The 72089-nt window shown below is 42.6% G+C and overlaps 1 pseudogene; it reads right to left on the bottom strand.

Annotated features, from left to right (window-relative positions):
- Positions 1–38869: 38869 nt before the first annotated feature.
- Positions 38870–38987, bottom strand: LOC126290815 (5S ribosomal RNA; annotated as a pseudogene).
- Positions 38988–72089: the final 33102 nt, after the last annotated feature.

The following is a 72089-nucleotide window of genomic DNA, read 5'->3' as shown; positions in this document are numbered from 1 at the left end:
TTTATAGTACTATTATCACAATCGGGAGCCACATACAAGTGTACTCCAGAAGACTCCTTTCATATCTACTATATTTTTAACAACATAGGTGTAATCTGAAAGGCATATGGAAGAGCACTAAAATTCATTTTCTATACCTTTCATTTATAAAAAGCAAAAAACCTTCAAAGGCTTTTGCAATATTAATGTCGCTGCGGAATTTAAAACTCTCTCTCAACTAAAAGCCCTATGTGGTAATTAAACTGACCTTGCCTTATATCTTAGGACGATGCATAGAATTCTAAATCGAGCAGTTAATCGGGTGGTCGTGTAACGACGGCCTCCCGTCGATTAGACCGCTTGCCTGGTGCAACTCTTTCGATTTGACACCACGTCGGCGACTTGCGCGTCGATGGGGATGAAATGATGGTGATTAGGACAACACAACACCCAGTTCCTGAGCGGAGAAAATCTCCGATCCAGCCGGGAATCGAACCCGGGCCCTTAGGATTGACAGTCTGTTGCGCTGACCACTCAGCTACCGGGGGCGGACATTCGGGTGGTGTTGACGTACCGTACTGCTCTTTACTAGCAGTTACCTACACTTTATGTTAATCGCAGCATGAAGTACCTTGTTAGGTACCCATTCTGTTCAAGCCCCATTTTATTCAGTTATTTCCTGTTTTAGAATTTTATATCGCGTCTGCAGATATCATGTTGCGTTCAGTGATTCAAGCAATACGGCAAAACGCGCAGAGTCGGAGTAAGATTTCAGATCCCACGGCCGACTAATGGAGCCGTTGGACTTTACGGCGTTGCCATTAGACAGTGGTGTGAGGCGCTGTGGCTACTTCTTCCAATACATATACTAGGAGAAGGCTAAAGGTCCCGGCAACAGTACACCACATATCGATAATCTTGATAAATAAATGAATAATTATTATGCTGACGACATCGCACGAAGGCTACGAAATACGACGAGTGTAAGGACGAAGTACAGGCTGCGCACCGCAGTGGTCAGTCGACAATGCTCCCAGAAAATAGTATTCAGATAGTTTTCAGTGAATTATTATTAATGACGTCAGTATTATCAGTTTATAGTGTTTAGCAAAAGACTACATCATAAAGCCACCCATGTTGAACGTTATTAAAATACCATAACCTTCCGCTTCTTCAATTAGAATCATGTTGTTGTTGTTGTCTTCAGTCCTGAGACTGGTTTGATGCAGCTCTCCATGCTACTCTGTCCTGTGCAAGCTTCTTCATCTCCCAGTACCTACTGCAACCTACATCCTTCTGAATCTGCTTAGTGTATTCATCTCTTGGTCTCCCTCTACGATTTTTACCCTCCACACTTCCCTCCAATGCTAAATTTGTGATCCCTTGATGCCTCAAAACATGTCCTACTTCCCTTCTTCTAGTCAAGTTGTGCCAGAAACTTCTCTTCTCCCCAATCCTATTCAATACCTCCTCATAAGTTACGTGATCTACCCATCTAATCTTCAGCATTCTTCTGTAGCACCACATTTCGAAAGCTTCTATTCTCTTCTTGTCCAAACTAGTTATCGTCCATGTTTCACTTCCATACATGGCTACACTCCAAACAAATACTTTCAGAAACGACTTCCTGATACATAAATCTATATTCGATGTTAACAAATTTCTCTTCTTCAGAAACGCTTTCCTTGCCATTGCCAGTCTACATTTTATATCCTCTCTACTTCGACCATCATCAGTTATTTTACTTCCTAAATAGCAAAACTACTTTACTACTTGAAGTGTCTCATTTCTTAATCTAATTCCCTCAGCATCACCCGATTTAATTTGACTACATTCCATTATCCTCGTTTTGCTTTTGTTGATGTTCATCTTATATCCTCTTTTCAAGACACTGTCCATTCCGTTCAACTGCTCTTCCAAGTCCTTTGCTGTCTCTGACAGAATTACAATGTCATGAGCGAACCTCAAAGTTTTTACTTCTTCTCCATGAATTTTAATACCTAATCCAAATTTTTCTTTTGTTTCCTTTACTGCTTGCTCAATATACAGATTGAATAACATCGGGGAGAAGCTACAACCCTGTCTCCCTCCTTTCCCAACCACTGCTTCCCTTTCATGCCCCTCGACTCTTATTACTGCCATCTGGTTTCTGTACAAATTGTAAATAGCCTTTCGCTCCCTGTATTTTACCCCTGCCAACTTTAGAATTGGAAATAGAGTATTCCAGTCAACATTGTCAAAAGCTTTCTCTAAGTCTACAAATGCTCGAAACGTAGGTTTGCCTTTTCTTAATCTTTCTTCTAAGATAAGTCGTAAGGTCGGTATTGCCTCGCGTGTTCCAACATTTCTACGGAATCCAAACTCATCCTCCCCGAGGTCCGCATCTACCAGTTTTTCCATTCGTCTGTAAAGAATTCACGTTAGTATTTTGCATCTCTGACTTATTAAATTGATAGTTCGGTAATTTTCAGATCTGTCAGCACCTGCTTTCTTTGGGATTGGAATTATTATATTCTTCTTGAAGTATTTCGCCTGTTTCATACATCTTGCTCACCAGATGGTACAGTTTTGTCAGGACTGGCTCTCCCAAGGCCGTCAGGAGATCTAATGGAATGTTGTCTATTCCCGGGGCCTTGTTTCGACTCAGGTCTTTCAGTGCTCTGTCAAACTCTTCACGCAGTATCGTATCTCCCATTTCGTCTTCATCTACATCCTCTTCCATTTCCATAATATTGTCCTCAAGTACATCGCCCTTGTATAAACCTTCTAAATACACCTTCCACCTTTCTGCCTTCCCTTCTTTGCTTAGAACTGGGTTGCCATCTAAGCTCTTGATATTCATACACATGGTTCTCTTCTCTCCAAAGGTCTCTTTAATTTTCCTGTAGGCAGTATCTATCTTACCCCTAGTGAGATAAGCTTCTACATCCTCACATTTGTCCTCTAGCCATCCCTGCTTAGCCATTTTGCACTTCCTGTCGATCTCATTTTTGAGACGTTTGTATTCCTTTTTGCCTGCTTCATTTACTGCATTTTTATATTTTCTCCTTTCATCAATTAAATTCAATATTTATTCTGTTACCCAAGGATTTCTAGCAGCCCTCGTCTTTTTACCTACTTTATCCTCTGCTGCCTTCACTACTTCATCCCCCAGAGCTATCCATTCTTCTTCTACTGTGTTTCTTTCCCCCCTTGCTGTCAATTGTTGCCTTATGATCTCCTTGAAACTCTGTACAACCTCTGGTTCTTTCAGCTTATCCAGATCCCATGTCCTTAAATTCCCACATTTTTGCAGTTTCTTCAGTTTTAACATACAGGTCATAACCAATAGATTGTGGTCAGAGTCCACATCTGCCTCTGGAAATGTCCTACAATTTAAAACCTGATTCCTAAATCTCTGTCTTACCATTATATAATATATCTGATACCTTTTAGTATCTCCAGGATTCTTCCATGTATACAACCTTCTTTTATGATTCTTAGAATCATAGGAATTAGAAATGCACTTTAGAGAGAATACGACGGCGCTGATACTGCTTCTGCAGGGGACATAAACTTCGAGAGCTTCTCGGCGAAACAGATAGAAAGAATTCTACATGACGACTCACCAACATTGTCCAAGGACGGGCTGTCTTAATCTCCAAGATAGCCCAAGGACGAAATGTCTTAACATACGGCATACTCGGCTGAAAAAGCACGGTGTGCCAGACAACGCCTCTTACATACCATTTTCTACGAACTCAGTTGAGAAACTGGGAAATTTCTGGAGGTTTATTATTTACTAAAAGTTGGGCGTTCTTGCAAGCTGTATTGATGTTTGAAATAGTATCGCACTACTGAGAATGGGAGGATTGTCACAAAAACCAACTAAGACACCAACACGGTATTGAGGATTAATTAAACGACTATCAACCCAATAGACATACATTACATTGATTAAAAGTCTTAAGTACTTTTACTGCAGTTTCCTTTAACACGGAGAGTGATCTATAATGCAGTATGCTGAGTTCCAACAAATTTTAAAAGCCAGATCATTCATGAGAAAATCACTAACAACTGTCTGATGGCTTTGGCAATATTGGTTATTTTGACTGTTACAGGAACAAACGACGGGGCCAGAAAATGTCGACTGAGTACATGAACACCTTACAGCAGAGTAACTGTATATGAAAACTGCAGATAGGCACATGTCGATAAACAAATTACATGTGTAATGTGCTGATAGTTCCTGTAAAGGCAGGCTTTAGCACGTCTCTTTACCGAAGCCCATACTCGTTCAAACATTTTCCAAATGGGTTGACGATCATCCACAACCCAATCTGACGATCATCCATAATCAAATCCTGAAGCTCATCGACACAATCAACAGGAGTTAAATACACCAAAGCATTTAAGTACCCCTGCATACAAATAATCAACGGGCTAGTAGGGGGACTTTTGAGATCACGATATAGACGAACCACGACCAATAAACTTGTCGAAGATCTGTGCTAAGCCTTCGCAAACAGCAAATGGAAATGTCCCGGTGCACCATCATTCGTGTACCACATTCGCATCCTTTCAGCTTAAGGAAGATCATAACAAACGTAACAATGGCAATGTTGTAACACTGGCATAACTACACTCGTGCGTATGTCGTATCGGTGAAACCATTGGTTTCCGTACCTATGTTTATACACTGTAGTTTCACCTAAAGAACGTTTCTCGACTTTTACTCAGCTCTTACATTTGAACCTATAATAGTCAAACACTGGAAATACATGCGTTTCTAATTTCTTCTCCGGTGACACTGCCTCACGGATTTGGTGTACAGATCTTTAAACGAAGACAACACTGATATTCAAGTAACCAACGGAATGGAGTCATAAACGTAGTAACAAAACAGAAGTAAATACGCATTATGCCACAACAAATTAATAAAGTTGTTATCCTCTTCAAAGGTATGTGTGTAAATTTTCGTAGGATTTTTTTCTTGTTTTGGATGCCTCAAATCGCGCACGTAAGGTTTGAACTGCTTAGACATGTGCGGAGCCTCGACAGAGACACTGCGCTGCACAGAGATAAGTTAGAGAAAATACGTGCTAGATTTATCTGCTGATCGCACGTAGAGGAGAAGAGACAGACAGGTGAGCTTAGGTGTTAGATTTGAACGGTAGCAAGAACTGTGATTTTTGGGAATTATGTTACGGATAATGAGAGATTTTTGTGGAGAGAAAAACAATTGATTTTTACGTTTTCCCGATTATAATCTTTGTGAAGAGTGAATTACACGTAATGGTTATGGTTTCCTTGTTTCGGGCAATACTGTATCATTCTTGGTTCATCAGACATTAAGAATAGGACTCTTTTTGCTTTTAATTTTTTTTTGTTAGGTTTTATCGATCATTGTGAGAGAAATGGATTTAAGTATTGGAGTTTGGAATTTTGTTTACTGAAAGTTTATACTTCTCAATCTTAATTTTTTTTTGTTATTGGGTTACAGTTTCGTGATTTCAGAGAAAGCTAAACTATTGTCGAAGTTCCACAGAAAAACTAATTTGCACTTATGATTCAGCAACAACTTTGTCGTCAATATAAGTAGTGACTCTCTCCTTTAAATGTGTTGGGGGAATGGAATTTGAACCTCTTGTGAAAGCTGCAGGTGAAATATAAAGACCGAAACGTAGTTTGCAAAAGTGATAACAAATTCCAAGAAATACGTTGTATATTTGCTAAAATTGGGGTGTAATTCGATCTGGCAGAATTCTGGTTTTAAACAGAGTGTGGAAAATACGTTGACTCCATGAAATTTTTAGGGTAACTCGTCTAATATTTGAGATCTGTCTGGTTTCTGTTACTATGACGTCATTGATTAGTCTCGAATATAAAACAAGTCTCTGAGAACCATCCTTGGAACAACGCGTAATCGGCTGTTATAAGGACTAGCTGCGGTTTCAGTTACGCTTTTTAGGAAAATAGGTTCAGTTTCCCGTTTAAATTTGACTCTATGAATGAATGGAATGTTGTAATGTTTAAAAACAAAAGTATTGTGGTGTTTCACTTGAAATTAGTAAACAAATCTGCACATAATTCCGGGGTCGTTGTAAAAAATAATAGACTGAGTCAGCAGCACTACCTCTAATTGCCTCGACTCCCTGTCTATTGCAGTTTCACACGTTTCTGTTTTTGCTTTTACTGTTTGCGACATGTCTAAATTTAATTCTTCGTTTTCATTGTAAAAGAAAATTCTGCATCAGCGAAAACTTATGTGTATCAATTTATGATTTTGGCTGACGTGAAAAACTGTCGTCTGTTAATCTCCTGTTCGTTCACTGAAAACGCTCTTCTCAAAAAGCAATGTTACCTGCGTATCATTTTTTGTAGCGTAATACATGAATTTTCAAAATCAAATATTGTTGTTTGTCCGTTAAAAATGTCTACGCCAAACATAATCTCTGTATTTTTTTACGGACCGATTTAGGAGTTTGCAAAGAAAGTGTCATCTTGTGCAATAAATTGTAAATATTTTTGTTACTTTACATCTACACCTTTTTTTGAAACGGCCCTTCTAACTCTAGCTCTGTGTATTGGTAAAGTAGGGCAAGTTTCATCTCAATTACATTTACTGAATACTGCACTACTGATTTCTGAAACTGGAGGGACTGAGTCTAAAACTGAGTTTAAAGTATGCTTGCCTATTTGTTTGCTGATGACTGGATGATGAAATTGTTTTGGAGGTTCCTCTTTTTCTTGAGAAACAGTGTCTCTGATGTCTTCCAAAGAAATGAGTGGGATTGGTAGTACACTGTGTTGTCTGTGTGTTAATCTTCTGTAGACTTCTCCTCCACTCGTTCTCCGCCACTATCGCGTCACCGTGAAACAGGCTGAGAATCTTCAGCTATTTGTACAGATCGCCTAGGTAATGTATTATTTGAGTTACATTGCCGTGGATAAAACGACTCTCCGATTTATATAACAGTTATCAGTAGTTTTCGTCTCTCCTATTCCCATCTCTGTCAGTTTCTCGGAAGTCGTCGTTCTGCTGTATGTTGTCATGACATTAGTGACTGTATGATTGTTATTTGCAAATGCAAATTGTTGTTCTTTGGCTGTGGAGTATTGTCCATGCTGCCCGTTGTATTATGAAAGCGCTAGTATGTCATGACGAAAATTCTAATTTTGTTGCTGATCATGGTGCGGTGATCTACTGAAACTTTAATGTTCCTGATACTGTTTTTGGAATTGTTGGTTATACCCGTAATTCTTGTCTCCTTTCTCACTGAATGATGTGAATTGACCCCTCTTCCGACTGTCATCGTAATTCTGATAAAAGTTTCTATTTTTGTACATGCAATCGGATTCTTGAATTTCACAAAATTTTTAAACGTCATAGAATACATTGATGTTTTCTTTCTGGTGTTCGTCAGCAAAGAAACACGCAAGGATGTCGAATGGCTAGAAATACAACTCTGGATTAAAGCAAATCGATTGTACTTTACCGTTCAATGTCGGTTCTGTAGTATCGTATACTCGAAGAACTAGGTTCATCTAGCAAATTGTGAATTTTCAAAATTTGGCAAACTGATGAGTTGGTCCTTAACTGCATGCTGTGTAGTCTGTGCTCAGTATGCTGCGAGAAATGCATTATGTAAATTTCTATAAAGAAAATCATTGTCTTGCGATGTGTCTCTCCCGCATACCTAGTTCACCTTCCAAAAAAAACTGCAAATAAATTGTAGCTTGTTTATCACTGGCCAAGATAGTGGTAACGAAAAGCTCAACTGCTGGAGCCAATCTACGAGATGTAAATAGTTGGTGCCATTGCAAAAAACTTAAAAACTTTCTAACCAATAAAATATGTTTGTAGTCAAGTCCGTCGTGTCTTCTTAAGTTATTACCGTTCTGTCGGTAGAAGTTCGTGTGTGAATGTTCGCGTTCATTTTCAAAGTCTCCGTCACATCTAAGTTCGTCAGAACGATGTCCTCGCAGGAAATCTTTTTCTTGGTTGTGAGAGCGCTCACTGCAACCACGTTTATCTTGTTCTTGCGTCAAGTGCTTTTCAGTGTCAGCTGGATATATGCTTAACCTATTGATTTCTAGTTCGTGAGCCGGCCGTTGTAACCGAGCGGTTGTAGGCGCTTCAGTCCGGAACCGCGTGACTGCTACGGTCGCAGGTTCGAATCCAGTTTCGGACACTGATGTGTGTGGTGTCCTTAGGTGGGTTTAAGTAGGTCTAGGCTCTAGGGGACTGGTGACCTCACATGTTAAGTCCAGTAGTGCTCAGAGCCATTTGAACCATCGTGTTTGTGCTGTTTGTTTGCCGTCATACGTACTTCTTTAAAAAGCACGAAAGATTGTAATGCTTTGATCTCTTTAACCTGTATTGGATGCTAGTCCGCTGAGTCATCGACTATATTTTTTTCGATTTTCTCACCTTAGAAAGTTCATAAATCTATACTTTCAGTGCTTCAAATTGTTCTTTTGCTCTGATGTCAATTTTATTTGTTTCTGTTTCTAAATTCTGTCTCGGTTTTGAATGCTTCTGTGATCTGTGCTGTAATTTTGCGACCGAAGCGCTAGGATCTACTTTGGCAGTTTTTTCAATAATTCAAGTTTTCTTTCGGTATGAATCCGCAATTTCTGGAAATTCTGCGTATACCTCAGCCACTCTCTGAGAAAACTTGCGTTGTAATTGTGTCTGTGTTTTTGCAACTCCTTCTATTCTTGTAAAAATCTTCCTTTATTCTGTTTTCATGTATGTCGTGAAATTCTTTGCAATTGTATCATTGCTTCCTTTTCTTTTTGTTTTGTTCCAAGTATTTTGTTCCAATTATTTTGTTATTTTCTCGTAATTTTTCTTCAGGGTAACCTGATAACTGATTTCTATTATTTTGTTCCTTTCTTGCAATATGTGCTGAAGCATAGGTGCGGTTTCATTTTTCTGTGAAGAATTCGAACTTCCGTGTGATGAACTGTTACATTATCCGAAAAAAATTTGCACCATTAAAAATCTCGAGTCTAGCAAAAATGTGCCTTCTTAATTATGTGAATTGGTCCATATTCCTGGTAACGTTGGTGGTGGTGGTGGGGTGGAGTATCTCAATCTGTTGTGTCTCAATCAGTCTCTGTGGCATCTATGTCACTCATTAGGTATTAAGATATCGTTGTCACGTGAATTTTGCATATTGGCTGCATGAGAATGATTGTTACGCGAGAAGAAAATAATGTCCTGTCTGAAATTTATTGTTTTCACAAAATGCGACTGCGAACGTTTATGAGAAACTCATACCAACATAATAGAGTGTTGAACTCATTACTGGAAACATGTGATAATCATGGAATTATGGTCAATTTAAGCAAATCTTAGTTTTGAAAACCGTGTATTAAATTTTTATTTCACATTCTGGTACTGAACTCGATCCAGACAAACCATTCATGACATTGCAGTTCCTACTAGTGAAGCCCATGTTAGAAACTTTTTAGGCCTCGTCAATTTTTTCCGTTTTTTCATTCACTACAAAGCTCAGGATATTCGAAGATTAAGTTAGTTAAGTGGTAAAAATTCAAACTGGTTTTGAGACGAACAAGAACGAAACGAATTTGATAAACTGAAATAAGCATTACCAAATATATGTTTACTTTCTCACCTCGACCTATTGCGCAGTTTTTATATCGTGATTGCTCCAAGACATAGAGGATTGCATTTACCAGCTGTTTTCTTTCCGCTTCTGAACAAAATTATTCAGACACAGAACTTAAGTCATTAGCTGTTGTTTGGGCTTTTACAAAATTTCGATATGTTTTATTTGGCAAACATACAAAAGCATACGCAGACGACAGTGCTTTATAATTTCGTACGACCGTCAAACTTCCTCATCATCACCTGGGGGTTTTATTTTGTGGGTTTCGCAGCCGCAATGCCTTTTTTGGATAAAATATGGACCATGTAGGTTGTATTATTATTTTATTATCTACATCTCCATGGATACTCTGCAAATCACATTTAAGTGCCTGGCAGAGGCATTGGCCAATTACTACCTTTAGTAATTTCCGGGCAAGTATCCTAAGCTTCCAGTTCATTTTATATGTACCAGAACTATGTCATAAAATCAACTGAAACTGGTAGCTTAAGATACGCAAATGAAAATGACCAAAGGTCGAAATTAGTGACTCGCATGGATAGAAAAAAATAATACGACCTGTCTGGACACCGATTCCATTCATACATCACTAGAGCATGTGGGCCTTATATTTACAGATATTTCGTTTCATTGTTATACACATTCCTGGAACTGAGAATATTGTTGCTGATACCTTTTCACGATCTCTTGGTGGATTAGAAATTGGTTCGTCCACGGAACTCTGTCAGGCCAATTTCAGCCATCTATACGTACAACAGGTTGCTTTCGAAAATTTTATCTCTTCTGCTTCAATGGTCATTGCGAAAGGATAAGATAGAAATCCCATATAGAATAATACCAAGCAGTTGTGGTGAGACTCAAACAAATCGACTGATGGACATTATTGTTTGGTTAGGAACAACATTCTCTTCAAATGTTTGCAACATTACAACGATACGTTTCTTGTTTGCATTCCACTTGATTTCGTCAAGAAGGAAGTTTGATATATTCATCTTACGTGTGCGCGCTATGGGGCGAGAAATATTTCTCCAAACTTCAACAGAGCTCTTACTTCCTCAACATGGAGAATGGCATTCGACGGCTGGTCCCGGCGGAGGTTCGAGTCCTCTCTCGGGAATGGGTGTGTGTGTTTGTCCTCAGGATAATTTAGTTTAAGTAGGGTGTAAGCTTAGGGACCGTTGACCTTAGCAGTTAAGTCCCATAAGATTTCACACACATTTGAACAAAGGCATTCGACGTGTTCTGAGCAAATGTAAACTCTGTCAAAAGGTAAAATATCCACCTCTTCACATTCTGCTTAACTGTTTCCCTTCATTGCAGTCAAACTGAGGACCCGTTCCAACGATCAGACAAGGTTTTCCGTAAAACTTTGGACGTAGAGATCACATCAAAATCTTTCTCTTCTACGCCACTTCATAAGGCGACTGCTAGAACTGGTTCTGTAGCATTTATCAGTGATTTTTGAGAGGATCTGGATATGAAGACAAAGTTGTCTGCGACAGTGGATCTCAGTTTCGTTCGGCTCTTTGGATACGTTCTCTGAAAAACAGAAATATTAGAACACCTTTCATTTCTCAATACCACGCTTCTTCCAACCGCTCTGTAAGAAACACGAAAGATATAGGAAAATTTTTCAGGTACTGTCACAAAAGGCACACAGCATGTGATGGGCATATTGATATCTTATAGGACATTATAAACTGAAAAATAAACAACTCTTGACAGTAATTTCAATGTCGACAGTTAGATTTCCCTGCGTATTCTCGCAGTTGAATTTAGTCACCAGCAGTTGGCGTTCTGCAAGATGTCGGTTTTAAAGTCTGATATGCGCACCATTCATAAAAGGGTGACCAAAGTGTAAGATGTAACAGACAATTTAACATTAATAACGCAGTCAGATTTAGAGATCTGCTTTCACTAAAATAAATTTAAGCAGATAATTTTCACGATGACTATGCCTCACAGTTCTGATGAAATAAACTTTTATTCATCGTCAGTAAATAAGTTTATGATACGTGAATGCGACTAGTTGATCGAAACTTACAATGAATTGAACTTTATTGCATTAGCAGCTCTACGTGGTTCATAAAATTACGACTAAGTCATTTACGAAAGATGTCAATCACACTGTAATGCTACTAAAACAGACAATAAATTTAAAATGATCTTTCAATTTCTTTTAAATCTGAAACCGAATAAAACTGAAGTATATTTAGGGACAAAATTGGACTTTAAACATTGCATACAAATTTTTTTGCTGTAAAATATAGGTCATCAGGTAACTTGATTTGAAAATCCAGTAATTTATTTTAGTATTTATTGTGTTGCTGCTCAACATTTTTATAAGACTTTCTGAATTATTATTGAACTTTGCAAAAGGCGGGACTTTGATAGGATGGCTCAGATTTATAAGACACTATAGAGCTTAATAACAATTTAATACTTTTATTAGCAATTGGTGGTCATGTCTCCACACATTGATATTGTATTCAAAAATAGTTTGCCTTCGTATGCGGGGGAAATGGAATAGCCGGTGAATTGGCGACGGTAGCCATTGACACAGCAATTCGCAGCACCTACACGTAACTCGTAATGTGGCAAAGGTGCTCGAGAGGATAATTAATCTATCCTTCATCATGCCAAGCAGCATATTTACTGCGAAACATTACGCACAGAGTTTTCTTTGTCGTCTATTGCGTCCATTCTTTCCTCGCAGTGCCTGTGGCAGCTTCTCTGGGCCTCCGTAATAACCACGCTCTCTCCACACATTCTATGTCGCCGCACTATATTCTTAACTGCAACCTCCGTAGACATGTTCTAACACACAACTTCAACATTTGAGCTACACTCTGAAAACTTTTGTTAAAATTGATTTTATCCGTGCTCCCCCTGTGGTAATTCTTGTCAAACCTTACTGTGTTTCATATTCACGAAGATCCTTAACAGTTCTCTTTTTTTGTGAATTTCAGGCAATTTGATACAGCTCCACATGCTAATTTATCCTTTGTAAGTGTTTACAGCAAAACTACAGCAAGTTACATCCATTTTAACGTTCTTATTGTAGTCAAGCTTTGGCGTGTCTCCGAATCTGTACCCCCACCTCTCCCACAAACTGTTCCTCCATCCTCACGCCACAGGACGTGTCCGTTCCGTCTATCCCTTCTTTTAGTCATGTTGCACCATAGCATACTTTTATTCCCATTCAGTTCAGTATGTCTTCATTAGTTCTTCATTCTAAAAATCGAAATCCTCGAAAATCTTTTGCAACACCACAGCGTGTTTTAAAGTTTAGAATGCATGTTTCATTTCCATGTAATTTCAAGTATCTCGCTAATTTTCAGTTTGCATTTTACGTCTTCTTTATCTTCAGCCATCATCAGTTATTTTGTCCCGAAAATAGCAAAACGCCTCTATAACCTTAGGTTTCCTACTTAATTGTGTAGTCCCCTCTGCATCACTTAACTTTTTTCGTTACACTTCTACTTTTGTTTGGGTTCACCTTATAACCTCCTTTCAAGACACTAAGGATTCCACTGAGATGAGCATCCAAGTCCTTCTCCGTCTCGACAGGGTCAGATAGTGATTGCTATATCTCAATTTTTAACTGTTTCCCTTGAACTTCAAAACCATTTCACAATTTCTGTACGGTTTTATGTACTGCTTTCTCTATTGAAGGATTGAATAACGGGTATGATACACAGTAACTTTGACTCACTAACCGCTGGCTCACTCATTTTTGCGTCCTTCGACTTTCCTAAGCACCGACTGATTCCTTTAAGAATTAGAGACAGCCTTTCGCACCCTGTATTTCAGCTCTTGTAATTTCATACTCCTAGAGAGTGTATTGCTTTATTGTTACTGAGCTTTTGTAAATACCATTTTCACTTAATAATATCAAGGCTATGGTTTTGGTGTATCTGTTATGCCTTTAAAAGTATTCTGGAAATTTCATGACGTGATATGTAATTAAGTAGATGCACAGTAGCATAAATAGACAGTAGATAGTATGTTACAAACACAGTAAATAAAATAGACTCCGAGGTGGGTGGCCGTCTTTTATGCATCTTCAATACTTTTGCAGAAGATACACGTATGATAAAGAAATCAAGTAATTTTCTACTACAACAGAATACATTGTAAGCTAATACGAATTATACGAAACAGTATCCAATTAAGAAAAGCGAATTTAAAAATCGATCTAACGACCGAGCGAATACATGAAACGAAATTACACCAGCCACAGGATCGTACAACACGCACGAAGTAATCTGCACCTAGATTTATAAAACGAGTTAAATTAATTTCACTGTGCAAGCTCTGCGTTGTTACAAATTTTCTGTTGAATGTTCCGCAAAACTTTCATGCTATTAATTAATAAGAGAAAGTGAAAGTGACGTCCGTTTTCAAATTAATTTTCGCGACAATGTTAGAACCATGTCTTGTTTCAACGGTAGTACAGAAGCTGTGTTTTAGTTCCCTGAAGCTCACGAACACTGTTTTCAGCAAGGTTCAGTCATCTCGCATTAGCTTAAAAGGAAATACGTAAGCCATTTTGACGACCGCTCTTACGAATTTATAATATACGCTCAGCACTTGACATAGTGCGTACTTCTGTAAAACTGTTTTATCAGCACATTCACATGAAGGGGATGAAAAATCGGCCAACCAATTGCAGGTTAGAGTTTATTAGCCCTTCACCTACGTTTCGATATTTGTAAAACTATCTTCTTCAGAAGTAGTGGGTCTTCTTACAAAACATGAAAGTTCATTAGATTAGATGAAGCCGAGTGGCTCTTGTCATGAACAAAACTGACAAAATAAGGAATATCGCAAACCATGGTTTTAGATAGGAGCCAGATTACACATCGTAATGGCTCCTCACTAGTAAATGCCCACAGGCAGAGACTCCTGTCAACATAAAATTATAATAGGCATCAAGGATAAAGCATCTGCATACTTGTATCTCATGCCAGAGACTAAGCGGAACTGCAGTTTGTGCTTGCACCACAACGGCTCTTAATCATCAGATCTGTCACAGAGCGCCACCTTCCCTGTTCTACAGAGCGGGTGCACCTGTGATTTCCACGCTCTGTGATGAGGCGTAGATGTCTAACACCTTGTGGCCTACACGTGCTTTCACCCCTCCAACCACTTTCCGTATATACGACAGCAGCGCACGAACAGCCAATGAGCTTCGCCGCTTCAGGAGGTGTTCCTTCGCAAGTGCCGGGCCATAACAATCTACCCTTTGTCAGAGTCACTTATGCGAGTGGATCCCCGACTACGGCGAGTCGTCCGTAGAACAATTTCCCATTCGTCTTTGCCCTCTTAACTTTCACCCACCAGCAACTTTAACAGATGGCATTAATTTTTTGGTGAGCAGGGGGGCGTAGCATTTTGTAACTTCGCTGTAGGTCTTGTCAATTCGTGGCAACGAACAATAATATACTGCATGTTTTTTACATTTTTCTCTTCTCTTATTTATGTAAATTGAGAATTTCTTCACATCGTATAACATATATGGAATCACGTGGTCTGTTACAGAGCCTGTAACAGTTTATCGCACTCCAGTCGTTAATGCGGTAAACTAAGTAGGATACGTCTTAAGTAAGTAGGATACGTCTTAAAAATATTAATAATAATACTTGAAATTATCACAATAAAAATTATATGATTGTTGTTCTTCATTAAAGGCTATGCTTGTTTGAAATAGAAGCTATCTGTGTGCTCACTTAAATTTTCAACGTACGAATTCGTAAACTTTGAAGGTAAGAATACGACTGCAAGAATATGTTGCAAAATCTGGCTGTGAGACAGTAACCTACCTGGTACTATGTATATGTAAACATTCGTCACGGCAAGAATACTGTTTGAATTCGACACTGTGAATCATTAAACTTTTAAACTAATAAATTAGCCCTGGATGAACTCAATGTTCCCCTTTTTTTATTTAGTTTTTGCTTACCTGTTGCACAATGGAAACCCGTGACACTGCTCTTGACTTGAAAGCGCGTCTTATTTTCTGAGCTACAACTAACTACTGAGAAACACCTGGTGTAATGTGCTCTCTTTTAAAAAAGGCAAAGCATACTTGGTTCCTAACAATTATGAATAAGAAAAAATGTAGCCTGTATTTTGGCATGGACTTTGGATGCTGATAGTGACCTGGTGTAAGTAGTATAAATAATAACATGAAATGTAGTTAGTTTTCTGATTAGAAAAGTTCTATATCGAAAAATTGTATTTTTCTTTGCTTCAGAAAAATTAATACTTCAAAAATACGGTTTTGAATGGTCAGATGTAAGTAATCATTTAACATCAAATGAGATCTTTTAAAAAACGCAGTTCGTAAAAATCACATCAAATATTCAACAGTTATTCCTCCTCCCAAATTCAAATTGAAAATTGTGCAAGGCTGTGAGTCTTTCCCTATTCTCAATACTCTGGATGTCTGAACCAACAATACGTAACAACAAGCTCTTACAATAAAGTACAAAATCTAAAATCAATTGAATCTCTAACCAATTTCCTTAAATTAAATCCTGTTGTATTGCTCATCAAAGTGTTCGTAATAAAATATTCTTCTGGAAATGCACCAGTCTCTTTTCTCTCTCAAATAAATAATCAGTAAATCAACATGTTCCTTTTCCCCATAATGTAACTACACATCACGGCCGACAACTGTCTCCTCATGCCACGATTAACAGTGCGCATCGTCTCCGCGCATCTTTCAAAAGCAGAGATCGTCCACGCCTCCAGACGACGTAGCATCTCTGACGACACTACTCGCATGTAATTTCAAGCAGTACAAGGGTACTTAACGCGTTCATGACATCCGAACACTAGAGAAATGTCCAAGAAATTATCTACAATCCCCTATCAATACGTCGTTTACAATGTTCTATGCCTTCAGAAGGTCTCGTCGTAGGCGTCTACTGATAATTGTCCCGCGAGAATCGGCATGGAGCGTAACTTCTCGAAGATGCTTTTGCGGCGTGAGACATGGAGGCAAAGCGTACTTGGATTACAGAGGTGCTATGTTGCCTGGAGGCAGGAACGGGACTATTTCACCACAAACACGTTTGCAGGAGGAAACTATTTGTCTAGAGGACCTCCGAGACGGTGTGCCGCACTTCTAGCGATCTGTATGGGACGTTTATTGCTTCCACCTTCACAATAACCACTTTGATCGTGACACGTGAGACAGAATATCACTCGCAGTTTGACATCTGTGATCACTATTGGCTCTTTGTCTAATGAGGACAGTTGCTCAATACAGTGGCGTTCTGTATGTTCTAGGCAGTACCACACCATCTGCCCTAAGAATTCCGAACAATGTCTAGCTATGTTGTGCCACAATATAGTCTATCCCTATTATATAATGCGTATGAATCGCGAAGTCGGCACAATTCACGTAAATGCAACTATTGCGGCCGCGCAAATTACAAGTGAACTGTGGATTGGCCTCTCGGGAGCTGTATTGCTAACACGTATCTGTGCATGCCTTGTAGCTAGTTATGTAACAACGAACGTCAGTAAATGAATTATGAGTTCTTTTTTAACTTAAATAAGTCCCTAATGGACTCTTACATTCGTCCATATGTTGATACGAGTGTTGGGGCCAGTAACGGCCACATTTGTGAGAAATATTTTCAAGTTAAGCGCTAGGACCTATGACACAAGAAGACGGTGAGATTGTTCCTTGTATTACGATATAACAGTAACATCGTGACGCAAGATCATAGTAGGAAGGGTTATATTTTTTAGACCGTTGTACGTAACTTCATAAAGGAGCTTTCTTACAAAAATGTTTGACCAAAATAAAATGCGACCAGCGCACTAAGCGAATACACTTTTACTTTCTTACAGAAATGCGAAAATCTGAAAATAATTTATTTTCTTGCATACTCGCCAGAGGTCTAGACACATTGTGCAGAATTAAAAAACTGAAGCTAACACATACCTTTGGTTGGGTACCAATTCAGTATTCAAATTCAGGCACAAGGACAAAAATTATGTCAAAGGAAATATGACGTGCTCGTTCTGTATCTTTATTATAAGTTCTACAACCTCGCTTCCACCATCATTCTCAAAGTTTGAGGCTTTATTACGGAAAACATAAAAAAAAATTACGGTCAAAAGTATTGGCCAGCTCTGGCCACTACTTTCTTCCCTCTTCCGGGCAGCATACCAGTCCCGCTGCGGAAGAACTGAGCGCCCTTCGAAGAGATCCGTGAATCGATACAATTTTTTCATTTTTCTCATGACCGGAGGTGCTTGTCAGCCACAGAACGATCGAGAAAGGTGACAGTCAGTAGAACAATGTCTGGAGAATACGGCGGGTGGAGTAGGATTTTGCATTTCAACGTTTCCAAGTATATTTCGACATGTTTTAACACATAGGGTTGAGCATTGCCATGCAGAAAAATTAAGCTTTTCAAGTCTATCGCCGTATTATGTGCTTTGTCGTAGAAGTGCTCGGCTCTAACGCTTCAAAGTGCTTTCGCTAAGGATTTGATCTAACGTTCTCCAATTCCGACGGTTTCAGAAGTTTCTCTCTTCCGCCTGTTCTTTGGTGGCAATATCATCGTTCTTGAAGCGTTTAAACAATTCTCTACACGTTCTGTCACTAATCAGTGTTGCTATGTTGCACACCTCCCAATAATTTTACATTTCCTCTTGCCTTATATTTCTGTTGGCTTAGAAACCTAATTCACTATGTGATCAAAAGCATCCGGACAGCTGGCTGAAAATGACTTACAAGTTCGAGGCGCCCACGATCGGTACCGCTGGAGTTCAGTATAGTGTTAGCCTTGATGACGGATTCCACTCTCGGAGGCATACGTTTAATCGCGCAAGAAGGTTTCTTGGGGAATGGCAGCCCTTTCTTCACGGAGTCCTGCAATGAGGAGAGGTATCGGCGTCGGTCGGTGGGGTCTGGCACGAAGTCGGCGTTCCAAAATATCCCAAAGGTGTTCTATAGGATTCAGGTCAGGACTTTGTGCAGGCCAGTCCTTTACAGGGATGTCATTGTCGTGTAAGCACTCTGCCGCAGGCCGTTCCTGCTCTTCAATAATGGGAAAGTGCTTAAAACATCAATGTAGGCTCGTGCTGTGACAGTGCCACACAAAACAACAAAGGATGCAAGTCCGCTCCATGAAAAACACGACGACAGCATCACATCATCGCCTCCTAATTTTATTGTTGCCACAACGCACGCTCACAGATGACGTTCACAAAGTATTAGCCATACCGACACCCTGCCATCGAATCGCCAAATTGTGTACTGTGTTTCGCCACTCCACACAACTTTTTTCCACTGTTCAATCGTGCAATATCTACGCTCCTTACACCAAGCGAGGCGTCGTTTGGCGTTTACCGGCGTGATGTGTGGCTTACTAGCAGCCGCTCGACCACGAAATCCAAGTTTCCACACCTCCCGCCTGACTGTCACAGTACTTAGAGTGGATCCACATGCACTTTGGGATTACTGTGTAATGGTCTGCATAGATGTCTGCATTTGGCATTTACCGGTCTGATGTGTGGCCTCTACGACCCTCTTCAACTGACGGCGTTCTTCGTCAGTCAACAAATAAGGTTGACCTGTATGTTTTAGTGCTGTACTTGTCCCTTCACGTTTTCACTTCACTATCACATCGGAAACAGTGCACTTAGGAGTGTGGAAATCCCGCGTACAGAGGTATTACAAAGCTACATCCAAACAGCTGACCATGTTCGAAGTCTGCGAGTTCTGCGGACTGCCCCATTCTGCTCTCTCACGATGTCTAATGACTACAGAGTTCGCTGATATGGAGAACCTGGCAGTAGTGGCAGCACATTGCAATTTATGTGAAAAACTTATGTTTTTAGGGGCTTACACATACTTTAGATCACATAATGTACACTCCTGGAAAAGGAAAAAAGAACACATTGACACCGGTGTGTCAGACCCACCATACTTGCTCCGGACACTGCGAGAGGGCTGTACCAGCAATGATCACAAGCACGGCACAGCGGACACACCAGGAACCGCGGTGTTGGCCGTCGAATGGCGCTAGCTGCGCAGCATTTGTGCACCGCCGCCGTCAGTGTCAGCCAGTTTGCCGTGGCATACGGAGCTCCATCACAGTCTTTAACACTGGTAGCATGCCGCGACAGCGTGGACGTGACCCGTATGTGCAGTTGACGGACTTTGAGCGAGGGCGTATAGTGGGCATGCGGGAGGCCGGGTGGACGTACCGCCGAATTGCTCAACACGTGGGGCGTCAGTTCTCCACAGCACATCGATGTTGTCGCCAGTAGTCGGCGGAAGGTGCACGTGCCCGTCGATCTGGGACCGGACCGCAGCGACGCACGGATGCGCGCCAAGACCGTAGGATCCTACGCAGTGCCGTAGCGGACCGCACCGCCACTTCCCAGCAAATTAGGGACACTGTTGCTCCTGGGGTATTGGCGAGGACCATTTGCAACCGTCTCCATGAAGCTGGGCTACGGTCCCACACACCGTTAGCCCGTCTTCCGCTCACGCCCCAACATCGTGCAGCCCGTCTCCAGTGGTGTCGCGACAGGCGTGAATGGAGGGACGAATGGAGACGTGTCGTCTTCAGTGATGAGAGTCGCTTCTGCCTTGGTGCCAATGATGGTCGTATGCGTGTTTGGCGCCGTGCAGGTATGCGCCACAATCAGGACTGCATGCGACCGAGGCACACAGGGCCAACATCCGGCATCATGGTGTGGGGAGCGATCTCCTACACTGGCCGTACACCTCTGGTGATCGTAGAGGGGACACTGAATAGTGCACGGTACATCCAAACCATCATCGAACCCATCGTTCTACCATTCCTAGACCGGCAAGGGAACTTGCTGTTCCAACAGGACAATGCACGTCCGCATGTATCCCGGGCCACACAACGTGCTCTAGAAGGTGTAAGTCAACTACCCTGGCCAGCAAGATCTCCGGATCTGTCCCCCATTGAGCATGTTTGGGACTGGATGAAGCGTCGTCTGACGCGGTCTGCACGTGCAGCACGAACGCTGGTCCAACTGAGACGCCAGGTGGAAATGGCATGGCAAGCCGTTCCACAGGACTACATCCAGCATCTCTACGATCGTCTCCATGGGAAAATAGCAGCCTGCATTGCTGCGAAAGGTGGATATACACTGTACTAGTGCCGACATTGTGCATGCTCTGTTGTCTGTGTCTATGTGCCTGTGATTCTGTCAGTGTGATCATGTGATGTATCTGACCCCAGGAATGTGTCAATAAAGTTTCCCTCCATTCACGCCTGTCGCGACACCACTGGAGGCGGGCTGCACGATGTTGGGGCGTGAGCGGAAGACGGGCTAACGGTGTGTGGGACCGTAGCCCAGCTTCATGGAGACGGTTGCGAATGGTCCTCGCCGATACCCCAGGAGCAACAGTGTCCCTAATTTGCTGGGAAGTGGCGGAGCGGTCCCAACGGCACTGCGTAGGATCCTACGGTCTTGGCGTGCATCCGTGCGTCGCTGCGGTCCGGTCCCAGGTCGACGGGCACGTGCACCTTCCGCCGACCACTGGCGACTACATCGATGTACTGTGGAGACCTCACGCCCCACGTGTTGAGCAATTCGGCGGGACGTCCACCCGGCCTCCCGCATGCCCACTATACGCCCTCGCTCAAAGTCCGTCAACTGCATATACGGTTCACGTCCACGCTGTCGCGGCATGCTACCAGTGTTAAAGACTGTGATGGAGCTCCGTATGCCACGGCAAACTGGCTGACACTGACGGCGGCGGTGCACAAATGCTGCGCAGCTAGCGCCATTCGACGGCCAACACCGCGGTTCCTGGTGTGTCCGCTGTGCCGTGCGTGTGATCATTGCTTGTACAGCCCTCTCGCAGAGTCCGGAGCAAGTATAATGGGTCTGACACACCTGTGTCAATGTGCTCTTCTTTCCATTTCCAGGAGTGTATATCAGTATCACATGTATGAATATTATTTCTACGAACCTTGCGAATGAATTTTGTCGTGTTTCAAGTGTTTTAGTTTTTTATAGAGCAGTTTTCTGTGCGTTGCTGTACCTGATACGTTCTGGCAGTCAGAACTAGCTCGTCACATAGTTTCTAGGTTGCTGACTGCTCTAAACTGTTTAAGTTAATTCTCTCAATTCTCATGACATTGGTCGAAGCAGATAGGTGATTTAGAAATTCGGAGAGAATAAAATCAATCTTACGCAACTCTACGAGTCAGAAAATACTGTATTGTCGGTCTTGGCGATGCCTGCCCCTGGAAGGGATCTCATGATGCAGATCTCACCCTTTAGCCAGTACAAGTGAGCAAGTTATAATGTAAGACTTGTCTTTTAATTCCAGTAGTTTTAATGACTAATGACTTCAGTTGTACTAGGAATGCATCTCGTTACATAACAAAAATAGTTATCCTAGACAGCCTGTAAAGCGCAACTTGTTCTTTACCATACATAATTTTCTGTCCTACACGTACTCCACTTTCTACAAGGTCGTAAATTGGACTTAAAAACTGTGTGTTGTAGCCTTCATTAATTGAAGCGGTGTTTGCATCATAACGAATGTCGGGAATCCGGGCGCCGAGATAAAGAATTTTCTTCGTTGTAAGCGTCCCATATGAAAATGCACCATTAAAAGCCTGCTGCAACACCAAACTTCAGATACCACCAGCCGCCACTGTGACCCACCATAAATCTTACCCAGGAATTTACGAGCCTGAGCTCTTCATGTGTAAGTAGGCTGTTTAAGTTTTTTTATTGGTAACGCCGCCGCCACGTAGCGCTCTGTATGAAAATCACTGGCTGTACCGTGTGCAGTCGGTGGCTGGTTGGCATTGTTGTAATACTCGCCATTGTAGTGTTGGGCAGCGGCAGCTGGATGCTAACAGCGCGTAGCGTTGCACAGTTGGAGGTGAGCCGCCAGCAGTGGTGGACGTGGGGAGAGAGATGGTGGAGTTTTGAAATTTGTGAGAATTGGTGTCATGAACTGATATATATATATATATATATATATATATATATATATATATATATATATGTATATAATGACTATTAAGGTAAATACATTGTTTGTACTCTATTAAAATCTTTCATTCACTAACTACTGTGTGCCAGGCATAGTGCTACTGAATTTCACTTTGTATTACTCTGTTAAGCCAGTTTTACTACGGATTTATTTTTCTTGTTTGCTGTGCATTGCCTTATATTAGTTTTAATATTGCTGCTTCTTTGACAACTTCCATTTTATTTCATTGTTGATTGTATTAATCATTTTGTGCTGCTGCATTGCCTCGCCCCTTAGTTTAGCATCTGAGCTCAGTAGATTTACGTTAGCTTAAGAGGGGGTAGCCTATATAAGAGAATGATTTGCGATGGATTGGAATAAATGCATTGAGAAGTTATACGAAAAAAGTACAGAAATCAGGTATAGATAGGACTTTTTGGAAATAATGAAGAACGAAGGGAGATCTCCGAGAAGTAAAGAAAGTTTTGTTTGCAAAATACTGCAGCAAAACAAACCCTGCCCTTTCCTTGTGTTATCCCACTATGTGTCTGTGTACCCTTGTGTATTTATGTTCTTCCTGTCTTTATATGTTCATCTGATAAGACTTATGTTGTAGAATTTTCTAATATTCAGCTACACTCACTATGATGAGGAATACTGTTATCCTCAAATATAGTTTGCATTAATAACATGTTATTTACTTCGTAAAGATGTTTACACATAATTTATTCTGTTTTGTTCTAATGCTTATGTGTGAAATTGATGTTTCAAAAGTTATTCTGATCTTTTATGTATGTAATTATGTCGAAATTTTTGTAACACTGATGTATTTGTTATTTCGATTCTTTTGTAAAGCCTGTATTACTGCAAATGTTATCTGTACTATTATGTTCTTTAATGATATATTTTGTGCCTTTGTTATTGTATTCTCATGTTATAAAATTGTAATTGACACCAGTTCATTTAAATTAAGTAACTTGTAAATTACATTTCACTGCACACGTTTCTGTTGGTCATAGTATATGGACAATATGTGAGAAGTAGGGACTGATAGTGTTTGCACGTGTGTTAATAATTCAGTAAGGGACTGGATAACAGCATTGCTGGTTGTAAGAACATTTCAAAAACAATTTTTGTGAGTGCACAAGTGGTAGTTATGGACTTGCTATATTATCCGCAAGACTCTTCAATGGTGATTGTGCACCTGCACAGTCAAACAGATGGCTGCTGGCCATCTCTACAAGGACTACAGTGGGTCTACACCTTTGACGACCCACCGATACCATTATTTCTACAAGGACTGCAATGGGTCTGCACCTCTAGTGGCCCACCAATACCGTAATCTCTACCAGGACTACAGTGGGTCTGCTCTGTGATGACCTACCTACCGATAGTCTTCAACGTTGACTGACTCTGCTGTGGTGCATTACCTGTCTGCATGTCAAGACTCAGCACTGCCTTTTGTTGGAAGGTCAACACTACTTCTTCAAGACTGCTTAGAAATCCACTACTTCCAAGTGCAATTTCTTTTATTGCTCAGATTTTGAAAAAAAAAACACTGGATTTTTACTGTGATGAATGATCAGGACTGTCTATATGGACTGTGAGAAAATTTTAGCTTTTGACCAACATTGTATCGATAAGTGTGTGCATTTCATTTCTTTGTTATTGTAATTATGAAAAAATTTTTCAAATCTGTATTGGCCACTGCCCATAACAATTTGTAAAAATTTTTTGTGGGGAGCATGGGGGCTATGTAAGTAGGCTGTTTAAGTTTTTTTATTGGTAACGCCGCCGCCACGTAGCGCTCTGTATGAAAATCACTGGCTGTACCGTGTGCAGTCGGTGGCTGGTTGGCATTGTTGTAATACTCGCCATTGTAGTGTTGGGCAGCGGCAGCTGGATGCGAACAGCACGTAGCGTTGCACAGTTGGAGGTGAGCCGCCAGCAGTGGTGGACGTGTGGAGAGAGATGGCGGAGTTTTGAAATTTGTGAGAATTGGTGTCATGAACTGATATATATATATATATATATATATATATATATATATATATATATATATATATATATAAAATGACTATTAAGGTAAATACATTGTTTGTACTCTATTAAAATCTTTCATTCGCTAACTATGCCTATCAGTAGTTAGTGCCTTCAGTAATTTGAATCTTTTATTTAGCTGGTAGTAGTGGTGCTCGCTGTATTGCAGTAGTTCGAGTAACGAAGATTCTTTTGTGAGGTAAGTGATTTGTGAAACGTATAGGTTAATGTTAGTCAGGGCCATTCTTTTGTAGGGATTTTTGAAAGTCAGATTGCGTGCGCTAAAAGTATTGTGTGTCAGTTTAAGCACAGTCTTGTAGAATTTTTCTAAGGGGACGTTTCACATGTTAAAACAGACAATTAGCACTTGCCACAAATGACGAGAATTTGGCTCTTAAATTGCCATATCCACACGAGAATAGCTCTATGACGCAGTCACAAGTCGACTAGTATTTTGAAGGCCTTATATTTTCTAATGCCTAAGCTTATTGTATGACAGTTACGACATGATACCTGCACCGCTACTTGCCACTAATTTGTAAACATAATTCTAAATTATGTGTCTCCGTCTCTCTCTCTCTTTCTCTCACAATCTCTCTCCCTCTCCCTCTCCCTCTCTCTCTCTCTCTCTCTCTCTCTCTCTCTCTCTCTCTCTCTCCCTCTCTCTCTCTCTCTCTCTCTCTCTCTCTCTCTCTCTCTCTCACACACACACACACACACTCACACAGAGGTGTTTTCATCGGGGACGTTGGACAATATTGTTCTAACAATAAATTCTAATAGTTCACATACTCCAGTCCGACCAAGGCTTTCAGAAGGTTTCTCTTGGCCATCATGTGAACGTCATAACTGGAAGTCGTCTCCCAAACATTTCCATCTACGGTGCCCCTCTCCCAGCCCTATGGAATATTTGGCTGAAAGATACGAAAGCGCCGTCCTACTCTTCCGAGTTAGGAATGAAAGAGGCAAAAAAAAAAAAAAGAGAGAAGGGAACATCATAAGTTGATCATATTAAACTAAAGAGTCCAGAACAATTCAGTGTAGTGATACGAAAAAATAAACAGTCCTTTCAGAGAAGCAGTACGCGTTATCAGTCACACACATCAGTTTATAAAAAAATTAACGTGATGTGCTCAGAAATCCGAAAATCATTACAGAGACGGCTACTAAGACCGAGATCGTATCGATGTTTCAGTTATACTGACATGAAATGTCGACAGCACTAAGCAATATCCACGACAAAAACCTTGGAGTCAGAGGACTGTGATTGTACTGGTAATACACTGTAAAAAAAACTAAGAGAGTTCTTGTGTAGCATAATCAGTCACTTCCGTGAACAGTCACTAATCGCTACAATGTTTCTCAGTCAGCTGAAATACGCTGAAATTAGGACTATGTACCAGAATGTAGTCAGAGACATACAATCTCCTGTGTGGTTTTTTTCGATGCAACAAGTACATTTCATATCACTGTTGTTTTACGCGGTAGGAGATCAAATCAAAAGTAACGTACGAGATACATTACGCTTAGTTCTAAGCCACCATTTTTAGTTTTTTACGTCGCCCTTTTGTATCACATTGAAGAACTTTCTTCTATCTATGAACTTTCTGAGTCATGACTTTTAGTACTTAGAATAATGTATAATAATATGTGAGTGATTGAAGTCTCCACTATTTTGCGACTGGTGTTGCCAGAGCGTGATTGCTTCTTTTTTCAGTAGTGTCCCATATCTTTGTAGAGAGTAGACGGATAACTCGGTTCCCCGCGACTACATTCTAGCATCATAATCTCCATATTTGCTGTAAATAAACCCTTCTGAGAGAGTTTACGTATTTTGAGGGCAGAATGTTGTGATCTACGTTGTTAGTCTGTGATGGGTTGCCAGTGTGTTGTGGTTAATACAATTCGAGCCAGGGGGAGCCCTCAAATAATTGAGTGAATGCGTTTGTTCTCCCTGGCCTTTGTTGGCTCTGCTCGTAATACTCAAACGAAGGGGGTTTGTCCGTGTACCTACCATATCGCTAGCACCCATTATTGTTCAGTTGCACGACAATAGCTGTGAATTTGCTCGTAGTAAATGTCAGCTCCAGATATGATTTCGAGATTAACTACAGACAATAACAGCATGGAAGCGAGGACGCATTACTCAGTGCCACAACGACGAATCACCAAAGACATAGATGCCTCGTAAAAGGTTAACAATGTGGACAAGGTATAAAGCAAAGTAAAATTTGGTTTCAGTTGAAATTTAACTTTTGCATCGACTCATTGAAGACTGCACGTATTACTTTGCGCACCATTTTTTCTGGTTTTTGTCTCTGTTATAACACATAGAATACAATCACCGATACGCGCTCACAGCCGTGTACGTAGGACGCTGTTTCCAGGATTCGGGGAAGCGCGCCAGCACCGTATGGAAGACTAGGGCGTTAGGCTGTTTACCACATCCTCCTAGGGGAATACCGCGATGCTATCCACGTGCCGTATGATTTACACTATTTGTAAACATTTCGAATGTATTCACACATTTACTCGCATGAGCTAAGACTAGGCACAGAGAAACGTGGTTCACAATTTCCTAACCAAAGGCTAACAACGATTGGGGGGGGGGGGGGGGAGGGGAAGGGGCTGGGAGGGATTGGAGGGTTGGAGGTAGGAACAAAATTCGGCGATGCTCCATCACGAACATTACCAAATCCAGTGTAAAGTATCGATACCGTGAAGAGACGGATGAGACTCGTGAAAAGAAGAAAAGTGAAAGCGGATTTAAAATCACCAAACATCTGTGTATCATTTTCATCCCTTTGAGTATTGGAACAACCTGCGTTCTATGCCAAAGTACCATTATCCAAGATGGCAGCTGTGACGTCACAGACACAACCCCAATGATGTCATCCAAGATGGCGGCTGTGACAGCTTAGACACAGACCCTGTGATATCAATCAAGATGACAGATTTTGGCGGGAATGTTGAATTTTGGCGGGAATGAGGTCAATTGGACCACCTCCACTAACCTAACCCCCCCTTCCCCCCCCAGGAAATGGCGGAAAGATCAAATTCCAACACGATAACGCGTCACACTGCAGTTATCTCTGCAAAGCAAAGAAAATGGCGGGAAAAAAGGACTTATCTTCATTATTTAACCAGTTTCAAGCATGTGTATTCACCACTGTGTCTGGACTCCAAGTGGCTTAGTTCATATCCTTGCCACCAGAGAGCGCCACTGTGATGTCAGCCAAGGTGGTGGATTTTGGCGGGGAGATACAACACTTGGGCTAGCTCCACCTACCTAACTCCCTCTTCACCCCAGTAAATGGCGTGAAGTTAAAATTCCAACATGATAATGCGTGACACCTAAGAAAATCTCGGGAAGATAGGTCACTTGCGCTTTCGCTACCAACCTGAGAAAATTGTGGGAAAGAAAGGACATTTGTACTAACAATAACTACTCCTAGGAGCCCATCCCAGTTCTGGAAGTAAAGAAAGGACACTTAGGTTTTTGCTAGCAACGTAAGAAAATTGTTGCAAACGAAGCTCACCACCACCACTAACCTAAGTCACCAGCCCGCCACCTCTTCCTAGGGGCTGGTGGTAAAAGGACTCAGCCTGCACTAGGCTGATAGAGAGAGGAAGGAGTGTACTTTATTTATTTTAGAGCAACTTATTTAGGAATCAAGTATATTTATCACAGAACACACGCTATCGCATGACCCACAGCATACAGACCTGCAAACTACTCCTACACAACTCATGTATAAGGCTCTACACACATTCTTGCTAATTGGAAACCATTAAAAATAATGCATTCCTCAGTCTAGAGACATGAGAACCAATCGTAAATAATACAATACATTTACGTCGAGAGAGCCAAACAACTCATAAATTCTCTAAATAATAATCCATCTAAAACATTTTGCTTGCTAATCATCAACTGTCGAAATAATACATCAGTCTTTATTTAAACAATTGGAGACAGCACCACCAACAAGTATATTCGCCACTGAGCCCATAGCCCAACTGACGTAGTTCATATCGATGTCACTAGAGGACACTGTAGTGACGTCAGGTGATGACGAAAATACCGTAATCTAAGATGGCGTCACCTAGTGGGTTCACCACGAGCTCCAGGCCCCAACTTGATTAGTACATTTCTTCGCCGCTAGAGGACGCCATCATGACACCAGCTGATGATGCAAGTACAGTTATCCACGATGGCGGCAACCAAGGTCTAGTACTCAGTACTCTAGTACTCAGTACCACCAGCATAGGAAGCTGTCGTCCTTCTCGTGATGTAAACCAAGATGGTGAGGTAAAATGGTAGGAAAAACACTCAGCCTGCTTTGGGCTGCTGGAGAGAGTAAGGATGGTGTGCACTCTATTTATTTTCAAAAAACTTATTTAATGATACAGTATATCTATCACTCTGATACAAAACATCCACCCTGATGTGCCCAGAGTCACGTTACACAGCCCACAGACACACAATCAAATCCTAATTTCAGTGCACAATAGCAGACTCCTGCTAAATAATTCTTCACACGGATGTGTAGACTCAGTACACGTAAACTGTCAAAATAGCTCATAGTAGGGCCTACAGAGCTGCTCGCAAAGTAATGCAATCAACAGGTGCAAGCACAGTCCACCGCCCCCTGTCCAGTAGAGCACACAGGAGTTAGTGGTAAGCTACACATCTGTCAGATGTCAAACCGCGCACAGCCCCTTGCTCGGCTTCCGCAAGTATGAGGTGGCAGCACCCCCATTCATACGTTACACATGAGAAATTCCTATCAGCTAGACATCGAAGATGATGCGATCGCACGTACGGTCGACGCAGCCGTCCTCTGTCAAACCACGCGCAGACCCCGCCCGCAAGCAGCGCCATCTCATTCTTCTTGGAATATACTTGTGGAGCGTGCTACAAGAACAACTAGTTGTAATCCTTATCAAATACTTGTCTGGAATTTGCCGGGAGAGCGGTTCTAGGCGCTTCAGTCTGGAACCGCGCGACCGCTACGGTCGCATGTTCGAATTCTGCCTTGGTCATGGATATGTGCGATGTCCTTAGGTTAGTTAAGTTTAAGTAGTTATAAGTTCTAGGGGACTGATGACCTGAGATGTTAAGTCTCGTAGTGCTCAGAGCCATTTGAACAATTTGTCTGGACTTTGCCTATAGCGAGGCCTATTATTGTTGGCGTATTACTTGTGACACCGATGTATCTCCAAAGTTGCTTTATAGAAGTAAAACAGCTAATGTTATTTGTTTGAATTGTTGTATAGAATACCGAGAAAGCTGCATCCCTTAGACACGCTGTTAGTGACGATTGGTCATGAGCCCACATCTGGTTAGAGAAAATCCCTGTGCCTGATGGCCACCGAGTTTCTGGTGTAAATTGTGTCGGCGCCTGAATTCTCTCTTGTCTTTAGTCTGCAGGAGCGCTCGATTTTCTTTCACAGTTTCTTGTCGTGCTTGCTAACCAATGTTTTCAGGTGGGCACTGCAGAGAATCTCTTTGCTTTTGTCATTATTTTTGTCTGTTTGTTGCATTTGTGTCTTCCAATATGCCCGCCCCACCTGCCCCTCCCCTGCTCAGGCGCCGCAGCCACAAGCGTTAGATGCAACACAGATAATGCAGATGGGTCAGTTCCAGAGTCAACGACTACCCACATCACTCAACATGGTGCAGCAGACATGACCAACGCTGGGCGCCCGACAGAACAAGCACCGCCTATTTCAGCTTCTATATCACCTTTTCAGTAGTTTTGCGACCAATAAGAGTAATGGCTTGAGTAGTTACAACATTTTGAGGCACATTTACTTCCCCAAAACGTTACAGGTACTGCAAAATATCAATATCTGTTATCCGCGGTAGGAAGTGCAATGTTCATATTAATTCAGAAACTCTTCCGTAACGCCATTCTGAGTGAACTTCCTTACGACGCAGTGATAGACTATTATGACCAACAATTGAATGTGGCAGCAGCTAGCAACAAACGGTCAGAACAAACTTATCGCGAATGGGTTACAGATTTGCAAGGAATGATGAGGAAATGCAAATTCACATGTGCTTGCGGTGCTTTATGTTTAGACACTATGTTGCGTGACGCGATCGTGTACTATGTACCTGATGTCAAAATGGGAGAACAAATTTTGAAACCATCCGATCATTTCAACAGGTAGTGCAAATACTAAATGGGAACGATTCCGGTGTCTTGTCCGCTCATACATTAGAACAGCCAGCTATTTGTCGGGTTCAGTCTATTAGCTGTGATCGCTCCATTCCGCACCAGCAACATGCGCTTTCCAAGCTGAGTAAACAATCTTCCACATCACATAAGCAGTTCGCTAAACAGGTGGCTACACAGGCGGCCAGAATTAAGTCTTGCACTTGCTGTTATACGAGGTACAAATTTCAAGAATGACGCCCCCCCCCCCCCCCCCACACACACACACTCAGACAAGGTCAGTGTTACACTTGTGGTAAAAAGGACATGTGAAATCCGTGTGTTTGCAACGGAACAAACATCAGAATTTAGCCCACTCACAAAACTCTCGTCACAAGGCCCATGTCATTAATGCAATATATTCTAAGTCTGCAACTAGCAAGCGTGCAGTTCACACAGTGATACGTCAGTCAAATAAACTTTTTGTTCATTTACTTGTTTGTGGGATATGTGCGACATTTTAGTTGAACATGGGTACCTCTGTTACATTGCTGACCCGTCACGCATATGAAATGTTAGGCTCCTCACGCCTGTCTAAAACTAGCACGCAACTGACAGATTATAATGGACAAGACATTCCCGTTATTAGAACATGTACGGATGAGACCAATGATGGTAACTTGGTAATGTAATAATAAAATAATGACACAATAATAAAATACATGGGCCAATCACAAACGGTGATCCAGGAATCGCCCTATGAGTAGATCAGGCCAAAAACCCTTATGCGAGCAATGAGAAAGGCAACCAAGAATAACATTCACATCACGAGATGGTAATTCAGACTAGTGGCAGTCCAACGAATGACTCATGATAATCTGCTGAAGCTACCTAACGTCCGACAACCAACGCAACGATGGAACAAGTCGCCAAGTCCGGAACCGGCGGTCAGCACTACGTCCTTAGAACGCTGTGTTTAGAGCGTCCAACAGCGTCTACTACCAGAGTAGAAAAAACACCAACCGACCTACATATCAAGGAAACTGTCAAAACTATACGCCTTATCGGACAGCAGCGGCAATGGGAGGAAACGTACACTGTCGTTACATACACTAACTTGCAGAGCAAGTAACTGGGGCGTTAGCAGCCACCAGGCAGGAAAAACACCGCTTTTTGAACTTAACAAACAGTAACACACAGAATGCAGTAATTAGTAACAAGAAGTTGAGGAAAGCTAATTAGATTCGCTTTCCCCAAGCACTCTGATCTCGGCGACAATGCGAGTAGCAATACAAACTCAAGTCACTGGAGAATAGCGAGATCTCACAATGGTGGAGGTTTCACTACTCGGATTAAAATCCATTCAACTTAAGGCTGTTTGGATCCGGTTGACGAGTAGGTCGTGTAAACCCGCGGTATGTATGCACTGCCGGTTGAAAAGGGTGTCTCTTCAACCGGCAGTCCATACATACCGCCCGCGGACAGGGCGTGTTCTCGCATTGCACTCTTGGCTCACATTGCACTCTTGGCTCACATTGCACTCTTGGCTCACATGGCACTCTTGGCTCACATTGCACTCTTGGCTCACATTGCACTCTTGGCTCCTCCCGAGTCCCCAAACGAACTGCTCATTCACAAGACCCGGAATAACAAACACAGTTACAACATACCAATACCGCCACTAGCGGACAGGCAACACAAGAGGAAGACAAACAATCGCAACCATGTAAACTAAACGATATAGTCTGGCCTCCAACAGAGGACGGCAACCTACAACAGCACCAACGTGAGCTGCAGCATGGCTAAAGATCGTATTGCAAAATTATGCGTTTTGTTTCGTGTGTCTTATGCAGGACTAAAGTGTAGACTTTACAAATGTGATATTTCTAAACTGGAGTTGCAGTATCTTGGTCATGTCATAAACAGGTGTATGTCCTCTGCAGTGGCATGTGAGACTCTCCAGTTCCTCGTAACATCACAGAATTGCTGTGAGTTTTGGGAAAAATGAACAATTATTTCGGTTCATACCGAATGCTGCACAAATCGCCGCTCCATTGCACCGCTTACATCGCAAGAATGTCCCATGTGTGTGGAGAGATGAGTGCCAAGTAACTTTTCAGAAACTTAAAGATATATTACTCAGTGATCGAACGACAGTTCATTTTGATTGTGGCAAACAAGTTATATTGCAAGTTGACGCTTCCTTTTACGGTATCGGTGCAATACTTTCGCACAGAATTGTTTGTATAGACAGCCCTGTTACTTTCACGTCAAATGTGTTGCCCAAAGCTCAGTTTAACTATTCACAAACTGAAAAAGAGCCATTGGACATTGTGTATGGTGTCACCAAATTACACCACTATTTTTATGGCAAAAAAGTCTACTTAATAATGCATTACAAGCCTTTGCAGTCCTTGTTTCATCCGATGAAATTGGTTCCTGTACGAACTGCCCAAAAATTGCCAAGATGGGCTTTGTTGTTGTCTCAGTACCAGTACGAGATTGTGTATCCTCCGACATCTCAATGTGGTAGTGCGGACGCACTTTCACGTCTTCCGATTGGCCCTGATACAGATTTTGACGCTTTTTCTTCATTTTGATGTAACATCGATGCTCAGGATTCTGAACTGCTTCAGTCTTTTCCGATGAACTAGAGGAAAATTGCACAGGCCATGGACGCTTCAGTATTTTCCTCTGGAGGAAAATTGCACAGGCCATGGACGCTGATCCAGACTTGTACGTTTTGCTCAAATACACTCCTGGAAATTGAAATAAGAACACCGTGAATTCATTGTCCCAGGAAGGGGAAACTTTATTGACACATTCCTGGGGTCACATACATCACATGATCACACTGACAGAACCACAGGCAGATAGACACAGGCAACAGAGCATGCACAATGTCGGCACTAGTACAGTGTATATCCACCTTTCGCAGCAATGCAGGCTGCTATTCTCCCATGGAGACGATCGTAGAGATGATGGATGTAGTCCTGTGGAACGGCTTGCCATGCCATTTCCACCTGGCGCCTCAGTCGGACCAGCGTTCGTGCTGGACGTGCAGACCGCGTGAGACGACGCTTCATCCAGTCCCAAACATGCTCAATGGGGGACAGATCCGGGGATCTTGCGGGCCAGGATAGTTGACTTACACCTTCTAGAGCACGTTGGGTGGCACGGGATACATGCGGACGTGCATTGTCCTGTTGGAACAGCAAGTTCCCTTGTCGGTCTAGGAATGGTAGAACGATGGGTTCGATGACGGTTTGGATGTACCGTGCACTATTCAGTGTCCCCTCGACGATCACCAGAGGTGAACGGCCAGTGTAGGAGATCGCTCCCCACACCATGATGCCGGGTGTTGGCCCTGTGTGCCTCAGTCGTATGCAGTCCTGATTGTGGCGCTCACCTGCACGGCGCCAAACACGCATACGACCATCATTGGCACCAAGGCAGAAGCGACTCTCATCGCTGAAGACGACACGTCTCAATTCGTCCCTCCATTCACGCCTGTTGCGACACCACTGGAGGCGGGCTGCACGATGTTGGGGCGTGAGCGGAAGGCGGCCTAACGGTGTGCGGGACCGTAGCCCAGCTTCATGGAGACGGTTGCGAATGGTCCTCGCCGATACCCCAGGAGCAACAGTGTCCCTAATTTGCTGGGAAGTGGCGGTGCGGTCCCCTACGGCACTGCGTAGGATCCTACGGTCTTGGCGTGCATCCGTGCGTCGCTGCGGTCCGGTCCCAGGGCGACGGGCACGTGCACCTTCCGCCGATCACTGGCGACAACATCGATGTACTGTGGAGACCTCACGCCCCACGTGTTGAGCAATTCGGCGGTACGTCCACCCGGCCTCCCGCATGCCCACTATACGCCCTCGCTCAAAGTCAGTCAACTGCACATACGGTTCTCGTCCACGCTGTCGCGGCATGCTACCAGTGTTAAAGACTGCGATGGAGCTCCGTATGCCACGGCAAACTGGCTGACATTGACGGCGGCGGTGCACAAATGCTGCGAAGCTAGCGTCATTCGACGGCCAACATCGCGGTTCCTGGTGTGTCCGCTGTGCCGTGCTTGTGATCATTGCTTGTACAGCCCTCTCGGAGTGTCCGGAGGAAGTATGGTGGGTCTGACACACCGGTGTCAATGTGTTCTTTTTTCCATTTCCAGGAGTGTACATTCACATATCATGGCATGAGTTATTGAATATCGTAAAAAACTCTGCAGTGCGCCTATGCTTTGCCCGTCGGCATAGCCTCGCTGTACAGAAAGGTGTAATTTGCTCAATATGACGGTGGACAGTCTTTTATATTGAAGCCTAAAGTTATGCATAAGGAAATGTTACGGTTTCTTCACCAACTACACTTGGGGATTGTTCGTATGAAACATTAAGCGCGTCGATGCTGTACTTGGCACGGTATGGACGCTCAAATAGAACAGATGACGTCGCAGTGTTACGTCTGTACGGCAAATCTGTCCGCTCCGCCACAAAACTTCTCTGCTTGGCCTAAGTCCTAATCGCCATGGCAACGTGGACATAGACTCTGCAGGACCTTTTTGGAACACTCGCTGGCTGATTGTGGTTGACACATATAGCAAAGTTCCTTTTGCTGTGCCCATGAACTCGACAACGTCACGTAGCACAATTCAGGTGTCGTCAGCGAATTTTTGCCTAACTGAAGTAATTGTGTCAGACAATGGACCTCTGTTCAAGTCAAATAAATCTGAAACATTCTGTTGAACACAATGGCATACTGCATCTGTGCACCGTTCTATCCACAGTCAAACTGCGAAGCGGAAGGTTTTGTCAGATCATTCAAGCAGCAGATGGCCAAACTTCGCCCCGGACATACCAGGGATGAAGTAACAGTTTCTCGCCTAGTATCGTTCGCACCCACGAGATGGATCATCGCCGGCAGAACTGCTTCACGACCGCCGCCAACGGACACTGCTCCACCTGCTCCACCCTCCTCAGCATCCGGTGCCGGATGAAGGCCGCAAGTATCGTTTCTCGCCGCATGATATTGTTTTTTACAGGGTTTTTAACGACAGCAGAAGGTGGGCGCGAGGCGTGGTCGTCCGTCGACTTGGTGCTTGCATGTATCTTATTTCAGGTCCCGATGGTTTGCAGCGCCGTCATCAGCTTCGCCTATGTCATGTGTACTGTGAGGTAACTGGCGAATTGTGGCGCCCTGAAAATATTCTAAGTTGGCGTGGCTACACTGGACGCTAGTCAAAGACGGTGCCCAGCAGTAAACACGTGGGGCAAACGTTAGCCGGACGAGAGGGGTAGCCTCAGCGCATGGTCGAGCCGCGTGGCTGGGAATTTCGCGGTGACTAGGACGGTGCTTTGTGATAATAAAGGACACGCCGGGAGTGCCAAAAATGGCGGACTTTGTGAAACCTTAATGGTAGACATTTCACAGTTCGAGTAGAAATTAACAGTAGACAGATGAATCATGATACTTCAAAAAGAAACATGTACATTACCACTGATTGCGCGACGATTCTGATGGTGTAATCAGAATTTCAATATTTTTATTGGTTTAAAGTTAAGTATCTGACGGTAAATTATGCATGTAACACCCAGCAACGAATTTCCTAAATCTAAACAGTACTTCCGATTTCGTCGATCTACGTGTCTTTAGAAAGCTATTAGTGTAAACCTAAATTGGTATAAATTACAGACATGTAACGTAAACAGTACGTGAGTTATTGGAGGTCAAAGCGGCCGATTACTATAGATCGTGCCAGGTCATAAGTACTCCACAGTTACACGAAAAAACGGTAGCAGCATGCTTATAGATGTATTTATTCATCTACGTATATATCCAATATATACTATTCATGAAGAAACTGGTTAAATATTTACTGTGTTTTAGAGAGGACAAACATATTAGGCTCATAGCCTACCTTTTGCTTCTTTTCTTTTGATGTGTGTTTATTTAATTGTTTATTTATTTAATAATGCGTGTTACAGCGTGTTTATGGTCCAGCATAGGAATAGTTATTTAATTTCAAGTGTTTAAATGTAAATCCAGTATTTCGTATGTGTTTTATATATGTGAGTGTGGATCGGAGGGATCGGTCTAGCCAGTCACCGTTAATGGTGAGGCTGTGTGGAAGTGGGGGAGGAGCATCGTTTCGAGAGAGGACATGGGGGCAGATATCGGCAGGACGGCACAGGACACGGATGGTACGACACGACACGGGAAGTGCTGGACGCGACGGCGCGACGGACGCGGAGTCGCGAAAAGACTTCGACAGTGTGGAGCGGTTTGCACGTGGTCGCACTTCGGAGTGCCGACTCTTGTACTTGCGAGATTTCCGTGGATTCTACAATGAAGGCGTAGTGTGCGTTTAGAAGTGAATATTTCGCGACATATGTTGTCGTTCATAACTAATTACGTGTTGTTTCCCTGTTTATTCAACTTATCCTTATTTAATTGCTGGACCATCGACACCAATAAGTGTTTTGCAGAAATATACCGCACTTCAAAAGTACTTCTACTATCTTACTCATCATTTAAAGTTGTTAAGATAGTGACTGTATATTTTATTCAATTGAAAACTTTCATTTACAAATTTATATGTTACTTTCATAATTTGCAATTAACGAGTGATAGAAACCTTATACCATTCTATTCATGTGTATATTCTTATGGTATACTGTAGACTCAGAAGTATTTGGCCTGTAATGCGGCAACTACGTATCCCAGCCCCTAGTCTACTTGCGAGATTTCCGTAGATTCTACAATGAAGGCGTAGTGTGCGTTTAGAAGTGAATATTTCGCGACATATGTTGTCGTTCATAACTAATTACGTGTTGTTTCCCTGTTTATTCAACTTATCCTTATTTAATTGCTGGACCATCGACACCAATAAGTGTTTTGCAGAAATATACCGCACTTCAAAAGTACTTCTACTATCTTACTCATCATTTAAAGTTGTTAAGATAGTGACTGCATATTTTATTCAATTGAAAACTTTCATTTACAAATTTATATGTTACTTTCATAATTTGCAATTAACGAGTGATAGAAGTTTCTACCATTCTATTCATGTGTATATTCTTATGGTATACTGTAGACTCAGAAGTATTTGGCCTGTAATGCGGCAACTACGTATCCCAGCCCCTAGACAACGAAACTAGGCAAAACTTTTAATATTTCAACTCTGAGTCTGAAGGTGCGTAGTAATTTTGGAAGGACCGCATCACGGTGATTTTTCAGTCTTTTCCTCCAGGTTTACGGGTGCAGGAGACAGACGGCCACAGCAGCCGCCAGAGAGAGTCATCACGACACCGCAGGGCGACCTCCTCCTCCTCCTCCTCCTCCTCTCGTTCTACCTATGGAGCTGGCCCTGCCCACACGGCACCAGTCGCTGCCTTCTTCGCCTTGGCAAACGAGGTATCACAAAGAAAAGTTTGTGAGGGACCATAATGGTCGCTAAACGAAAAGAACCGACTAAGACTGAGATGCACCTCCCCAGTACCGCCGCGCGCGGAATGGCCGATTGTCGTTACTGTAGAGATCCGCCTCTCTCCTGGATCAGGGAAGCAGGCGTATCACCAACATCGGTCTGACAACATCACTTGTGTAATACATATGAGGTACTAGTAGTTTTGGAATAGAATTTAGACACCAATTAGCAACCACTATCACGATAGGGACTGCAGCGAGTTCAAGTAATTTTGGCCAGTCCAGTGCCAGCAGCACGCCTACTGTGATTAGCTCGGCGGGCAGGTCAGCAACAGCAGGTTTATAAGATCTTGTGGCACACCTGTAGGGCTGCAGACATTACACCTTTTTGTATACTGTAGAGCAGAATAGTAAATATACTAACCTTGACTATAGTGCACTCGGTCTTCAGGTCACAAGTGGCCCATCGGGACCATCCGACCGCCGTGTCATCCTCAGCTGAGGATGCGGGTAGGAGTGGTGTGTGATTAGCACACCCCTCCCCCGGTCGTTATGATGGTTTTCTGTTACCGGAGACGCTACTATTCGGTGGAGTAGCTCCTCAATTGGCATCACGAGGCTGAGTGGCCCCCGAAATATAGCAACAGCGCATGGCGGCCCAGATGGTCACCCACTCAAGAGCTGGCCTCGCACGACAGCGCTTAACTTCGGTGATCTGACGGGAACCGGTGTATCCACTGCGGCAATGCCGTTGCTCTTGACCATAGTAATAGCCACTAATGAAAGTAGCGGCGACTGGTAATGTATTAGTTATATGGATGACTAATTAGCTTAGGTAGTTGGTTATGGTACATAATTATTGTATTGTGTTTGGAATAAAGATTTTTTTGCAAAAAAGGTCAGGGTTTAGATTTTGCGAAGCATTTCATTTAATTTTCTCTGGCAGAGTGCATGATGTTAGCTGTTATAGGAGGAGCAAAGGCCTGCTGGTACGCACATTGCGAGGAAGTTTAATGAACTATGTAGGTGCGTAATTACCACTTATTTACCACTTGGAGTGCACTTCTGAAAACGTCGCTGCATTAAAGACACTTGGAAAACACTAATCCTATCATTCCATATGACCAATGGATAATAACATGCCGATCATCATTAGCCTGCAAAGATTTTTGAACTTAAGGAAAGGCAACATGGACGTGCAGTTGCTCACACATGAAGACTGAAACCCACCGGTTCATCTAAAGCCTAGTTCATCCCTTTCCATTAATAAATGAATCATCAAAGCAAGCTAGGAAGTCATGGCGAAAAGAGTCATGAAATTTGACTCAGAACACAAAGTATAAAGAGAATTGTGCCCGACTGAAGACCGAATTCGGGTCCATCTGAATTTACATAAAGAAATGGTGAAATCACAGCTCGCGAGTGTTCCGCACGGCTTCTAACTACGGACTTTAATCTTTGTAACGAAACTTAGAATGGAACTAACTCCCAACCAAAAATCCTTGTCTACGTGTGTACAGAAACAGCACGTCATAGTTACTTGATCACAAAACAGCGACTGCAGCTGCCATCGGACTCAGCCCTGTAAGGTCTATCTAAAATCAAAACTGCGTCTCGTTTGCGAGCTGAGAGCGATATATACTCCTGAATACTGCCAGTTATTACAGTATAAACAGGAAAACGAAACTCGGGGCTTCTATAGACTTGAAAGTAAGCTATGAGAGGGAGCGTGACGCTTTCATAAACAAGATTTTAACGTATGGTGGAACTTGGGTTTATCGTTTTGATCCAGAGTCCTAAAAAGAAGACACAATATGAGAGGAAACCGGCTCACCTACTTGAAACTCAGAACGCAAGAATCAGTAGGAACAGCAACGTCGACCTTTTTCTGAGACACCCAAAGTGTCTTCTATTGTGATTATTTGGAAGATCAGGGTACAATTAACAGTGCCTACTAGGACATGTTAATGAACAAAATAAAACAACGAATGGAGCAAAACGTCGCGGATCTCAAAGAAACTGAACGATATTGTTCCACGACAATGTTCGCCGTCACACCACCCAGCTCACCCAAGAAAACGTCGAAAAAGTCCGGATTTAACTCCCTCAGATTTTCATTTGTTTGGTCCACTCAAGGAGGCACCACATGGAAAACAGTTCAGCAACGACAAGAAAGTCAAAGAATTTGAATGAAAGAGGCTCAGACAATATGGCGAATACTTCTTTGCGTCAAGCATAACAAAAGTAGTTCTTCGCGTGACGAGAGTGTTAATATTGCTGGGGATTATATTGAAAACTACTACAAGTCTCATTCAGTAAAAATACACGACTTTTTCCTTCATCATTTTGCCTTTTTAATGATTGAATGTCCCTTGCACTATCGTGCACATTTATTGATCATCTTTAGACTTAAAATCATAAATAAATAAACATACAAGCCGACAAAGTAGAAAAAAGTACTTAAAATGTCAAACAAAGGAAATTCGACGTTGGAATGTCAACAGTAAAAGGACGAACGTTGAGTTGTAGACTGGTATTACAAAAAGACAATTACACATTTAGCTTTCATCAATGCCTTCGTCAGAATAGGAAACAAACGCGCGCGCGTGCGCACATACACACACACACACACACACACACACACACACACACACACACATACATTCATACATACATTTACAGAAGCAAGCACACTTCTCACACACACATGTAACGCAAACGCACATGGCAAACATGCGTGAGCCGTGGATGTATCACGTTATGCGTTGGATTAAACCTTGGTTGCTATTCTGTGTTAGTCTCCCGCGGTTATTGCGATTATGCTGTTATCCTCTCTCTCTCTGCGAGTGGCAGTAACAGTGTGTATACACTCCTGGAAATGCAAAAAAGAACACATTGACACCGGTGTGTCAGACCCACCATACTTGCTCCGGACACTGCGGGAGGGCTGTACAAGCAATGATCACACGCACGGCACAGCGGACACACCAGGAACCGCGGTGTTGGCCGTCGAATGGCGCTAGCTGCGCAGCATTTGTACACCGCCGCCGTCAGTGTCAGCCAGTTTGGCGTGGCATACGGAGCTCCATCGCAGTCTTTAACACTGGTAGCATGCCGCAGCGTGGACGTGAACCGTATGTGCAGTTGACGGACTTTGAGCGACGGCGTATAGTGGGCATGCGGGAGGCCGGGTGGACGTACCGCCGAATTGCTCAACACGTGGGGCGTGAGGTCTCCACAGTACATCGATGTTGTCGCCAGTGGTCAGCGGAAGGTGCACTTGCCCGTCGACCTGGGACCGGACCGCAGCGATGCACGGATGCACGCCAAGACCGTAGGATCCTACGCAGTGCCGTAGGGGACCTCACCGCCACTTCCCAGCAAATTAGGGACACTGTTGCTCCTGGGGTATCGGCGAGGACCATTCGCAACTGTCTCCATGAAGCTGGACTACGGTCCCGCACAACGTTAGGCCGTCTTCCACTCACGCCCCAACATCGTGCAGCCAGCCTCCAGTGGTGTCGCGACAGGCGTGAACGGAGGGACGAATGGAGACGTGTCGTCTTCAGCGATGAGAGTCGCTTCTGCCTTGATGCCAATGATGGTCGTATGCGTGTTTGGCGCCGTGCAGGTGAGCGCCACAATCAGGACTGCATATGACCGAGGCACACAGGGCCAACACCCGGCATCATGGTGTGGGGAGCGATCTCCTACACTGGCCGTACACCTCTGGTGATCGTCGAGGGGACACTGAATAGTGCACGGTACATCCAAACCGTCATCGAACCCATCGTTCTACCATTCCTAGACCGGCAAGGGAACTTGCTGTTCCAACAGGACAATGCACGTCCGCATGTATCCCGTGCCACCCAACGTGCTCTAGAAGGTGTAAGTCAACTACCGTGGCCAGCAAGATCTCCGGATCTGTCCCCCATTGAGCATGTTTGGGACTGGATGAAGCGTCGTCTCACGCGGTCTGCACGTCCAGCACGAACGCTGGTCCAACTGAGGCGCCAGGTGGAAATGGCATGGCAAGCCGTTCCACAGGACTACATCCAGCATCTCTACGATCGTCTCCATGGGAGAATAGCAGCCTGCATTGCTGCGAAAGGTCGATATACACTGTAGTAGTGCCGACATTGTGCATGCTCTGTTGCCTGTGTGTATGTGCCTGTGGTTCTGTCAGTGTGATCATGTGATGTATCTGACCACAGGAATGTGTCAATAAAGTTTCCTCTTTCTGTGACAATGAATTCACGGTGTTCTTATTTCAATTTCCAGGAGTGTAGATATTGCCACCTTGTACTATCTTTAGCCTGGCGCTTATAGTTCCAGCAGTGCGGGGTGCGATGAGTTGATCGGTTGGTGTGGAGTAGCGAGGATATTTCCGCGGCGCGTAGTTTGGCAGAGGCCGATGGCGGCTTCCACGCGGGGTCGGAGTGTTTGGTGCTGTTCCCATGGCTACGAGGTCCGTGGCTCACCGACCCTGGGCACAAAAGTTGAGTTTTGACCCAATCTACCAGAAAGTCACGACTGTTCATATTATGACGTTTGGATTTTATTGCCGGCTGTTGGGACATTCCCGCGAGCAACAATGTGTGAGTCTCCCAGTGTGACCGAGCGGTTCTAGGCGGACCCTCTGAACTTCTGAGCGCCCTTGGGTGTACCGCCCTTTCCTGTTTATTCTTGTTCTTTGTATGGCTTGTAGCCGATGTTTAGATTAAGGATGTTTTGCCCTTAAGGCGTCAGATAGTTTGGGCCTTCAGCATAATTTAAGAACTGTTATATGTAAAGCCTTTGGCATTTTTTAAAATTAATGTTACTGAGTCTTAAGTGTTGGGCCTTCACCGATTTTGAATTTAAGTAGGTTGCCCTTAAAGTGTCAGATTCCTTGGACCTTCGGCCTAGTTAAGGATCTGTTTCAAGATACAGCTTTTCCTTTTAAATTTCTGATTTTGGTTGAGCTTTAGGTTATTGGATTTCAGCCATTTTTAAATTAAAGTGGTCTTTCCCTTAATGCATGAGAGTGTACGGCGCATTCAGCCGCTAATTAAGTTCCAAAACTAAAGATGTGTTTTCTTTAATTATCTTGGCTCTTGTAATGTTTGATCAAATAAAAGGTTGTATGTTCGAGTGTAACTGAGAGCCGCTTATTTGGCCCCTTTCCGCAACTTAAACTACCTGTTCTGTCCTACGGGTTTAGCACGGCGTCTCAACATACTGAAACAAGCTATGGGCAAACAAGAAGGGAACTATTATGTGGTTTTTGGATTTCAGAAATGATTTCGACACTGTCGACCTTGATATTGTACTAGCTAGACTCAAAAGTCAAACATTCCTTCAAGTGCAGTACATTTGTTCCACTCATACCTTATGTAACGCCTTCAGTGTGTAACGATAGGAACAAGAAGGTTGCAATGGAAGATTGTCGAAACAGGGGACAGTGTTGGGCCCATTACCTTTCTCGTTATATATTAATGGTGAGTCGACCATTATCTCCCATTGCAGATATCGTTTATGTGGGAACGATCGTGAGTTAAACCAAGGTGGAAGCACGACATATCTGCGCACAGACATCCAGAACGTAAATACTGCATTTCTAGCTTTATTAGAATAGGCGCAGAAAGTAGGTTTTCAAACTTTTTTTTCTTTGTTGGGTCATCAGTCTTCTGACTGGTTTGGTGTTTCTAACCACGAATTCCTCTCCTGTACCAACCTCTTCATCTGAGAGTAGCATTTGCAATCTATGCCCTCAATTATTCGCTTGATGTAGTCCAATCTCTGTATCCCTCTCCAGTTTTTACCCTCTACGGCCCACTCTAGTATCCTGATGTCTTAACAGACATCCTAACATACTAAGATTATGCCCCTGCTTTTTGTCAGTGTTGTCCATTCATTCCTTTCCTCACCGATTCCCATAAGAACTTCCTCATTCCTTATCAGCTCCCCTAACATGTCTCAACATTCTTCATAGCACCACATCTCAGAGGCTTCTATTCTCTTCTTTTCCTGTTATCCCATCGTCCATGTCTCACTACCACACAATACTGTGTTCCAAATGTACATTCTCAGGAATTACTCCCTCCAGTTAAGGCCGATGTTCGATACTAGAGTTCTCTTGGCTACAAATGTCATTCTTTCCAGTGGTAGTCTCCTTTTACGTCCTCCTTGCTCCACCAGCCATAAGTTATTTTCCTGCCTAGATAGTACATTTCCTTAACTTCATCTGCTTCTTGACTATTAGCCCTTATGTTAAATTTCTCATTGTTCTTATTTCAGATGCGTCTCATTAGTTTCGTGTTTCTTCGAGTTACTTTCAGTCCATATACCTTACTCGTTAGACTGTTCACTTCATTCAACAGATATTATACTTCCTTTACTCTTTCACTGTGGACAGCAATGTCACCAGCGAATCGTATTGTTTATACCCTTTCACCTTGAATTTTGATTCCACTCTTCAACTTTTCCTTTGTTTCTGCCATTGCTTCTCCGGCGTATGATTGAGCCTTCGGGGCGAAAGACTGCGTCTCTTTCAAACCAAATGGCTCCTTGCACTATGGGACTTAACAGCTGAGGCCATCAGTCTTCTAGAACTTAGAACTACTTAGACCGAACTAACCTAAGGACACATCACACACTTCCATGTCCGAGGCAGGATTCAAACCTGCGACCGTAGCGGTCGCGCGGTTCCAGACGGTAGCGCCTAAAACCGCTCGCCCACCCCGGCTGGCACTACGTCTCTATCTTACACAGTTTTTAATCCGAGCATTTCGCTCTTGGTCTACTATTCTCATCTTCCCTCTTGGTTCATGTACATACTGTGAATTACCCTCAATTTCCTACAGCTTGCTCCTATTTTTCTCAGAATTTCTAACATCTTGCATCATTTAACATGGACGAACGCTTTTTTCAGAACGATAAAACCAATTAAAGTGTCCTGATTTTTCTTCTGTCTTGCTTTTTCCTTTCCTAAAGCCAAACTGATCCTCATCTAACAGATTCTCAATTTTCTTTTCCATTTTTCTGTATATTATTCTTGTCAGTAACTTGGATGAATAAGCTGTTAATCTGATTGTGTGATAATTCTCGTACTTGTCCGCTCTTTCAACCTTCGGAATTGTATCAATGATGTTTTCCCGAAAATCAGATGGTGTCTCACCATACCCATACAGATCACATAATATAAGTAGTCGTTTTGTTGCCACTACCCCTAATGATTTTAGAAATTCTGATGGCATATTATCTCTCCGTTCTGCCTTATTTGACCTTAAGTCCTCCAGAGCTGTTTCAAATTCTGGTTCTAATATTGGATCCCCTATCTCTACCGAATCGACTCCTGTTTCTTCTTCTATCACGTGAGACAAATCCCTCCGTCTCACAAAGGCCTTCAATGTACTTCCTCGACGTATCCTTTCTCTTCTATCCTTTCTCGCCTAGCTATTTCCTCTTAGTTTCCCTGCATTGCCTACTCATTTCATTCCTAAGTGACTTGTATTTATGTATGCCTGAATTTCCATGAACATTTTGTGGTTCCTTCTTTCCTCAATCAGCTGAAGTATTTCTTATTTTGCTCATGGTTTCTTCACAGCTACCTTCTTGGTACCTATATTTTCTTTTCCAACTTCTATGATTGCTCTTTTCAGAGATGCCCACTCCAACTCAACTGCCTACTGATCTATTGTTTATAGCAGTGCGTATGGCCTCAATGAACTTCAAGCGTATTTCTTCATTCCTGAGTACTTCAGTATCCAATTTCTTTGTTCATTGATTCTTCCTGACTAGTCAAGTTTCAACTTGCTATTTATTACTATTAAAGTATGATGTGAATCTACATTCGCTCCTGGGTACTCCTTACAATCCACTATCTGATTTCGGAAAGTCTGCGTGACCATGATGTACTGTAACTAAAATTATCGCGTATCTCCCAGCATTTCCCAGTATATCTCCTCCACTTGTGATTCTTGGACATTCACTAGAGCTATCTGAGATTGACTGCAGAACTCAGCCTTTCTCATCTGTAACAAGCCCATACTCTCCCGTTACCCTTTCTTCTATTCCTTCCCCCACAATCGCATTCCAATCCATGATTTTCAGATTTTCATCTCCGTTTACGTACTGAATTACCCCTTCAGTAGGCTCATATACTTTGTCTGTCTCTTCATCTTCTGCATGCCACGTTGGCATGTACACCTGAACTGTCGTTGTCGGTGCTGGTTTGATGTTTCTGATGAGAACAATCCTATTACACACTCTCCACCCTAACTATCTACTCATAACCAATTTTACTCCGTTATAAAATTTTCTGCTGCTGTTGATAATACTCATATGACGACAAATCCTTGTCTTCCTTCCATTTCACTTCACTGACCCCTACTATATCTAGATTTAGCCTTTCTATTTCTCCTTTCAGATTTTCTAGCTTCTCTACCACTTTCAGTCACATGACATTCCATGCCCCGACTCGTAGAACTTCTAAAACGCAAGCAATCCTAGTCGCCCACGAAAGACTTGTTACTCCACAGCGTAGAGAATCTCTTGTATCCTTAATATTCAACAGTAGAGAAATCGTCTTTTCTTCCTCTGCAATGAATTTTGGGAGCATTCTGGCCTATCACCTAGCCTGGACTCATCACACAACAGCAGGTTGTGAGAAGGTCTCAGCATCACTTTATTCACTGCAGAAATATAAGAATGTATTTCCGCTCGAGCCTAAGAAGAAACTCGTAGACTCACTAATACTTCAAATCATTGATTTCGGCGATCCTACTCTCCAAGAACTTTCCTACTAGGTGACAATTATTGAACTACATGGGAAAAAAGTAAATTAGTTACAAACTAGGGTGTACACACACTCTATTCAACACGTATACGTCAATACATATATTCAGATTTAGGTTATGATATGTTCAATATGCCTGTCATCATTGGCGACGACGTGGCACAGACAATAACCGAAATGCTGGATGGCCCGCTGAAGTGGCGGAATGTCGATGCTGTCGATAATCTCCTGAATGTTTCCAGCTCAACAGTAACTTTGGGGTTATTGCTGTACACCTTATCTTTAACACAGCGCCACAAAAAGTAGTCGCATGTGTTCAGATCCGGAGAATACGGCGGTCAATCGAGGCCCATGCCAGTGGCCTCTGGGTACCACACACCCAGAATGCGGGACCGAAAGTGCCCCTTCGAAACATCAATCTCCTGCTTCGGTATGGTCGAGTTCCGTCTTGCAAGAACCACATCTTGGCGAAATCAGGGTCACTTTGGATATTGTCGATGAAATCATTTTCAAAACCTTCACCTACCGTTCAGTAGTCGCCATACCATCAAGGAGTGTCTCACCGACTATTCCATGACTGGACACTGCACACTACGCAGTCAGCCATTGAGGGTGAAGAGACTTCTCGACAGCGTAATTCGGATTCTCAGTCCTTTATTTTGCGCCAATTTTGCTTGTTGACGAACCCATCCAAATGGAAGTGGGCTTCGTCGCTAAACCAAACCGTGTCCACATCAAAATTCTCATCATGCACTGTGCCCAAACGTGAATTTCTGAACGCCCTAATGCAAGCCGCTCATAAGTTATGGCGATTTTATTTCATATACTGTAGTTGAATAATTGTGACCCTGTATAAGAGCTCATGTCGGTTGGAACTGGCGAGGAGTGCTGGTGTGCCATACATTTGTGATGTACGGTATTTAGACCATGTTACTACTGCCTATGAACCGTTATCACGGCTAGGTGCCGGTAAGTGTATATGTTAACATACCTCATGTCTCTTCTCATTCATTGCACTCCTTCCTATTTACCTTCAACCCTTACATTACTGTCCTAACAACACAGCAAAAATACTAGTTCTGAACAAAGTAAAATACTCTCTGTACCATTACACAACACTGCCATGTTCTACAAATTTTTGTATCAGGAGCCTGCGCGCTTTCAAAAAATAAAATGAAATGTGTTGTGGTGTGGCCCCCAAGTACGTATCCTCTGACTCAAAGTTGCAATAATAAAAGTGTGGTCTGGTTTCGTTGTGTAGGGGTTGGGATATATAGTTGCCGCATTAAAGGCCAAATACTGCTGAATCTACTGAATACGGTAAGAATATACACGTGAATCGAATGGTCGAAGATTCCTCTCACTCGGCATTTGCAAATTTTGGATGTGGTACAGAATTTTATAAATGAAAGATAGCAATAAAAATAAAATCTGCATGTACTATCTTAACGACATTAAATGATGAGTACGATGGTAGACGTACTTTTGAGAATGCGGTATATTTCTGCAAAACACTTATTGGTGTCGATGGTCTAGCAATAAAATACAAAATATGTTGAATAACAGGGAAAGAATAGATTCCTATTGCGCGTAATTAGTTATGAACAACAACATAGCTCACGAGATATTCACTTCAAAATGCACACTGCGTCTTCACTGCAGAAGTCACGGAAATCACACAAGATCACAAGTCGGCACTCCGAAATATTTCTATCTCTCGCGACCACGCACAAACTGCTCCACTGTCCGAGTCTTTCTCCCGCGACCATGCATCCCTCGCGCCGCACCCTTCCAGCACCTCCCGTGTCCACTGCCGTCCTCCCTCGCGCCACATCATCCGGAAACTGCCCCTCCATTCACTGTGGTAGCCACCTCCCTTAGTAACGAGCGCTGTGATTGGCTGGGGCGCTCCCTCCATGTCTCCAAGACAATGTACACTCACAAACATATTGAGACACATCCCAAATACTGGATTTACATTTAAATAATTTGAAATTAAATAAATATTCCTACGACTGGACGATAAACACGCTCTAACATACATTATTAAATATATGACTAAATTAAATAAACATATATCAAAGTAATAGCAAGCAAATGTTGGCCAGTAGCCTAATGTCTCTGTGCTTTCTAAAACACAGTAAATATTTGACCAATTTCTTCGTAAATAGTATATATCGGATATAAACAAAGAGATAAACGAAGAAATATATTTATAAGTATTCTGCTACCGTTTTTTCGTGTAACTGTGGAGTGCTTGTGGCCTGATGCGAACGATAGTTGCTTGGTTCAAATGGCTCTGAGCCATATGCGACTTAACTTCTGAGGTCATCAGTCGCCTAGAACTTAGAACTAATTAAACATAACTAACTTAAGGACATGAACTAATTAAACATAACTAGCCTAAGGACATCAGACACATCCATGCCCGAGGCAGGATTCGAACCTACGGTCGCTCGGCTTCAGACTGTAGAGCCTAGAACCGCACGGCCACTTTGACCAGCGAACGATAGTAATCGACCAGTTTGACCTGCAACAACTCACGTATTAATCAAGTTAAATGACTGTAATGAATACCAATTTAGGTTTACACTAATAGCTTTCTAAAGAAATATAGATCGACGAACTCAGAAGAACCGGTTAGATTTTGGAAATTCGTTGGTGGGGTGTTACTTATATAAATTATTGTCAAAAACTTTAAACTGATAAATATATTGAAAATCTGATTACACCATCAGAATTGTCATGAAAATAATGGTAATGTACATGTTTCTTTTTGAGGTATCATAATTCATCTGGCTACTACTAATTTTTATACGAACTGTGAAATGTCTCCCATTAAGATTTCATCTTTGGCAATCCCCCCGGCATGTCTCCTTTTTCAGTACAGAGTCACCAGGGAATTCCCAGCCACGCAGGTGAACCGGCCAATGTGTGGAATCGCACGGTTGCTAACGCTCGGCAACACGTAGTTGCTGCCGGGCCGTGACCTGCCGAAAGGCCCCAGATCGGCCACGCCAACTCTGAACTTAGAATATCTTCAGGGCACCACGACTTGCTCGCTACGTCACAAACATATGGTGCTATCTTTCTCAAAATATTATAGAAGTTAAAATCTTTTCAAACTTCGAAAGATAGCTAATGGATCACTTGCTATCACAACAGCTATCTCTTCTAGCAGCTCACTCTCATGAACCCTCCTTTCCCCTGCACTTTTCTCTCCCCTTCTCTGCTGAAATCCTCATTTTTCCCAGCAGCCATTGTCACTTCAGCTTCAGTCCTCTCCTCTTTCATTATCTCTTCCTCTACTTTTATTACGAAACAAGGCTTCAAAACTGCTAAAATAATAAATATCTTTTAATGTCCCATTATTTCATTATTATTTTTATTGTTACTATTACTATTATATTGCAAACTGTTGCTTTTGTTTATAATTCAAATGAAGATACTATTTTGAAGCTTATAATGTAACAAAAATTAATAAAATTCTTAATTCCCCCATTATTTCATAATCATTGTTTGTGTTAAAGTATTATTATTGTCAATAATCATTTTTATTAAGATTGCAAATTAGTAGTATTGTGATTGGTACGAAACTATTTTTGTTTCTCTTGTTCCTGGTCAGATGTAAGACTGGGCCTTAGGACCCTCACATCGTCAGTCTTAACAAGTAAATAAAAAACAAACTGGCTAGGTGCGAGTAGGAGTCGCGCACAGGTGGTACTGTACGGTCCTACTTACATACACAGGTATTTCATACATTCCAGAAATCAAGAATCTCCACGTTGATACTCGCACAATTACATCCCAGAGATTCCAAGATATTCGAGAAAGTTTTGATTTCGAGTTTGAAGTCAGGTAACAAACGTTTGTTTCGTGTGTTCTAATTACAGATAAATGATTTTCTAGTATTTCATCTTTACTTGTAATGTGAAAGGTTGCTTCATGCCAAATTTTATTCTAGTTCAGCAGAAAGTACCCTACATGGTGTACTGAGTGAGTTTGGGTGTATCAAAATATGTGACATTAATTGTTGTATCTTTTGATTGCATTAACTTAGAAGGTTGATTTTTTTAGACTACAAAAGTACTACAGATCTCAGTACGTGACTTCAATTTCTACTTGATACATCTATCCGTTTCTGAGAAAAAGGGGTTTTAACAGACGGTGGGAGAGACAGAAAGTGTGGTAACAAACGACAATTGTTTTATAGTTATAAATTAATAATTTTCGTATTTTTTCCTTTGTTTGTGCTGCTAGACCTTGCTTCCTGCGAAATGTCATGATTTTAGGTCAATGGAAAGCACCCGGTAAGCCTTCATGAGTGAGTTTGCGAGTATATGACATAAATTGCTGTATCTTTTTGTTACAGTCACTAAGAAGCATACATTTATCACATAGACAAGGCGCCTTAGACATTAATATGCGACACAAATTTCAACTTGATACGCCTAACCTTACAGAGAAAAAGGGGTCTAAACAGAAGGATAGACAGATAGTCAGATAGCAAGTACCAGTATTTACGTGTGATAGACTTATGAACTGAAAATTTTCGGATTTTGTCTTTAGGTTGCTCTGTGAAACCATGCGTCACGCCAAAATTTCGTGATTCTGGACCAGCGGGACGTACCATATACATTTTGGTGAGAGTTCGCGAGTTTCAAAATGTGTGACATTAATAGCCTTAGCTTACGGATGCGTTGGCTTTGAAGTTTCAATGGTGCACATCGCCAAGGGACCATAGGCCTTAGTACGTGACGTAAATTTCAACTTGATACATCTACCGGTGTAAGTAGGCTGTTTAGGTTTTTTTAATGGTAACACCACGTAGCACTCTGTATGAAAATCACTGGCTGTGCTGTGTGCAGTCTGTGGCTAGTTTGCATTGTTGTCTGCCATTGTAGTGTTCGGCAGTTGGCTGTTAACAGCGCATAGCGTTGCACAGTTGGAGGTGAGCCGCCAGCAGTGGTGGATGTGGGGAGAGAGATGGCGGAGTTGTGAGAGCAGATGATCTGGACAGAGACAGTAACTTTGTAAGACTGGACGTCATGAACTGATATATATATATATATATATATATATATATATATATATATATATATATATATATATATATATATGATTTCCATACAGAGTGCTACGTGGTGTTACCATTAAAAAAAACGTAAACAGCCTACTTACAGCGGATCTGAGAAAAATAGTGTTTAAGAGTCGGACAGATAACGAAGTCATCCTATAATGGTTCCGTTATTACCGATTGAAGAACGGAACTCTAATAAATATGTCCTACATTATAGACATCAGTCACTGAAGTGTTTCAGTGAGGTACGACACCAGATTTCCTCCCTCCCTGCCTCGTTCACCACGCCTATATTTACCGAAGCAAGTGTGTCGAGTGCAGTGTATCGGCGGACAACTGGGGGAGCTCTCCACCGGACACATTCAGTGCGAGCTCGGACACCCTCGGCAATCGTTGGTGCCGCTAATTGCCTGGTGGTGGCCTTGGCGTGATTGATGCGGGCAGCAGCGCGTCAGCATTTCAATTGCAGCCGGCGCGCCGGGCGGCGTCGTTTGATTTACAGCCTGCTGCTGCCGCTACCCGCGGGACGCGCGACGTGTCTACACCAGCCGCGCTCCCCAGTAGCAGTCGCTGCCGCGTCCCATCTGCCTGATTGCCTGCGCGATTACCGCTCCGGCCTGTACGCCGATGGACGCATCATACACACACTCTGCCGCCAGTTGCCCAAAATACTTCTACACTCGTTGCTACGGTCCCCGACGACCATGTTTTCATTACGGTTGTTACTGCGCAGAAAGAAAGAAAAACGCGAGCACACTTGTTTCTGTAGCTTTGAGGCTTAATAAGAGGTGACAGTCACACGATCATGAATAACCTGCTAGTAGGAAACTGGAAGGAACTGTCAGGTGTAGATGGATATTAAAATGTACCTCCCCCAGTGCTTCTCACTGAAGGATCACAATCAAAAGCATACACAGCACGTCCACTTACTGCTTTATTTGGTCTCTAATAGCAACTGTCCTCTTTTTGTAAATAATAGATTTCAGCTATCAGTCGTAAATTTGAAATTTTATTGGCAGATCTAGATATCAAAACGACGACTGATAGCTGAAATCTATAATTTACAAGTCAATATAACAGTCGCTGGGTGCAACTGCCTTCTGAATGGAAGGTAACCTGATTCCTGTTGTTGTTAAAATTTTATTTCTTTACGCATTTCTGGCATGGCATATTATCACAATACTATATAACATGAAAGTGAAACATGGACGATAACTAGTTTGGACAAGAAGAGAATAGAAGCTTTCGATATGTGGTGATACAGAAGAATGCTGAAGATTAGATGGGTAGATCACATAACTAACGAGGAGGTATTGAATAGGATTGGGGAGAAGAGAAGTTTGTGGCACAACTTGACTAGAAGAAGGGATCTGTTGGTGGGACATGTTCTGAGGCATCAAGGGATCAAAAATTTAGCATTGGAGGGCAGCGTGGAGGCTAAAAATCGTAGAGGGAGACCAACAGATGAATACACTAAGCAGATTCAGAAGGGTGTAGGTTGCAGTAGGTACTGGGAGATGAAGAGGCTTGCACAGGATAGAGTGGCATGGAGAGCTGCATCAAACCAGTCTCAGGACTAAAGACAACAACAACTATATAAACCGTATTAATACTGTCGTGTCACCTGATTTAAGAATTCAGATTACTGCTACGTAAATTTTTATTATTACTGTTCTTCACGACGGCTCCATTAGCTCATTGCATCTAACTTTCGCAAATAAGGCAACTGTCCAGTCTGACATGTCGAACTCTGCCTTGAAATTTTTCATACAGGAAAGATACACCGAAAGAAACAATGTCAAAATTTTACCAGCTAAGACCCACTGAAAATACTTTTACAAAAAATTAAATTTGCCAAATTCGTAGCTCAACAGGCGGTTGGTGAAATGTTCACAGCAGCCGTAGCTGTATCCGTGAGCCGGCTACTGTGACCGACCGGTTCTAGGCGATTCAGCGCTGCTGCTACATTCCAGTTTCGAATCCCGACTCGGGCATGGATTGTGTGATGTCCTTAGGTTAGTTAGGTTTAAGTAATTCTAAGTCTAGGGGACTGATAGCCACAGATATTAAGTCTCATAGTGCGTATAGCCATGCGAACCATTTTTTGTGGCAGGCAGAGCATGTGCAACATGGGGGGGGGGGGACATCTCATCTGTTGACGGAACATCAGCAAACAGATAATGCGTCACAACGCCATTGTAATTTGTAAAACGAATTGCAGTTTGAGTTTATAGTTTCTTTGACACAACTGTTTACATGTATTCTTCGCTTGATTTGGCAGCTCATTTAACATTCATAAAGGTTAGCCGTTGCGTTTGGGGTATGACTAAGTGTTAAGAGTTGAGATAAAACTGAATTAATTTTTTGTGATTTCTTGGTACATGCTTGCTTATAGCAACTGTCTGTGGGCAACTTCTAGAGTTTCACAGTAATGCAGAATCCAGTTAACGTTTTCAAACTCGCACAGATGAAATACGAAGAATGTGGTATCCAGTCGGAATCACCTGCTTCTTCTGAAGAGCTACAGGTACATATGAATTATTTACTAGTTAATTTCTTGGTCTTTTTTTGATGTGTGTATATTGAACTACATGTGACGTGATGATGTTGTAACAATGCTTGAAGTTCTGTGGCCACACCTGCAGAATGGACAACAGTGGATTAAAGAAAACACTACTTAATCCAATTAATTCGAAAAAAATAGACTTCACTTTGTTAGATGAAATTAAGCAGGACTTATGAGAACTGAATGCTTTGGAAGATGCCACTGAGAACGCAGAGCCTTTGGAATCCTAGTCACAAATAAATTCTCGGAGGAAGTTGAAAATATCACTGAAAAACAGAGGAATATTAGAAATAACATAACAAATTTATAAAGAGGTTTTTGGATGAGAAGAAGAAAGGGGAGCTATTACACCAAAGTAACACCTCCAAAATACGCTCTTTAATTAGACATAACAGAAAAAGAAGAAGAACGTAAATTTAGATCTGGGGATGTAGACACTTCTAGTGGCAATGAAAAGGTACCTTTTCTAGTAGTAAAAAATAAATGATTTGTAAATCACCTTCCATTGTCAACGTGTTGCACACGAAGCAATCGAAAAATCTGTGAACCTAAGCCTAAGGGAAGTCAAGCGCCAAAATCGTCAATGACACCCAGCGGGAAGACCGTGCACCTGTGATATGTATGTCACATAACAAAATTGCCTCTGTTTATCTCCTGTAATAAAAGTCTGTATACGCAGTTGTTGGCACCCTGTAATTTCGAGCATATGCGTCGGTAGCTACTGCACAAGTAAAATGTATGCAACAAACATAAAGATCGTCATACAGAGTTGACGAACCATATACCAATAAGAAAGTTACGTAACAGATGCTGATATTTTTTCCTTTGTAACTGGAACAGAACTGTTTACGAACATGTGTAGGTCATTGAAGATAGAGAAACATCCAGCTTCGAAGAACTTGCTTCGAAGTATACGCAGGGGACATGGCAACAGTCCTTTTCTGGGTAATTGAACTGCTGGATTGTGATGCAGGCATTCCGTATTTATAGCGTCTTATTTAGGTTGTTGGAAGACAAACGATCTTACATTTTGGTTTGTTATCGGAAAATACGAAGTTAAGGTGCCAGTGATTGGCAGGCAACAGTGTGTCGGGAGCTTGTTCAGAGAGCACTGTTTACCTGCGGCAATACGTCGATGCCGGCCGGCGGTTCTCTTGTGGCGGTCTGTTTATCCCGACCAGGCCGGATATTGATGAGCTGCTGGCTGGCGAACGCACGCTCCCGTTGGCCTGGGAATCACTGGCGGCTAGGTCCTCGGCAATTTGTAGCCACCATCCTTGATCATGATGTCTTGATTATTTCAGTGGCAATGCAATTTGACATGATCGGATTACATCAAGAAATCTGCTGATGTGTCACAACAGTACCCATGAACTGTCATGAATCCCCATACTGCTATGGGAACTGTGAATAACAATTAGTATTTCAAAAGTTATACTTATTTTACGCTCCAGCATCCATAGCTAATGGGCAAGCACACGGACGACACGAGAGTTGCAATCAGTCTCTCGTTTTAACCAACATAGTTACACCGAGCGAGGTGGCTCAGTGGTTAGCTAAGGACAGACACCAAGCCAAGAACTCAGTGTCAAGAAGTTGGCAGTAACTGATATGACTGCCCCGCCAATACCCCTAGCTCGGAGACACATCTTGAGCTACACGTGCCAATTGCGACACCACCAAACTAGTATAAGAAGACGCCGCACGAACGCCAGGTACAGTCGGATAGTATAGTCCACTCGGAGCATTCGGAGCCTACCTCTCCGTTATTACTACGATGGACCTGAATGACATTTTCACTTTGTAGAAGAGTGTCCGCTGATACGAATCTTCCTTGTAGATTAAAATTGTGTGCCGGACCGAGATTAGAAAGGCAAAGGTCCCGAGTTCGAGTTTTAATCTACCAGGAAGTTTTACGATGGATGTGCTTGTGTCAAGGAACTCATGGAATACAGCCGGACTTGCTCCACTGAAGTTATGTAAACCATAGTGACATATATGTTACGTATGTACCCACCAGTTCCTCTGCATCCAGCCTCGGACCGATATAACAGAACTCTGAATGAGCCTCAATAGCCACCCTGAAACATTAATTCTTCCGTTTCGCAACACCTAGTCTACACGGATACTGGTACCTCTCATGCATGTTTTCCCATTGCTTCATCACTGTACCTCACAGCCTGCTGTGTGCGTTTGCTGGTACATCACTGCGTGCGGAATAACACTATGCGATCAAAAGTATCCGGTCACCCCCAAAAACATACGTTTTTCATAGTAGGTTCATTGTGCTGTCACCTACTGCCAGGTACTCCATTTCAGCGACCTCAGTAGTCATTAGACATCGTGAGAGAGCAGAATGGGGTGCTCCGCGGAACTCACGGATTTCGAACGTGGTCAGGGGATTGGGTGTCAGTTGTGTCATACGTCTGTACGCGAGATTTCTACACTCTTAAACATGTCTAGGTCCACTGCTTCCGATGTGATAGTTAAGTTGAAACGTGAAGGGTCATGTACAGCACAAAACCGTACAGACCGACCTCGTCTGTTGACTGACAGAGACCGCCGATAGTTGAAGAAGGTCGTAATATGTAATAGGCTGACATCTATTCAGACCATCACACAGGAATTCCAAACTGCATCAGGATCCACGGCAAGTACTATGATAGTTAGGCGGGAGGTGAGAAAACTTGGATTTCATGTTTGAGCGGCTGCTCGTAACTACTCATCACGCCAGTATATGCCAAACGACGACTCGCGTGGTATAAGGAGCGTAAACGTTAGACTACTGAGCAGTGGAAAAACATTGTGTGGAATGAAGAATCGCGGTACACAATGTGGCGATCCGATGGCAGGGTGTGGGTATGGCGAATGCCCGGTGAACGTCATCTGCCAGTACTGTGACAGTACAATTCGGAATCGGTGATAATATCGTTTTCAGGGATGGGTCTTGAACTCCGTGTTGTTTTGTATGGCACTATCACGGCACAGGCCTACACTGATGCTTTAACCACCTTCCTACTGTTGAAGAGCAATTAAAGGTGGACTATTGTATCTTTCATCACGATCGAGCACCTGTTGATAATGGACGGCCTGTGTCGGAGTGGTTACACGGGAATAACATCCCTGTTATGGACTAGCCTGCACAGAGTTCTGACCTGAACCCTATAGAACACCTTTGGGATGTTTTGTAACGCCGACTTCGTGCCAGGCCTCGCCGACCGACATCGATACCTCTACTTAGTGCAGCATTCCGTGAAGAATGGGCAGCTATTCCCCACGAAACCTTCCAGCACTTGAAACTGAAACTTCCTGGCAGATTAAAACCGAGTTCCGGACCGAGACTCCAGCTCGGGACCGTTGCCTTTCGCTGTCAAGTGCTCTACCGACTGAGCTGCCCAAGCACCACTCACGCCCCGTCCTCACAGCCCTAATTCCGCCAGTACCTCGTCTTCTATCTTCCAAACTTTACAGAAGCTCTTCATTCCTTCCAGCACCTGATTGAACGTATACCTGTGACAGTGGAAGCTCTCATCAAGGCTAATGGGGGGCCAATACCATACTGAATTCCAGCATTACCGAAGGAGAGCGCCGCGAACTTGTAAGTCATTTCCAGCCAGGTGTTCGGTTACTTATGGTCATACAGTGTATACAGGGTGTTACAAAAAGGTAAGGCGAAACTTTCAGGAAACATTCCTCACACACAAAGAAAGAAAATATGTTACGTGGACATGTGTCCGGAAACGCTTACTTTCCACGTTAGAGCTTATTTCCTTACTTCAGTTCAAATCACATTAATCTTGGAATGGACACACAGAGCAACAGAACGTACCAGCGTGACTTCAAACACTTTGTTACAGGAAAAGTTCAAAATGTCCTCCGTTAAGGAGGATACATGCAGCCACCCTCCGTCGCATAGAATCCGTGATGCGCTGATGCAGCGTATTGTATCACAGCCGTCCACAATACGAGCACGAAGAGTCTCTATATTTGGTACCGGGTTTGCATAGACAAGAGCTTTCAAATGCCCCCATAAATGAAAGTCAAGATGGTTGAGGTCGGGAGAGCGTGGAGGCCATGGAATTGGTCCGCCTCTACCAATCCATCGGCCACCTAATCTGTTGTTGAGAAGCATACGAACACTTCGACTGAAATGTGCAGGAGCTCCATCGTGCATGAACCACATGTTGTGTCGTACTTGTAAAGGCACATGTTCTAGCAGCACAGATAGAGTATCCCGTATGAAATCATGATAACATGCTCCATTGAGCGTAGGTGGAAGAACATGGGGCCAAATCTAGACATCACCAACAATGCCTTCCCAAACGTTCACAGAAAATCTGTGAACTCACGTGATTGCACAATTGAGTGCGGATTCTCATCAGCCCACAGATGTTGAATGTGAAAATTTACAATTTGATCACGTTGGAATGAAGCCTCATCCGTAAAGAGAACATTTGCACTGAAATGAGGATTGACACGTTGTTGGATGAACCATTTGCAGAAGTGTACCCTTGGAGGCCAATCAGCTACTGATAGTGCCTGCACACGCTGTACATGGTAAGAAAACAACTGTTTCTCCCGTAGCACTTTGTATACAGTGACGTGGTCTACATTATCTTGTACAGCAGCAACTTCTCTGACTCTGACATTAGGGTTATCGTCAACTGCACGAAGAATTGCCTCGTCCATTGCAGGTGTCCTCGTCGTTCTAGGTCTTCCCCAGTCGCGAGTCATAGGCTGGAATGTTCCGTGCTCCCTAAGACGCCGATCAATTGCTTCAAACGTCTTCCTGTCGGGACACCTTCGTTCTGGAAATCGGTCTCGATACAAACGTACCGCTCCACGGCTATTGTCCCTTGCTATTCCATACATTAAATGGGCATCTGCCAACTCCACATTTGTAAACATTGCACTGACTGCAAAACCACGTTCGTGATGAACACTAACCTGTTGATGCTACGTACTGACGTGTTTGATGCTAGTACTGTAGAGCAATGAGTCGCATGTCAACACAAGCACCGAAGTCAACATTACCTTCCTTCAATTGGGCCAACTGGCGGTGAATCGAGGAAGTACAGTACATACTGACGAAACTAAATAGAGCTCTAACATGGAAATTAAGCGTTTCCGGACACATGTCCACATAACATCTTTTCTTTATTTGTGTGTGAGGAATGTTACCTAAAGGTTTGGCCGTACCTTTTTGTAACACCCTGTATAATACATGTGTTCTCATTGTTTTTCTGTCTGTCTCAGCGCCCACCCATTCCTCTGCTCCCAACCCCGGACTGCTACATTAGTGTCGTCAACGAGGCCGATCAGCCCCCTCAGACATTGGCTTTTCTCCGTATCGCAACACCTAGTCTACACAGTGACTGGTACCTCCCACATAAGTTCTCCTATTGCCTCATGGCTGTACCTCACGGCTTGTTAAGTTCTTTTGCTGGTACATCACTGCGCTCGGAGTTCTGTCTATTACTCTTTTCTTTCTTGTTGGAGGTTACCAGCTTCCCTCAGTCAATGATTTGGCCCTGTCAGCTACGTAACGCACCATTCCTTTGAGTTGAATGCTGGCGTGACTCTGCTTGCTGATGTCTGGTGATGCACTTCGGATTCATAAGAGCCTTACGTCCTTGTTTGCCTTTTAATTTTCTGTACGCTTCCGGAAAAGGAATCGCTGGGTCAATTTTAGTTGGTAGTGAATATTTAAAGTGTACGAAAGGATGTGATGATACAACATGAGTAGATTTCAGAACGTTAACTCCTAGATTTTTTGGCGTTATATGTGTCCGATTACCAGTACGTATTGTCTACAGTGTATGAACAGTGAATTTCATATTCTGCCAGCCTTACTCCTAGCATTATGCACACATATTCGTGAAAAATAAGATGCTGAGCTATGATGAGCATTGCGAAATTCTACTATTTTTTCACGCTGTTTGAGATGCTGTTAGGGAAAGTTTGTCATTACGTGAAATGCATACTTCCTTCAATGTCTAATTGCAAGTTTCCTGGAAACCTTGTTCCATTGTCTTGAACCATCGACGAAAAGTGACGAACGTGTTACAAGAAAGTCCATACGTAACAATGAGTGTGAACGATAGTAATTTTTCACGGCGTACCACAATAGTGGAAAGGAAGTCGGCATGAGCTATTTCATACATTAAACTCTTGGTCCATCATGTTGGGCAACTACCAAAAATTGACTTACAAAAACCACCCACGCTACGCCTCATCACGAGCGCAGGGTTATCGTTATTTACTCGCTCTCTGCTAGAAAAATAATGATTCTATAGAAGAAATAAAGAAGACTTTCTTTGTGGGAAGTTTAATGTAGTTTAATTTTGTAGAGGCACACGTTTTCACTAGAAGTCTAGGTTATCACCGTTAGCAATTGTTCATCTCACTGCCTCCTATACAATAATTTGCATATTTTGCAACTACAGGCATGACACGACATAGTGCCTCTTGTCGCAAGTGAGAAAGAACCAGATCTGTTGAATAGGATGGACAACTAACTTCAAACAGAATATGGCTTATGTACAAATAAAGCCGGAAAGAAGGCAAAGAAGAGTAGCAGAAATGAGAGTATCTACTTGTTTGAAGACGAAATTGTAAAACACATAGTGGGAGAAGTGAAATAATATACAGAAACAAAGGTACACAGGGCAGTGGAAGTATCGTAAATAGACTGACACAGATGAGGAATGATTTCTTCAAAGAGTTGTACTGCTATAGGAAACTGATATGCTTTTGTGATAGTAGTTAGTGAAAGTATACATTTAGAGCACAACATCGTATGAAAGTGCAATGAAGACCGTCAGAATCTGGAGAATCTGGAAGCACTTGAAATGTGGTGTTATCTAAGAATATTAAAAGTTAAGTAGACAGGTAAAAAAAAGGGCAAATTAAAAAGACATCTACGGAAAAACCATACCAGGAGAAGAAACATTTTAGTGGGACATGTGCTACAGCATTTTAAAAAGTTACCTTCAATCTCGAAGGAACAGTACATGGGAGGAGAAATAGGAGGGGAAAATGAACATGTGACTGCGGATTACACATTACTCGTGTGGAGAATGTTGGGTGTAGTGGTTACGCAAGGATGAAGTTAGTTACGCCAGAGGACATCGTCAAACCAGTCGAAAGAGTGTTGACAGGAATTGACGTCTGAATGTACACTCGGTTTTCAAGGCGCGTCAATACGGAAAAAAGCAATCGAGCTTCCGATGGCTGTCTCCGCCGTCGTGAAAAGAACCGTAGAACCGCTGACTGCCGGGGCTGGTGGTAACAGCGTTTGGAACCTTCCAAAGAAGGAAACGGTGACACTTGCGCTGGAAGGCGAGGCGGATAGCTCTTAGAATGTCCAGTGTTTCTCCAGCTTACAGCAGTACTGAGGAAAGTGACACAATGGAGGGAATAGGCGCCACATTTGAAACTGACACTGCCGCCTCCTTATATGGTTAAAATATCTTTCTTTGTTTTCACTCGATATCCGAAGGCCACCCCCATATCGTACAAAATTTGTAGCCCTAGTCTTGGCTGAAATTATTATCTTTATTCTGATCTTCGCTGCTTTCTTAGGGGCCCAACGTATTGACTAACATGACAAGATTCTCCTCTTCGCATTCATTCTTTGTGCCCGTTCTCCAGACAATGCTTTGCCACGACCAGCTTCGCAAGCTCCCGTTGTTTTTTGATTAACGCATACGCAGCACAACATTCAGCAACAGCACGAACGTTCTGGCCGATATAGTCGCGGCCAAAGTCGCACGGTCGCATACACATCGAGCACTCGAAGACCTATTTCGTTTTTAAATGGCGAAACGTGTCTCGTATCTTGGACGCAGGTGCCAGACCAAGCCCTTGCTGCAAGCGTCATAACTTGCATCTCATCGTCCTACAGTAAGGAAGGAATGCATCGAGCTTACCCTCTTCCGCCGAATCGGCGGTGGCATCTCTAGGCATTTGCAGAATCTCCCTTGTTGTAACTACTTCCTCTAAGCACATGTTACGGATGCTGCAGTTCGGATAATGGCAATATCTTATGAACTTGCCCTAAGAACTACTAGTGTGTGTGAGTTTATACGAAAGCTGTACACAACATACGCTACTGCCCATTAAAATTGCTACACCACGAAGATAACGTGCTACAGACGCGAAATTTAACCGACACGAAGAAGATGCTGTGATATGCAAATGATTAGCTTTTCAGAAAAACCACACAAGGTTGGCATCGGTGGCGACACCTACAACGTGCTGGCACGAGGAAAGTTTCCAACCGATTTCTCACACACAAACAGCAATTGACCGACGTTGCCTGGTCAAACGTTGTTGTGATGCCTCGTGTAAGGAGGGGAAGTGCATAACAGCACGTTTCGGCCTTTGATAAAGGTCGGATTGTAGCCTATGACGATTACGATTTATCGTATCGTGACATTGCTGGTCGCGTTGGTAGAGATCCAATGATTGTTAGCAGAATATGTAATCGGTGGGTTCAGGAGGGTAATACGAAACGCCGTGCTGGATCCCAAAGGCCTCGTATCACTAGCAATTGAGATGACAGGCATCTTTTCGGCATGGCTGTAACTGATCGTGCAGCCACGTCTCGATCCCGGAGTCAACAAATGGGGACGTTTGCAAGGCAGCAACCATCTGCACGAATAGCTCGACGACGTTTGCAGCAGCATGGACAGCATCAGCTCGGAGACCATGGCTGCGGTTACCCTTGACGCTGCGTCACAGACAGGAGCGAATGCGATGGTGTACTCAATGAAGCACCTGGGTGAACGAATGGGAATACGTAATTTTTTCGCATGAATTTAGGTTTTGTTTACAGCATCATGACGGTCGCATCCGTGTTTGGCGACATCGCGGTGAACGCACATTGGAAGTGTGTATTCATCATCGCCGGCCGCGGTGGTCTAGCGGTTCAGGCGCTCAGTCCGGAACCGCGCGACTGCTACGGTCACAGGTTCGAATCTTGCCTCGGGCATGGATGTGTGTGATGTCTTTAGGTTAGTTAGGTTTAAGTAGTTCTAAGTTCTAGGCGACTGATGACCACAGATGTTAAGTCCCATAGTGCTCAGAGCCATTTGAACCATATTCATCATCGCCATACTGGCGTATCAACCGGCGTGATGGTATGGGGTGCCATTGGTTGTACGTTTCGATCACCACTTGTTCGCATTGACGGAAATTCGAACAGTGGACGTCACTTTTCAGATGTATTACGACCCGTGGCTCTACCCTTCATCCGATTCCTGCGAAGCCCTACATTTCAGCAGGATAATGCACCACCGCCTGTTGCATGTCCTGTACGGGCCCTTCTGGACACAGAAAATGTTCAACTGCTGCCGTGGCCAGCACATTCTCCAGATCTCTCACCAATTGAAAACGTCTGATCAATGGTGGCCGAGCAACTGGCTCGTCACAATACGCCAGTCACTACTCTTCATGAACTGTGGTATCGTGTTGAAGCTGCATGGGCAGCTGTACCTGTACATGCCATCCAAGCTCTGTTTGACTCAACGCCCAGGCGTATCAAGGCCGTTATTACTGCCAGAGGTGGTTGTTCTGGGTACTGATTTCTCCGGATCTATGTACCCAAATTGCGTGAAAATGTAATCATATCTCAGTTCTAGTATAATATATTTGTCCAATGAATTCCCGTTTATCATCTGCATTTCTTCTTAATGTAGCAATTTTAATGGCCAGTAGTGTAAGTGTCGGGACATAAACGCTGTTAGAACATTGGACTGATGAAAATGATGAAGAGGGCCGGCCGGTGTGGCTGAACGGTTCTAGGTGCTTCAGTCTGGAACCGCGAGACCGCTTCGGTGGCAGGTTCGACTCCTGCCTCGGTCATGGATGTGTGATGTCCTTAGGTTAGTTAGGTTTAAGTAGTTCTAAGTTCTAGGGAACTGATGACCTCAGATGTTAAGTCCCATAGTGCTCAGAGTCATTTGTTATGAAGAGGAATATATCAATATCTAGAAATTATTACGCAGCATTATTGGACCTTCTTCTTACTTAATTCATGCGGAAGAGACCAAAATTATTTGGCACACAAGTTTTCTTGCTACAGTATTGTGAGCCAAAGCAAACATCGACAAGTGCGAGAGCAAGTGAGTGTGATCTGAGTTTCGAAATGAGTCGTAATTATCCTGTCTTCCAGCTCCAGACTCTCCTAACATCGAAGATCACAGAAGAATGGATAATATTTTCTGGGATGAAGTGGCTACTTGCTTTACTTACTCGTGTCCGAGCGGATTTCTGACCCTTGTCGTCCCTTCTAAAAATTTCTGCACATTATTATCCTATGTGATTACTGTATTACTTTAAGAAATACAGCAATCAGTCACCTTCTTATATACTTTTTATTTAAACCAAAACGCGTTTCGCACTTTCGTTATCTTCATTTGACGTATCTAACTAGTAATGTACTGTAAATGTACAATTCACGAAGAATAGTAGCTAAACAAAGTTGTTATTTCGCACTGGTCAGCTGCAGCATCCAAACTGCAGTCAATGTTTTTTTTAGCAATGTGCTAATTTAAAGACGTATTACGTCATCCAAAGATGAGTGAAATCCCGAAGGTACATCTGTGTAGCTAAAAAGTACGTACAAATGTGTGGTAGAATGGATACGTTAATAGCTGCATTGTCTTCCAGACAATGATCTTCGAGGGTGCACTTTATAGTACAGGTAGATCAATCTGATGTGTGTTTCATATCCTGTACCACACCACAATCACAGAAGACGTTGCTGTCCTCCTGAAAACAACCACCTTGTTTTGTTTTTCTTTACAGGTGCTACATATAGTCGTAGTCTGTTGAAGGTCCTCAGTGTTTCCCATTCATTTAGGTACCTGTTTGCTCAATGTCCACATTTTTCATAAGCTCCTTCTGGCTTTCAATCTTACTGTGAAATAAATCTCCATGCAGTGCAATGTATATTTTTCATCAAAGGTATGTATGACCTTTTCTGTGTATTCTATTGCTGATCGCTGAATACAAGCAGCGAAGAAACTAGCTGCCCTATACATCTGTATGGGCAGATCTATTCCAGAATAGACAGGTGTGCTCTGCTGTGTAATAGCACAGGGCAGTAACAGTTATTATACGGACACTTACTGCAAGTAGGTCCCTTCAAAATGTTGTTCCTCATTGCTACTTTCTTAGTACTTTGACTGCAGTAATTTTTGTGTGTAAATGTCCTGTCAAAATACACCCTTAGAATTTGAATATTTATCAGTGTGTATGACCCAGATGTTGAGCCTACCAATAAATATGTTTTAAACTTGATCTTAAGTGAAATGTCTGTACCTGTTCTTTTAAATGATTTGGCCTCAATGGTTAAAAATTTTTGGCCTATGCAGCTAGAACAAGATAATCGGCATTGAAGAAAACTTCAGGTTACTGAGAACTGGTTGGTCATCTTTATATAAAACAGATAAAGGCCTTCACGATTACTTCTCTACATAATTTACTCTTTATCGAAAGATACAGAGAATCGTCTGTTAAACAGGTAATACGTGCTTTATACAAGTGTTATTGTGAACAGTTCCTTTCCGAAACAGTTCTTCTCTGAGGGAATTATAATGTAGGAGTCTAGTTCGATCCGTTACACCTTCAGTGGGCATTATTAACAGGAAAACCTGTTGTTTCCGGTCACAACAGGTTGCTTACTGAGTTTTTCTACTACAGTGCAACAGGATTTCGAGTAACGTTGTGGAGCCCGCCCGTTCAGCCGTCGATCTAACGAACGGATTTCTGGACTGGGAAGGAGCGAATGGTCCACGCCAGGAATCCGCCCGGCGGACCTGTGTCGAGGTGCGGTGAGGCAGGCAGTCTGTGGACGGTTTTTAGGTGGTTTTCCATCTGCCTCGGCCAATGCGGGCTGATTCCCCTTATTCCTCCTCAGCTACACTATGTCGGCGATTGCTGCGCGAGCAAGTTCTCCACGTACGCGTACACCACCATTAATCTACCACCCAAACATAACGGTTACACTCGTCTGGTGTGAGACGTTCCCTGGTGAGGGGTCCACCGGGGGCCCAACAGCACAATAACCCTCAAAGAGTGGTTCGATGTGGGGCGGCGGAGGGGTGAAGTGAACTGCGGTAGTCGTCGTGGGGTTGTGGACCACTGCAGCTGCAGCAGGCACGGAGACTCTCCATCGTACCTAGGCCCCCGGTTAACATACAATACAACACAACTTTGGGGTAATATTACAATTTTTACTTCTCAGCTTGCTCACTTATCACCTTTTCGTATACCAGAAGATATTTCAGAGGAAATAGTCAACCTGTTTATAGTCTACATGTATTTTAAATGAAATGAAACATAGTAAATATTCTTCCAGAGAACCTGCAAAATTTAATTAACAGTCTATTCGTGCCATAACCTCTGTACCACTGAGCATGTGCCACATTAACTTCATCGGCTTGGTGACAGAAAAAGCCATACATTTCGTGATAGACCTGCTTACCTCAGGCAGACGTTCCATTTGCCACCTGCAGTTGACCCGACATTATCGCTATTGCAGATACTGCATTAGTACTGAGCTGACAGGATAGGGCTGCTATCGACCGCGGAGCGTGCCCTTAATTGGCGTCCTGAATGAGGGCGGCAGGGGTGCTAGTTGAGCCGTCTGTAACCCGATGCGACGTATGTTCATTAGCATGGCGTCTACGCAGGCTCAATGGACTGAACTATCTGTAAGCGTCAAGCTACGAACAACTTCCTAATACTAAACTTACTTCGCCAACAGTGGTTCTGGAGATTCGTCCTTCGATTACACTAATTCGCATATGTAATTGTTCTTTTTCTATATGGTGGCTGTCCTAAGTTGTTCCATTCACAATCATTACAAGCAGCGAGACAATGTCGTATATGACGACAGAGTGTTAGTACAGTGGACTAATATGTGGACTAACGAGTCATGGTATACACCGTAATTGTAGCGGAAGCATCAGATGGGACAGAATAACTCATAAATCCTCGTTTCTTACGTTCTTTAGTATTGAAACGTCCCCTTAGAAAAATTATACACAACTGTGCTTAAACTGACACACAATATTTTTAGCGCAACGCAATCTGACTTCCAAAAATCCCCACGAAAGAATGGCCCTGACTAGCATTAACCTATACGTTTCACAAATAACTTACCTCACAAAAATCTTCGTTACTCAAGCTACTGCAATACAGCGAGCGCCACTAATGCCAGCTAAATAAAAGATTCAAACTACTGAAGGCACTAACTACTGATAGGCATAGTTAGCAAATGAAAGATTTTAATACAGAACAAACAATGTACTTACCTTAATAGTCAAAATATATATAGCAGTTCATGACATCCAGTCTTACAAATTTCAAAACTCCGCCATCTCTTTCCCCACGTCCACCACTGGTGGCGGCTCACCTCCAACTGCAGAACGCTACGCGCTGTTAACATCCAGCCGCCCAACACTACAATGGCGAGTATTACAACAATGCCAACCAGCCACTGACTGCACACAGCACAGCCAATGATTTTTCATACAGAGTGCTATGTGGCGTTACCAATAAAAAAAACCTAAACAGCCAACTTACATAGCCCCCATGCTCCCCACAAAAAAATTTGCTAATTGTCTTGGGCACTGGCCAATAATGATTTGATAAAAGTTTTCATCATTACAATAACAAAGATATCAAATGCACACACTTATGGATACAATGTTGGTCAAGAGCTAAAATTTTCTCACAGTCCATAAAGACAGTCCTGATCGTTCATCACAGTAAAATTGCAGTGTTTTTCTCAAAGTCTGAGCAATAAAAGAAATTTCACTTGGAAGTAGTAGATTTCTAAGTAGTCTTGAAGAAGTAGTGTTGTCCTTCCAACGGAAAGACATGCTGACAGGTAATGGGCCACAACAGAGCAAACCCACAACAGAGTCAGTCGAAGTTTTGAAGAATATCGGGAGGTTGGTCATCACAGAGCAGACCCACTGTAGTCCTGGTAGAGAGTATGGTGTTGGTGGGCCACCAGAGGTGCAGACCCACTGCAGTCCTTGTAGAAATAATGGTATTGGTGAGTCATGAAAGGTGTAGACCCAATGTAGTCCTTGTAGAGATGGCTAGCAGCCAACTGTTGCGAATGTGCAGGTGCACCATCACCAAAGAAGAGTCTTGCGGAGAATATAGTAAGTCCATAAACCACCACTTGTGCACGTACAAAGTTTTTGGAATTGTCCTTAGAACCAGCAATGCTGTTATCCAGTCCCTTGCTGAATTATTAACACACATGCAAACACTAACATTCCTTTTTTCACATATTGTGCATATATTATGACCAACAGAAACATGAGCTCTGAAATGAAATTTAATTTGAGGAAATGGTGTCTATACAATTATAAATTTACAGCATAAGAATACAATTACAAAGGTACAAACTACATCATTAAAGAACATAAAAATACAGATAACATTAGTAGTAATACAGGCTTTACAAAAGAATCGAAATAACATATACATTAGTGTTACAAAAATTATGACATAAGTTCATACATAAAAGATCAGAATAACTTTTGAAACATCAACTTCACACATGAGTATTAGAACAAAACAGAATAAATAATGTGTAAACATTTTTACAAAGTAAATAACATGTTATTAATGCAAATTATATTTGAGGATAACAGTATTCCTCATCGTAGTGAATGTAGCTTAGTATTAGAAAAATTCTGCAACATAAGTCTTATCAGATAAACATATAACGACCAGTGGAACATAAATACACAAAGGTACACAAACACATATTGGGATAACAGGAGGAAAGGACAGGGTTTGTTTTCAGTGTAACATTTGGTACTGCAGTCCAACCCAAAACTTCATTCCATAGATCGTCCCTCTTACTTCACCATTTGCTCCAGCCAAAAAAAGTCCTATCCAAGCATGCTTTCTGTATTCTGTTGACATCCTCTTTCAAAAATAATTTTCCTCCACTGTACACTACTTTTTTGGCCAAACCATTTTCTTATAGCTTCTCAATGCTTTTCTTCCAATTCATCATAGTTTCTTATATAGTCTACCCCCTCTTAAGCTAACGTAAACCTACTGAGCTCAGATGCTAAACAAAGGGACGACGCAATGCAGCAGCACAAAACAATTAATACAAACCACAATGACAAAAAAATGCAAGTAAGCAAAGCAAGCAGCAATAAATGTAATAAGTTATATCTAAAAATGACAAGCCCACAAGCAGAAAAAATAGTACACTCAAGACAACAATGCAGATAAGGGAAATGTATATTCACATCTTAATGTCTATATAATTAAAATGGTGCACCACAACTTATTCTACGAGAAATTTTACCAAGTAGTTGAAAAGAAAATTATGTATGCAGTTACTGTTATTAATCCCTTCTTATTATTCTTTCCTTTCCAAGTGTTCCTTTTTCGAAGAACGTAGATCATAAAATTATCATTTAATGGATCTGTTGACAGAAAGTTTTCACATTAGCAAATGCATTTAATTTTATTTTATAAAACTAATGCTGCAACGCAGTTGGAAAACAGATATCAAATGAAATAAGCATCTATGTACAAAGCATAAAAATATCATTCAATAGTGATGTGGCATTTCATAAGTTAGTAGAAATTCTCTCAATTCTCGTAGAAAGACGCTTGTCATTATCAGGTGTGCAGATGTAAGAAAGTATGTTTCCAAGTAATGAGCGTGTCGTTTTTGCGATGCTTTCTACAAAGGAATGTCAATAGCGAGGATAATGGCCTCTCTTTTATTTTGTGCCTCTGAAAGGCACACACTAATGGCTTGTTTCCAGGTGGCTGTCACGCAGCTGGGTGCCAACGACGCATTAGGTGCAGGTGGTCACTTAACTGTCTTACCGAAATATTTACGACACCGCTTTCCGTTACAGTGGCAGTCTCATATAAAAAATTTCACAGGTCAAGAATTTGCGTTACACATGAACCATGGACCTTGCCGTTGGTGGGGAGGCTTGCGTGCCTCAGCGATACAGATGGCCGTACCGTAGGTGCAACCACAACGGAGGGGTATCTGTTGAGAGGCCAGACAAACGTGTGGTTCCTGAAGAGGGGCAGCAGCCTTTTCAGTAGTTGCAGGGGCAACAGTCTGGATGATTGACTGATCTGGCCTTGCAACATTAACCAAAACGGCCTTGCTGTGCTGGTACTGCGAACAGCTGAAACCAAGGGGAAACTACAGCCGTAATTTTTCCCGAGGACATGCAGCTTTACTGTATGATTAAATGATGATGGCATCCTCTTGGGTAAAATATTCCGGAGGTAAAATAGTCCCTCATTCGGATCTCCGGGCGGGGACTACTCAGGAGGATGTCGTTATCAGGAGAAAGAAAACTGGCATTCTACGGATCGGAGCTTGGAATGTCAGATCCCTTAATCGGGCAGGTAGGTTAGAAAATTTAAAAAGGGAAATGGATAGGTTAAAGTTAGATATAGTGGGAATTAGTGAGGTTCGGTGGCAGGAGGAACAAGACTTCTGGTCAGGTGACTACAGGGTTATAAACACAAAATCAAATAGGGGTAATGCAGGAGTAGGTTTAATAATGAATAGGAAAATAGGAATGCGGGTTAGCTACTACAAACAGCATAGTGAACGCATTATTGTGGCCAAGATAGATACGAAGCCCACACCTACTACAGTAGTACAAGTTTATATGCCAACTAGCTCTGCAGATGATGAAGAAATTGAAGAAATGTACGATGAAATAAAAGAAATTATTCAGATAGTGAAGGGAGACGAAAATTTAATAGTAATGGGTGACTGGAATTCGAGTGTAGGAAAACGGAGAGAAGGAAACATAGTAGGTGAATATGGATTGGGGCTAAGAAATGAAAGAGGAAGCCGCCTAGTAGAATTTTGCACAGAGCACAACTTAGTCATAGCTAACACTTGGTTTAAGAATCATGAAAGAAGGTTGTATACGTGGAAGAACCTTGGAGATACTAAAAGGTATCAGATAGATTATATAATGGTAAGACAGAGATTTAGGAACCAGGTTTTAAGTTGTAAGACATTTCCAGGGGCAGATGTGGACTCTGACCACAATCTATTGGTTATGACCTGTAGATTAAAACTGAAGAAACTGCAAAAATGTGAGAAATTAAGGAGATGGGACCTGGATAAACTGAAAGAACCAGAGGTTGTACAGAGTTTCAGAGAGAGCATAAGGGAACAATTGACAGGAATAGGGGAAAGAAATACAGTAGAAGAAGAATGGGTAGCTCTGAGGGATGTAGTAGTGAAGGCAGCAGAGGATAAAGTAGGTAAAAAGACGAGGGCTGCTAGAAATCCTTAGGTAACAGAAGAAATATTGAATTTAATTGATGAAAGGAGAAAATATAAAAATGCAGTAAATGAAGCAGGCAAAAAGGAATACAAACGTC

Source organism: Schistocerca gregaria, chromosome 1 (assembly GCF_023897955.1).
Source record: "Schistocerca gregaria isolate iqSchGreg1 chromosome 1, iqSchGreg1.2, whole genome shotgun sequence".
NCBI lineage: Eukaryota > Metazoa > Arthropoda > Insecta > Orthoptera > Acrididae > Schistocerca > Schistocerca gregaria.
This window is presented reverse-complemented; position numbering and strand designations above follow the sequence as displayed.